The sequence below is a fragment of the Pan troglodytes genome, chromosome 9, assembly GCF_028858775.2.
Source record: "Pan troglodytes isolate AG18354 chromosome 9, NHGRI_mPanTro3-v2.0_pri, whole genome shotgun sequence".
Classification (NCBI taxonomy): domain Eukaryota; kingdom Metazoa; phylum Chordata; class Mammalia; order Primates; family Hominidae; genus Pan; species Pan troglodytes.
The window spans coordinates 65,670,466-65,742,554 of record NC_072407.2 but is presented as its reverse complement, the minus strand read 5'-3'; the positions used below and the strand labels follow the sequence as shown (position 1 = coordinate 65,742,554).

Sequence of the window (72,089 nt, the reverse complement as noted above, 5' to 3'; positions counted from 1 at the left end):
TTCTGCTAGGTTTTGAATGTGTTTGCTCTTGCTTCTCTAGTTCTTTTAATTGTGATGTTAGGGTGTCAATTTTAGATCTTTCCTGCTTTCTCTTGTGGGCATTTAGTGCTATAAATTTCCCTCTACACACTGCTTTAAATGTGTCCCAGAGATTCTGGTATGTTGTGTCTTTGTTCTCATTGGTTTCAAAGAACATCTTTATTTCTGCCTTCATTTCGTTATGTACCCAGTAGTCATTCAGGAGCAGATTGTTCAGTTTCCATGTAGTTGAGTGGTTTTGCATGAATTTATTAATCCTGAGTTCTAGTTTGATTGCACTGTGGTCTGAGAAAGAGTTTGTTATAATTTCTGTTCTTTTACATTTGCTGAGGGGTGTTTTAGTTCCAACTATGTGGTCAGTTTTGGAATAAGTGTGATGTGGTGCTGAGAAGAATGTATTTTCTGTTGATTTGGGGTGGAGAGTTCTGTAGATGTCTATTAGGTCCACTTGGTGCAGAGCTGAGTTCAATTCCTGAATATCCTTGTTAACTATCTGTCTCATTGATCTGTCTAATGTTGATAGTGGGGTGTTAAATTCTCCCATTATTATTGTGTGGGACTCTAAGTCTCTTTGTAAGTCTCTAAGGACTTGCTTTATGAATCTGGGTGGTTCTGTATTGGGTGCATATATATTTAGGATAGTTAGCTCTTCTTGTTGAATTGATCCCTTTACCATTATGTAATGGCCGTCTTTGTCTCTTTGATCTTTGTTGGTTTAAAGTCTGTTTTATCAGAGACTAGGATTGCAACCCCTGCCTTTTTTTGTTTTCCATTTGCTTGGTAGATCTTCCTCCATTCCTTTATTTTGAGCCTACGTGTGTCTCTGCATGTGAGATGGGTCTCCTGAGTACAGAACACTGATGGGTCTTGAATTTTTATCCAATTTGCCAGTCTGTGTCTTTTAATTGGAGCATTTAGCCCACTTACATTTAAAGTTAATATTGTTATGTGTGAATTTGATCCTGTCATTATGATGTTAGCTGGTTATTTTGCTTGTTAGTTGATGCAGCTTCTTCCTGGCATTGATGGCCTTTACATTTTGGCATGTTTTTGCAGTGGCTGGTACCGATTGTTCCTTTCCATGTTTAGTGCTTCCATCAGGAGCTCTTTTAGGGCAGGCCTGGTGGTGACAAAATCTCTCAGCATTTGCTTGTCTGTAAAGGATTTTATTTCTCCTTCACTTATGAAGCTTAGTTTGGCTGGATATGCAATTCTGGGTTGAAAATTCTTTTCTTTAAGAATGTTGAATATTTGCCCCCACTCTCTTCTGGCTTGTAGAGTTTCTGTTGAGAGATCCACTGTTATTCTGATGGGCTTCCCTTTGTGGGTAACCCGACCTTTCTCTCTGGCTGCCCTTAACATTTTTTCCTTCATTTTAACTTTGGTGAATCTGACAATTATGTGTCTTGGAGTTGCTGTTCTCAAGGAGTATCTTTGTGGTGTTCTCTGTATTTCCTGAACTTGAATGTTGGCCTGCCTTGCTAGGTTGGGCAAGTTCCCCTGGATAATATCCTGCAGAGCGTTTTCCAACTTGGTTCCATTCTCCTTGTCACTTTCAGGTACACCAATCAGATGTAGGTTTGGTCTTTTCACATAGTCCCATATTTCTTGGAGGCTTTGTTCATTTCTTTTTACTCTTTTTTCTCTAAACTCCTTTTCTCACTTCATTTCATTCGTTTGATCTTCAATCACTGATACCCTTTCTTCCAGTTGATCGAATCAGTTACTGAAGCTTGCACATTCATCACATAGTTCTTGAGCCATGGTTTTCAGCTCCATCAGGTCGTTTAGGGACTTCTCTATGCTGGTTATTCAGTCAGCCATTCACCTAATCTTTTTTCAAGGTTTTTAGCTTGTTTGCAATGGGATCGAACTTCCTCCTTTAGCTCGGAGAAGTTTGATCATCTGAAGCTTTCTTCTCTCAACTTGTCAAAGTCACTCTCCATCCAGGTTTGTTCTGTTGCTGGCAATGAGCTGCATTCCTTTGGAGGCTGAGAGGTGCTCTGATTTTTAGAGTTTCCAGTTTTTCTGCTCTGTCTTTTCCCCATCTTTGTGGCTTTATCTACCTTTGGTCTTTGATGATGGTGACATACAGATGGGGTTTTGGTGTGGATGTCCTTTCTGTTTGTTAGTTTTCCTTCTAACAGTCAGAACCCTCAGCTGCAGTTCTGTTGGAGTTTCCTGGAGGTCCACTCCAGACCCTGTTTGCCAGGGAGTACCTCCCAATTAGGCTACTTGGGGGTCAGGGACCCACTTGAGGAGGCAGTCTGTCCATTCTCAGATCTCAAACTCCATGCTGGGAAAACCAGTACTGTCTTCAAAGCTGTCAGACAGGGACATTTAAATCTGCAGAGGTTTCTGCTTCCTTTTGTTCAGCTATGCCCTGCCCCCAGAGTTGGAGTCTACAGAGGCAGTCAGGTCTTCTTGAGCTGTGGTGGGCTCCACCCAGTTTGAGATTCCTGGCCGCTTTGTTTACCTACTAAAGCCTCAGCAATGGCAGTCACCCCTCCCCCCAGCCTCACTGCCACCTTGTAGTTAGATCTCAGACTGCTGTGCTAGTAATGAGTGAGGCTCTGTGGGCGTGGGGCCCTCTGAGCCAGGCATGAGATATATTTTCCTGGTGTGCTGTTTGCTAAGACCATTGGAAAAGTGCACTATTAGGGTGGTAGTGACCCAATTTTCCAGGTGCTGTCACGGCTTCCCTTGGCTAGGAAAGTGAGTTCCCTTACTCCTTGCACTTCCCGGGGGAGGTGATGCCTCGCCCTGCTTTGGCTCTTGCTTGGTGGGCTGCACCCACTGTCCTGCACCCACTGTCTGACATGCCCCAGTGAGATGAACCTGGTACCTCAGTTGGAAATGCAGAAATCACCCGTCTTCTGCGTCACTCATGCTGGGAGCTGTAGACTGGAGCTGTTCCTATTCGGCCATCTTGGAACCATTATGTGGTCGATTTTAGAATAAGTGCTATGTGGTGCTGAGAAGAATGTATATTCTGTTTATTTGAGGTGGAGAGTTCTGTAGATGTTTATTAGGCCCACCTGGTTCAGAGCTGAGTTCAAGTGCTGAATATCCTTGTTAATTTTCTGTCTCATTGGTCTGTCTAATATTGACAGTGGGGTATTAAAGTCTCCCACTATTATTGTGTGGGAGTCTAAGTCTCTTTGTAGGTCTCTAAGAACTTGCTTTATGAATCTGCGTGCTCCTGTATTATAAAGTCTGTTTTATCAGAGACTAGGATTGTAAACCCTGTTTTTTTTTTCTTTCCATTTGCTTGGTAAATATTTCTCCATCCCTTTATTTTGAGCATAAGTGTGTCTTTGCACTTGAGATGGGTCTCCTGAATACAGCACACTGATGAGTCTTGACTCTTCATCCAATTTGCCCATCTGTGCCTATTAATTGGGGCATTTAGCCCACTTATCTTTAATGCTAATATTGTTATGTGTGAATTTGATCCTGTCATTATGGTGCTAGCAGGTTATTTTCCCCATTAGTTGATGCGGTTTCTTCATAGTGTCGATGGTCTTTACATTTTGGTTTGTTTTTGCAGTGGCTGGTACCAGTTTTTCCTTTCCATATTTAGTGCTTCCTTCAGGAGCTCTTTAAGGCACACCTGATGGTGACAAAATCCCTCAGCACTTGCTTGTCTGTAAAGGATTTTATTTCTCCTTCACTTATGAAGCTTAGTTTGGCTGGATATGAAATTCTGGGTTAAAAATTTTTTCTTTAATAATGTTGAATATTGGCCCCCCCTCTCTTCTGGCTTGTAGGGTTTCTGCTGAGAGATCTGCTGTTAGTCTGATGGGCTTCCCTTTGTGGGTAACCTGACTTTTCTCTCTGGCTGCCCTTAACATTTTTTCCTTCATTTCAACCTTGGTGAATATGATGATTATGTTTCTTGGGGTTGCTCTTCTCCAGGAGTATCTTTGTGGTGTTCTCTGTATTTCCTGAAGTTGAATGTTGGCCTGCCTTGCTACGTTGGGGAAGTTCTCCTGGATAATGTCCTGAAGAGTGTTTTCTAACTTGGTTCCATTCTCCCATCACTTTCAGGTACACCAATCAAACATAGATTTGGTCTTCATATAGTCTCATGTTTATTGGAGGCTTTATTTGTTTCTTTTCACCCTTGTTTCTCTAGTCTTGTCTTCTCACTTTATTTCATTAATTTGACCTTCAATCACTGATATCCTTACTTCCACTTGATCTAATCAGCTATTGAAGCTTGTGTATGCTTCATGAAGGTCTCATACTGTGGTTCTCAGCTCCCTCAGGCCATTTAAGCTCTTCTCCATACTGGTATTCTAGTTAGCCATACGTCTAACCTTTTTTCAAAGTTTAGTTTCCTTGCAATGGGTTAGAACATGCTCCTTTAGCTCAGAGAAGTTTGTTATTACCGACCTTCTGATGACTACTTTTGTCAATTTGTCAAACTCATTCTCCATCCAGTTTTATTCCCTTGCTGTTGAGGAGTTGTGTTCCCTTGGAGGAGAAGAGGTATTTTGGTTTTGGAATTTTCAGCCTTTCTGCTCTGGTTTCTCCCCATTTTTGTGGTTTTTGTCTACCTTTGGTCTTTGATGTTGGTGACCTATGGATAGGGTTTTGGTGTGGATGTCCTTTTTGTTGATGTTGATGCTATTCCTTTCTGTTTGTTAGTTTTCCTTCTAACAGTCAGGCCCCTCATCTGCAGGTCTGTTGGAGTTTGCTGGAGGTCCACTCCAGACCCTGGAGTATTACCAGGTTTGCCTGGGTATTTCCAGTGGAGGTTGCAGAATAGAAAATATTGCTGCCTGATCCTTTCTCTGGAAGCTTTGTCCCAGAGGGGCACCTGCCTGTATGAGGTGTCTGTCGGCCCCTACTGTGAGGTGTCTCCCTATCAGGAATCATGGGGTCAGGGACCCATTTGAGGAGGCAGTCTGTCCATTATCAGAGCTTGAACTCTGTGCTGTGAGAACCACTGCTCTTTTCAGAGCTGTTAGGTAGGGAGGTTTAAGTCTGCAGAAGCTGTCTCCTGCCTTTTGTTCAGATATGCCCTGCCCCCAGAGGTGGAATCTAGAGAGGCAGTAGGCCTTGCTGAGCTGTGGTGGGCTCCGCCCAGTTTGAAGTTCCCTGTTGCTTTGTTTACACTGTGAGCATAGAACTGCCTACTCAAGCCTCAGCAGTGGTGGATGCCCCTCCCCCTGCCAAGCTCCAACATCCCAGGTTGATCTCAGACTGCTGCACTAGCAGCAAGCAAGGCTCCATGGGTGTGGGACCTGTCTAGTCAGGCTTGGGAGGGAATCTCCTGGTCTGCTGGTTGTGATGACCCTGGGAAAAGTGCAGTATTTGGGCAGGAGTGTACCATTCCTCCAGGTACAGTCACTCCCAGCTTTCCTTGGCTAGGAAAGGGAAATCCCCCAACCCCTTGCACTTCCTGGGTGAGGTGATGCCCTGCCCTGCTTTGGCTCACCCTCCATGAGCTGCACCCACTGTCCAACCAGTCCCAATGAGATGAACCAAGTACCTCAGTTGGAAATGCAGAAATCACCCATCTTCTGCACCGATCTCACTGGGAGCTGTAGACTGGAGCTGTTCCTATTAGGCCATCTTGGAAGTGACCTATCTCAAAGTTTTAACCGTTTCTTTCCAGAAGAAAAATTTGAAACATTAAGGGAAAACAGTTGGGTAAAATATCCATTTGCTTTTCAAAACCCTGAATCAATAATTGAGCTAAACTTGGTGCCTGAAGAAGAGAATGAATTATTGCAGCTTAGTTCTTCATATACATTAAAGAATGATTATGAGACCTTAAGCTTATCAGCATTTTGGAATAAGGTAAAGGAAGACTTTCCATTGTTAAATAGAAAGAGTGTCCTGCTATTACTACCATTCACAACAACTAGTTTGCGTGAACTAGGGTTTTCTATCTTAACCCAGTTAAAAACAAAGGAAAGAAATGGCTGAATGGTGCAGCAGCTATGCAGGTAGCATTATCTTCCTATGTTCCAGACTGGAATGAACTTAGGAACAGGCAAGCACACCCATCATAATAAATAAAATCTTACCTAAAAAAAGATGTACAAATGGCTAATAGGTATATGAAAATCTGCTCAACATCACCTATTACAAGGGAAGTGCAAATCACTTGAATGGGAGAAAATATTTGCAAAGTGCTCATCCAAAGGGGACTAATATGTATTCTATACAAGAATAACAATTCAACTATAGAAAACCAAACAATCCCACTAAAAATGAACAATATTTTTCTAAAGAAGACATACAAAAGACCAATAGTATATGAAAAATGCTCAACACTAATTATCAGGGATTGTAAATAAAAACCACAATGAGATATTATCTCACAACAGAATGTTTATTATTGACAGATGCACACACTCACACAGACACACGCACACCCAGATGCTGGTGAGGGTGCAGAGAAAAGGGTACTCTTAGACATGGTGGGAATGTAAATTAGTGCAACCATTATGGAAAGCAGTATAGATATTTCTCAGAAAAACTAAATCTAGAACTGCTACATGATGCAGCAATCTCACTACAGGGTATCTATCCAAAAGAAAAGAAATTATTTTTTCAAAGGGATACATTTGACTCACAGGTTTATCACAATGCTATTCCCAATAGAACAGATATGGAATCAACCTAAGTGTTCATCAATGGCTGATTGGACAAGAAAAGTGGTGTGTGTGTGTGTGAGTGTGTGTGCACATGCACACATGTACATGTATGTGTTTATATGCACTATTTGTTTTCTGGATACACACCTACACCCACACCCATAGGTACCCATACCTGCACAAATACCCATACACATATATACACATACACTATTCAGCCATTAAAAAGAGTGGAATCCTTTTCCAGCAACATGGATGGAACTGGGTTTTATTATGATAAGTGACGTAAGGGAAGCACAAAAAGATAAATACCACATGTTCTCACTCATATGTGGGATGTAAAAACTTGATCTCATGGACATCAAGAATAGGATAGATATCAGGAACTGGGAAAGGGAGGTGAAGAGAGGTTGTTTATGGATACAAACATGCAGTTAGATTGAAGAAATCATCCTAATGTTTGATAGCAGACTAGGGTGACCATATGTAGCAATACTATTATGTATATTGCAAAGTAACTAGAAGACTAGAAATGATAAAACACCTAAAAATGATAAACATGCATACATGCATGGTGATGGATACCCCAAATTACCCTGGCTTGATTATCACTCATTCCATGCATGTAACAAATGCTCACATATACCCAATAAACATGTAAAATATAATGTGTCAATGAAAAAACTCTAAAATGTTGATTTGACATATAATAAAGCTTACTTGTCAGTGAAAAGATTAAACTCCCACGAAAAAAGTTATCTTATGCAAACAAGAGAATTTGACTTCTTCCTTTCCAATTTGGATTCCCTTTATTTGTTTCTCTTGCCTAATTGCTCTGGCTGGGACTTTTGATAGTATGTTGAATAAAAGTGGTAAAAGCGGGCATCCTTGTTTTGTTTAAGATCTTAGAAGAAAGGCTTTCCATTTTTCCCTGTTCAGTATAATGTTAGCTGTGGGTTTGTGACATATGGCCTTTATTATTTTGAGGTATGTTCCTTCTATACTTAGTTTGTTGAGGATATTTTTCATAAGAGGATGTTGAGTTTTGTCAAATATTTTTTCATCATTTATTTAAATCTATTTAATTCTTGGTTCTGTTAATGTGATGTATCATGTTTATTGATTTGCACGTGTTGAACTATCCTTGTATTCCTGGGAGGAATCCCCCTTGATCATGGTGAATGATCTTTTAAGGTGTTGATGAATTTGGTTTGCTAGTATTTTGTTGAGGATTTTGCATATATGTTAATAATACTGGCTTTTAGTTTTCTTTTTTCATGTGTCCTTGCCTGGTTTTGGTGTCAGGGTAATGCTGGCATGTTAGAATGAGTTTGGAAGTATTCCTTGCTGTTTAATTTTTTTGAAGGATTTTAGTAGACTCAATTCATATTTGTTGTTCTTTTGATGTTTGGTAGAATTCATCAGTGAGTCTATCTGGTCCTGGGATTTTCTTTGAAGTGAGAATTTTATTATGACCTTACTCTTGTTACTCATTATTAATTTGTTGAGGTTTTATGTTTTTTTCTTGGTTCAATCTTGGTAGGTTTATATGTCTGGTAATTTATCCATTACTTTTAGGTTTCCAAATTGTCATATAGTTGTTCATAATAGTCACTAATGATTCTTTGTATGTCTGTGGTCTCAGTTGTTGTCTCCTTTTTCAATTCTGATTTTGTTTGTTTGGGTCTTCTCTACGATTTTTTTGGTTGGTTGATTAGTGGCCTTAGAACAGTTCTCTTGATTTTCTTGTCAGGTGGATTTTATGTCTGCATCCGTTTAGTGCCAATTACTGGTATGTTGTTTTGCTTGTTTGGTGACATCATTTTTCTTTTTTTTAATATTTTTTTATTTTGTTATTATTATACTTTAAGTTTTAGGGTACCTGTGCACAATGTGCAGGTTTGTTACATATGTATACATGTGCCATGTTGGTGTACTGCACCCATTAACTCGTCATTTAGCATTAGGTATATCTCCTAATGCTATCCCTCCCCTCTCCCCCAACCCCACAACAGTCCCTGGAGTGTGATGTTCCCCTTCCTGTGTCCATGTGTTCTCATTGTTCAATTCCCACCTATGAGTGAGAACATGTGGTGTTTGGTTTTTTGTCTTTGCGATAGTTTGCTGAGAATGATGGTTTCAAGCTTCATCCACGTCCCTACAAAGGACATGAACTCATTCATTTTTTATGGCTGCATAGTATTCCATGGTGTATATGTGCCACATTTTCTTAATCCAGTCTATCATTGTTGGACATTTGGGTTGGTTCCAAGTCTTTGCTATTGTGAATAGTGCCGCAATAAACATACGTGTGCATGTGTCTTTATAGCAGCATGATTTATAATCCTTTGGGTATATACCCAGTAATGGGATGGCTGGGTCAAATGGTATTTCTAGTTCTAGATCCCTGAGGAATCGCCACACTGACTTCCACAATGGTTGAACTAGTTTACAGTCCCACCAACAGTGTAAAAGTGTTCCTATTTCTCCACATCCTCTCCAGCACCTGTTGTTTCCTGACTTTTTAATGATCTCCATTCTAACTGGTATGAGATGGTATCTCATTGTGGTTTTGATTTGCATTTCTCTGATGGCCAGTGATGATGAGCACTTTTTCATGTGTGTTTTGGCTGCATAAATGTCTTCTTTTGAGAAGGGTCTGTTCATATACTTCACTCACTTTTTAATGGTTGTTTGTTTTTTTCTTGTAAATTTGTTTGAGTTCATTGTAGATTCTGGATATTAGCCCTTTGTCAGATGAGTAGATTATGAAAATGTTCTCCCATTTTGTAGGTTGCCTGTTCACTCTGATGGTAGTTTCTTTTGCTGTGCAGAAGCTCTTTAGTTTAATTAAATCCCATTTGTCAATTTTGTCTTTTGTTGCCATTGCTTTTGGTGTTTTAGACATGAAGTCCTTGCCCATGCCTATGTCCTGAATGGTATTGCCTAGGTTTTCTTCTAGGGCTTTTAGGTTTTAGGTCTAACGTTTAAGTCTTTAATCCATCTTGAATTGATTTTTGTATAAGGTGTAAGGAAGGGATCCAGTTTCAGCTTTCTACATATGGCTAGCCAGTTTTCCCAGCACCATTTATTAAATAGGGAATCCTTTCCCCATTGCTTGTTTTTGTCAGGTTTGTCAGAGATCAGATAGTTGTAGATATGTGTAATTAATTCTGAGGGCTCTGTTCTGTTCCATTGGTCTATATCTCTGTTCTGGTACCAGTATCATGCTGTTTTGGTTACTGTAGCCTTGTAGCAGAGTTTGAAGTCAGGTAGCGTGATGCCTCCAGCTTTGTTCTTTTGGCTTAGGATTCACTTGGTGATGCGGGCTCTTTTTTGGTTCCATATGAAGTTTAAAGTAGTTTTTTCCAATTCTGTGAAGAAAGCCATTGGTAGCTTGATGGGGATGGCATTGAATCTGTAAATGACCTTGGGCAGTATGGCCATTTTCACGATATTGATTCTTCCTACCCATGTGCATGGAATGTTCTTCCATTTGTTTGTATCCTCTTTTATTTCATTGAGCAGTGGTTTGTAGTTCTCCTTGAAGAGGTCCTTCACATCCCTTGTAAGTTGGATTCCTAGGTATTTTATTCTCTTTGAAGCAATTGTGAATGGGAGTTCACTCATGATTTGGCTTTCTGTTTGTCTGTTATTGGTGTATAAGAATGCTTGTGATTTTCGTACATTGATTTTATATCCTGAGACTTTGCTGAAGTTGTTTATCAGCTTAAGGAGATTTTGGGCTGAGACGATGGGGTTTTCTAGATATACAATCATGTCATCTGCAAACAGGGACAATTTGACTTCCTCTTTTCCTAATTGAATACCCTTTATTTCCTTCTCCTGCCTGATTGCCCTGCCAGAACTTCCAACACTATGTTGAATAGGAGTGGTGAGAGAAGGCATCCCTGTCTTGTGCCAGTTTTCAAAGGGAATGCTTCCAGTTTTTGCCCATTCAGTATGATATTGGCTGTGGGTTTCTCATAGATAGCTCTTATTTTGAGATACGTCCCATCAATACCTAATTTATTGAGAGTTTTTAGCATGAAGCGTTGTTGAATTTTGTCAAAGGCCTTTTCTGCATCTATTGCGATAATCATGTGGTTTTTGTCTTTGGTTCTGTTTATATGCTGGATTACATTTATTGATTTGTGTATGTTGAACCAGCCTTGCATCCCAGGGATGAAGCCCACTTGATCATGGTGGATAAGCTTTTTGATGTGCTGCTGGATTCGGTTTGCCAGTATTTTATTGACGATTTTTGCATCAATGTTCATTAAGGATATTCGTCTAAAATTCTCTTTTTTGGTTGTGTCTCTGCCCGGCTTTGGTATCAGGATGATGCTGGCCTCATAAAATGAGTTAGGGAGGATTCCCTCTTTTTCTATTGATTGGAATAGTTTCAGAAGGAATGGTACCAGCTCCTCCTTATACCTCTGGTAGAATTCGGCTGTGAATCCATCTGGTCCCAGTAATGGGATGGCTGGATCAAATGGCTGGCTGGCTTACCAACTCTTTTTGGTTGGTAAGCACAATTTCAGAGCCTGTTATTGGTCTATTCAGAGATTCAACTTCTTCCTGGTTTAGTCTTGGGAGGGTGTACGTATCAAGGAATTTATCCATTTCTTCTAGATTTTCTAGCTTATTTGTGTAGAGGTGTTTGTAGTATTCTCTGATGGTAGTTTGTATTTCTGTGGGATCAGCGGTGATATCTCCTTTATCATTTTTTATTGCATCTATTTGATTCTTATCTCTTTTCTTCCTTATTAGTCTTACTAGCAGTCTATCAATTTTGTTGATCTTTTCAAAAAACCATCTCCTGGATTCATTAATTTTTTGAAGGGTTTTTTGTGTCTCTATTTCCTTCAGTTCTGCTCTGATTTTAGTTATTTCCTGCCTTCTGCTAGCTTTTGAATGTGTTTGCTCTTGCTTTTCTAGTTCTTTTAATTGTGATGTTAGGGTGTCAATTTTGGATCTTTCCTGCTTTCTCTTGTGGGCTTTTAGTGCTATAAATTTCCCTCTGCACACTGCTTTGAATGTGTCCCGCAGATTCTGGTATGTTGTGTCTTTGTTGGTTTCAAAGAACATCTTTATTTCTGCCTTCATTTTGTTATGTACCCAGTAGTCATTCAGGAGCAGGTTGTTCAGTTTCCATGTAGTTGAGTGGTTTTGAGTGAGTTTCTTAATCCTGAGTTCTAGTTTGATTGCACTGTGGTCTGAGAGACAGTTTGTTATAATTTCTGTTCTTTTACATTTGCTGAATAGTGCTTTACTTCCAAGTATGTGGTCAATTTTGGAATAGGTGTGGTGTGGTGCTGAAAAAAATGTATATTCTGTTGATTTGGGGTGGAGGGTTCTGTAGATGTCTATTAGGTCCGCTTGGTGCAGAGCTGAGTTCAATTCCTGGGTATCCTTTTTAACTTTCTGTCTCGTTGATCTGCCTAATGTTGACAGTGGGGTGTTAAAGTCTCCCATTATTATTGTGTGGGAGTCTAAGTCTCTTTGTAGGTCACTCAGGACTTGCTTTATGAATCTGGGTGCTCCTGTATTGCGTGCATTTATATTTAGGATAGTTAGCTCTTCTTGTTGAATTGATCCCTTTACCATTATGTAATGGCCTTCTTTGTCTCTTTTAATCTTTGTTGGTTTAAAGTCTGTTTTATCAGAGACTAGGATTGCAACCCCTGCCTCTTTTTGTTTTCCATTTGCTTGGTAGATCTTCCTCCATCCCTTTATTTTGAGCCTATGTGTGTCTCTGCATGTGAGATGGGTTTCCTGAATACAGCACACTCATGGGTCTTGACTCTATCCAATTTGCCACTCTGTGTCTTTTAATTGGAGCATTTAGCCCATTTACATTTAAAGTTAATATTGTTATGTGTGAATTTGATCCTGTCATTATGATGTTAGCTGGTTTCTTTGCTCGTTAGTTGATGCAGTTTCTTCCTAGCCTTGATGGTCTTTACAATTTGGCATGTTTTTGCAGTGGCTGATACCGGTTGTTCCTTTCCATGTTTAGTGCTTCCATCAGGAGCTCTTTTAGGGCAGGCCTGGTGGTGACAAAATCTCTCAGCATTTGCTTGTCTGTAAAGTATTTTATTTCTCCTTCACTTATGAAGCTTATTTTGGCTGGATATGCAATTTTGGGTTGAAAATTCTTTTTTTTAAGAATGTTGAATATTTGCCCCCACTCTCTTCTGGCTTATAGAGTTTCTGTTGAGAGATCCGCTGTTACTCTGATGGGCTTCCCTTTGTGGGTAACCCGACCTTTCTCTCTGGCTGCCCTCAAAATTTTTTCCTTCATTTCAACTTTGGTGAATCTGACAATTATGTGTCTTGGAGTTGCTCTTCTCGAGGAGTATCTTTGTGGCATTCTCTGTATTTCCTGAATCTGAATGTTGGCCTGCCTTGCTAGATTGGGGAAGTTGTCCTGGATAATATCCTGCAGTGTGTTTTCCAACTTGGTTCCATTCTCCCCGTCAATTTCAGGTACACCAATCAGATGTAGAGTTGGTCTTTTCTCATAGTCCCATATTTCTTGGAGGCTTTGTTCATTTCTTTTTATTCTTTTTTCTCTAAACTTCTCTTCTCACTTCATTTCATTCATTTCATCTTCCATCACTGATACCCTTTCTTCCAGTTGATCGCATCAGCTCCTGAGGCTTCTGCATTCTTCATGTAGTTCTCGTGCCTTGGCTTTCAGCTCCATCAGCCCCTTTAAGCACTTCTCTACATTGGTTATTCTAGTTATACATTTGTCTAATTTTTTTTCTAAGTTTTTAACTTCTTTACCATTGGTTTGAATTTCCTCCTGTAGCTCGGAGTAGTTTGATTGTCTGAAGCCTTCTTCTCTCAACTCGTCAAAGTCATTCTCCATCCAGCTTTGTTCTGTTGCTGGTGAGGAACTGCGAACCTTTGGAGGAGGAGAGGTGCTCTGCTTTTTAGAGTTTCCAGTTTTTCTGCTGTTTTTTCCCCATCTTTGTGGTTTTATCTACTTTTGGTCTTTGATGATGGTGACATACAGATGGGTTTTTGGTGTGGATGTCCTTTCTGTTTGTTAGTTTTCCTTCTAACAGACAGGACCCTCAGCTGCAGGTCTGTTGGAGTTTGCTAGAGGTCCACTCCAGACCCTGTTTGCCTGGGTATCAGCAGTGGTGGCTGCAGAACTGTGGATTTTCATGAACTGCAAATGCTGCTGCCTGATCGGTCCTCTGGAAGTTTTGTGTCAGAGGAGTATCCGGCCGTGCGAGGTGTCAGTCTGCCCCTACTGGGGGGTGTCTTCCAGTTAGGCTGCTCGGGGGTCAGGGACCCACTTGAGGAGGCAGTCTGCCCATTCTCAGATCCCCAGCTGCGTGCTGGGAGAACCACTACTCTCTTCGAAGCTGTCAGACAGGGACATTTAAGTCTGCAGAGGTTACTGCTGTCTTTTTGTTTGTCTCTGTCCTGCCCCCAGAAGTGGAGCCTACAGAGGCAGGCAGGCCTCCTTGAGCTGTTGTGGGCTCCACCCAGTTCGAGCTTCCTGGCTGCTTTGTTTACCTAAGCAAGCCTGGGCAATGGCAGGTGCCCTTCCCCCAGCCTCACTGCTGCCTTGCAGTTTGATCTCAGACTACTGTGCTAGCAATCAGCGATACTCTGTGGGCTCAGGACCCTCCGAGCCAGGTGCGGGATACAATCTCCTGGTGTGCTGTTCCTTAAGCCCGCTGGAAATGTGCAGTATTAGGGTGGGAGTGACCTGATTCTCCAGGTGCCGTCTGTCACCCTTTTCTTTGACTAGGAAAGGGAACTCCCTGACCCCTTGTGCTTCCCGAGTGAGGCAATGCCTCGCCCTGCTTTGGCTCCCACACGGTGTGCTGCACCCATTGTCCTGCACCCACTCTCTGGCACTCCCTAGTGAGATGAACCCGGTACCTGAGATGGAAATGCAGAAATCACCCGTCTTCTGCGTCCCTCACGCTGGGAGCTGTAGATCGGAGCTGTTCCTATTCTGCCATCTTCTGACATCATTTATCTTTGATTGTTTTTGATCCTTGTGGTTGTGCATCAATGTCTATTCATTGAAGAAATAGGTATTTATTTTAGTGTTCACAGTCTGGATTTCTCTGTGACAGTTCTTGTACAAGAGGTCTATCCAGCAACTCTGAGCATGCTGTTTGTCATGGTCACTAGATTCATAAGTGCTTGATCTAGTGTAGCACTAAGGCCTCTTCATGTCCTACTGTGGGACAGAGGATGGCAAGCCTGTGCTGGTGTCTTGGACGACAGCATCTCCCAGAAGTTCACTGCACAGGTAGGATAGTTTCCAGGCTGTTGCAGAAAAGGGCTGGAGCTGAGACTGGGCCTTTTAAGAATCTTCTGTGAGAAAGAGGATGCATCACAAGCCTCTTCTGGTGGCTCAGACGGGCACATATCTAAGCAGTTCCCAGCACAGGTAGGATAGTTACCTGACTGCAGTGACAGGTGCTGGAGCTGACATTTGACCCTTTTAGGATCTGCTATGGGATGGAAGCTAGAAACCCTGTCCTGTTACTTCAGATAGGTGCATTTCCCAGCAGTTCCCTGCATAGGTGGGATAGTTTTCTGGCTATGGCAGTAAGAGGCTGAAGCTGAGACTGTGCCCCTTCAAGAATTTCTGTGAGACACAGTCTGATAAGTCTGTCAGAGAGGCTCAGATGGGGTGAGTTTCCCAGCAGATCCCTGTGCCTTTGGGATTATTCCCTCATTGCAGCAAGAGGGGCTGGGTCTAAGACCTGGCCCCTTGAGGACCTGCTATGGAACAGATGCTGGCAAGCCTGTCCCAGTTGTTCAGATGGGCATGTCTCCCAGCTGTTCCTTGTACAGGTCAGATAATTCCCTGGCTGTGGCACCAATGGATTTGAGCTGAGATTGGCTCCTTCAGGCTCTGCAATGAGATGGAACCTAGTAAGCCCGTTATGGAGGCTCAGATGGGTGACTCCCAGCCATTCTCTGCTTGGGCAAGATAATGCCTGGGCTGAAAGATAGAGCCCATTTAGACTGTGCTGTGGAACAGAGGCTTTCAAGCCTGTCCTGGTGTCACACATGAGAGCTCTTTCTGAGGCCTTGTGCAAGCAGTGTCAATCTGTGACCACAGTTGAGGGGAACTGTAGCTTTTATAGGGTAAATTTCCAGTCCACTGCTGAGACCAATGTTGGTGGGCAGTCAAACCTTTTTGCCCAGATATTGTTGTGATTCCTCCTGGAGGCTTTGGCAGATAGTTTTGGTTCCAGGGTCAAGGCCATACAAGGCTGTAGCTAAGCCCTTTGGGAAATGAGGCTCTTTCAAACTTTCAATGCAGGAGCATGATTGGTAGGCCTGCCATCTGGGTGTGGGCCTGCACTCTTAAAATGACTTTTCAAAGTCTTGGGCTCCACTGGGGTTTCACAGACTTCAACCTCAGTCCCCAGCTCCTGTAAAGAGGCTTTTTCTCTGTTGACAGGTACAGAATTCTTGTTGTTTTTGGGGGATACAAGTGGATGACTTCTTATTCTGCCACCTTACTGGCAGCACACTTCTGAGTTTGAAGTTTTTAGATTCCACAAATAAGTTAGATCTTGTGGTATTTGTGTTTCTTTAGCTGCACTTGTTTTATGTACTGTTCTTTACAAAATTAAGACTGGATTCCATGGTATTATATCCAGCTAATTATTAGAATCATGATTTATAGCACATGACTTTCAAAAAATATCTATAGCTACATGGCTCAGGAGGGTTTGGATAACAGGCTATGAATATCCATGTCCAGGAAGAAGCTCCTTTACCACAATTAGGAAAGATAATTAGCCCTAATTTCCAGCATTTCCTCAATGATTTCAAATGTATTCATTAGTTCTCTGATTTTTTTTCTTTTTACAAAATTCCGTTCAGGAAACACTGGACAACAAAGAGTGAGTTACAGATGTTCACTGATAATCCTATTTCAAAATGATAATCACTGCAAAATATTAAATAGGTCTTTGAAGAATGCTTCTGTTACTCCAAGTCAAATGGAAAGGAAACCCGTTCACTCACCCCACCATAGTAGATTTTTTTTACAGTTGTGCTCACTAGACTTCTCCAGTAAAAATATTATCTGTTGGGCCACAAGCACTGGTCTGTAGCTTTAAAGACTCATGAAGACCTGTGGGAAATTCTCTTCCATGAAACATCGTGTTTATGAACTGACCACTATCTTCTGGGGTGATGCACAGAAACGGATGCCATGTAGTCTTCATCATAATGGGCTATCATACATTTCAGTCTTCATCATAATGGGCTATCAAACATTTCATTAGGCACAAGAATGAGACTGGATAAACTCATGATATCCATTATGGATGATTTCCTGGAATATCCTCTTTCCCACATTCCTGCGGGTTGTCATGTCTTTACTTTTTGATCCCTTGGAAGGTGTTTTGAAGCTGATAAGCAAAAGAAGTCTTAAAGACTATTTTTTTCAAAAGCTAAATTGACAGTGTAACTAGAGGGTCTGTGCAAGAGCTAAAGAGTTTATCAAAATAAGTTGAGTATTTGGGAAGGGTGAGGGTGGAGGAGTGTCTCTGGGTCCTGGGGGAACCAGAATCCGGTACTTACCTTTAGGATACTCCATGGAATCAGAGAACTCCTAACAGTGTGGTTGCAAATGGAGGTGAGTGGCCACACCAGAATCCCCATTTCAATGCCTCATTGTGATGGGAATGGTAGAGTTTCAGCACTGAGTGTGTGCAGGCTCAGTAGTTACATGATAACCTCTAAGTGGATAACTGATAATGAGTGCAATCTTCCATTATTACTACTTTATTTCTTGACACACTCTGCATGTGTCTGTGGAGTCTAGATAACTTTGATGTGAAAGATTTGTGGAAATAATTCCTCAAAATAACTTATTTGCATTTTTTTTTTTTTTTTTGCCAACCCAGAGGCAAGATGGAATTTAAATTGAAATTTTGTTACTGGTAGCAACTAAAATGCAATGTTACATCTATATTTGCAGACAAATACTCATATCTATGAAATCTGTGTGATGTCTTTTTTTCATTTCTTCTGTGCATTCAGAGCTTCTAGCATACTGCTTAGTTGCTATTACATGATGACCTAATAATTTTTTTCATGTTATGAGTTTTCTCTTCTTTTTAAAAATAAATTTAATTATGTATATTTAAGGTATACAACATAATGCTATGAGAGTTATATGTGTGTGTGTGTGTGTGTGTGTGTGTGTGTGTGTATAAAATAGTCACCATGGTGAAGCAAATTAACATATCTATCACCTCATATAGTTAACTTAGTTTTCACTCTGTGGCAAGAACATCTATAATTTAGTCATTTAGCAAAAATTCTGAATTCTATACTCTATTATCAACTATAGTCTTCATGTTGTACATGAGCTCTTTAGCCTTGTTTATCCTACATATCTTGTACTTTGACCTACATCTCCCCATTTCCTCCTTCCCATCTTGTCTCTGGTAACTGCTATTTTGTTCTCTATCTCCATTTATTTGACCTTTTTCCCACATATAAGTGAGGTCATGCAATGTTTTCCTTTTTGTGTCTGGCTTATTTTATTTAGCCTAATGTTTTCCAGGTACATCCATGTAGTGGCAAATGGCAGAATCTCCTCTTATTTTTTTTTTATAATTCCAACTTTTATTTTAGATTTAGGGGGCACATGTGCAGATTTGTTACCTGGATATATTGTGTGATGCTGAGATTTAGGGTACAATTGAATATCTCCTTTTTAAAGGCTGAATAATATTACTCGTGTGTGTGTGTGTGTGTGTGTGTGTGTGTAAACATTACAGTTTCCTTTTTCATTCATCTGTTGATGGACACCTAGATTGTTTCTGTATCTTGGTAATTGTGCATAATGCTTCAATGAAAATGGGAGTGCAGATGTTTTTACAAGGTGGTACTTTCATTTCTTTTGGGTATATACCCAGAAGAGGGGTTGCTGGATCACATGGTAGTTCTATCTTTAATTTTGGGGTGGAATCTTTTCTTTTTAACTTTTATTTTAGGTTCAGGTGATACTTGTGAAGTTTTGTTACATGGTACCTTTATAATGTTTTCCCTAATGGCTGCAGCAATTTACATTCCACCAACAATGCCAAAGTACATGCTCTTGACGATACTTGTTAACTCACCTTTTAAATAATAGCTATTTTAAGGAATATAAGGTGACATCTCATAGTAGTTTTGATTTGCATTATTCTGTCCTCATGAATAGTGATGTTGAGCACCTTGTCCTATACCTGTTGGCCATTTTTATGTCAACTTTGGAGAAATATCTATTCAGGCATTTTGTCCATTTATTATTGAATTATATATTTTCTTACTAATGAGTTGTGTAAGTTTTTACATAAATTTTGGATATTAACCTCTTATCAGATATATAGTTTGCAAATATTTCCAATCCATAGGTTGCCTTTTCATTTTGTTGTTTCCTTTGCTGTGCAGAAACATTTTGGCTTAATGTAGTCCTATCTATTTATATTTGCTTTTGTAGCGTGACCTTTTAGTGTATTATCCGAGGAATGGAATTGTTGCCAAGGCCAATGTCAAGGAGCTATGTTCTCTTCTTTCTCCTACGTTTTATTCCAAGAGTTTTATGGTCTTACATGTAGGTCTTTTATTCATTTTAAGTTGATTTTTGTATATGGTGTAAGATAAGGATTCGATTTTATTCCTTTACATGTGGAAATACAATTTTTTTCTAGCACTGTTTATTGAAGAGGGTACCCTTTTTCAATTGTGTCTTTCTGGTGTCCCTGTCCAAAATTAGTTGGCCATATATGCTTGGATTTATTTCTGGACCTTTTATGCTATTCTATTTCCAATAGGCTTGCACACTTTTTCATAAATGTTTAGTCATGTGACTTTAGTCCTTTGAAAATTATATGTTCTTGGTGTTCCCCAATAGTATATTGAATCATGTATTCTTTTTTCATAGACATAAGAAATCTAAATATGTATGTCTTCTAAAATTTATCTTGTATTTTATAATTTAAAATATAACAATAATTTATAATTTTTTTCTGAGTGGATGTCATCTGAATTTTAAATATATGTATATTTTTTATTTCAATAGCTTTTGGGGTACAAGTGGTTTTTGGTTATATGGATGAATTGTATACTGGTAAAGTTGGAGGTTTTAGTGCATCCATCACCTAAGTAGTGTATATTGTACCCAATATGTAGGGTTTTTTCCCCTCCCCTTCTGAGTATCTAATGTCCATTATACCACTCCATGTGTTTTGTATACCTGTAGCTTAGCTCCCACTTATAAGTGAGAACGTACAATATTTGGTTTTCCATTCCTGAGTTACTTCACTTAGAATAATGGCCTCCAGCCAATCTAAGTTGCTGCAAAAGACATTATTTTGTTTCTTTTTATGGCTGAGTAGTATTCCATGATGTATATGTACCACATTTTATTTATCCACTGATTGGTGGCTGGGCACTTAGGTTGGTTCCATATTTTTGCAATTGTGAATTGTGCTGCAATAAACATGCATGCAGGTTTTTTTTTTTTTTTAATAATGGCTTCTTTTCCTTTGGGTAGTGTTATGGTTTGGCTGTGTCCCCACCCAAATCTCATCTTGAATTGTAGTTCCCATAATCGCCATGTATCATGGGAGGGACCCGGTGGGAGGTAACTGAATCATGGGGGCAGTTACTCCCGTGCTGCGGTTTCTGTGATAGTGACTAAGTTCTCACAAGATCTGATGATTTCATAAGGGGCATCCTCCTTTGCTCAGCACTCATTCTTCTCCTTCCTGCCATCATTTGAAGAAGGAAGTATTTGGTTCCCCTTCTGCCATGATTGTAAGTTTCCTGAGGCCTCCCCAGTCATGCAGAACTGTGAGTCAATTAAACCTCTTTCCTTTATAAATTATTCAGTCTCGGGCAGTTCTTTATAGCAGTGTGAGAACAGACTAATACAGGTAGATACCGAGCAGTGGGATTGCGGGATTGAATGGTACATCCGCTATTTTCTCTACTACTCTTAATTCTTTGAAAAATCTTCATACTGTGTTCCAGAGAGGATACAACAGTGTATAAGTATTCCCGTTTCAACACATACATGCCAACATCTATTTTTTTTGACATTTTAATCGCCCTTCTTGCACTTAAGCATTTTTTCATATGTTTGTTGGCTGTTTGTACATCTTCTTTTGAGAATTATCTATTCATGTCCTACCCACTTTTGGAGGAGATTGTTTTTTTCTTGCTGATTTGAGTTCCTTGTAGATTCTGGATATTAGTCCTTTGTAAGATGATGATTTGTGAATATTGTCTCCTACACTGTGGGTTGTCTGTTTACTCTTCTGATTATTTCTTTTGTTGTGAAGAATTTTTTAAATTTAATTAGATCCTATTTATTTATTTTTGTTTTTGTTGCATTTGCTTTTGGGGTCTCAGACATAAATTCTTTGCCCAGACCAATGTCCAGAAATGTTTTTGCTAGATTTTCTTCTAGAATTTTTAGGACTTAAATTTAAGTCTTTGATCCATCTTGAGTTGATTTTTGTAGATGGCAAGAGATAGGGATTCAGTTTTATTCTTCTATATGTGGCTATCCAGTTTTCCCTGCACCATTTATTGAACAGGATGTTCTTTCCCCTATTTATGTTTTTGTATGCTTTGTTGAAGATAGGTTGGTTGTAAGTATGGGGCTCTATTTCTGGGTTCTCTATTCTGTTCCTTTGGTCTATGTGTCTACTTTTATACAAGTACCATGCTGTTTTGGTTACTATAGACTTGTGGTATAATTTGAAGTTGGATAATGTGATGCCTCCAATTTATTCCTTTTGCTTAGTATTGCTTTGGCTATGCAGGCTGTTTTTTTGGTTCCATGTGATTTTTAAAATTGTTTTTCCTAATTCTGTGAAAAAATTATAGAATTTATAAAATTTTAAGCTGTTGCATATTCCTTGCTTCAACTTAGAATACACTTACAAAGAAGAAAGTTAAATAACTTTGAGGTCTACCATGAAAATTTAATGTTTTTAATCATTTTGTTGTATATTTTTATAGCTTTCTCCCATAATTTCTTGGGTTTTCTTCACAGAAGGCTTAAATGCGTAGTCAAGTATATATACATTTATTTGGAATTTACTTTCCTATTAATAACATGTTTTTCTTTTTTGAATTTTGGTAGCCAAGGCTCCTTTGAAAGCATGGTTTATTTGTTCCATTTAACTTGTTCTCAGCTATACTGAAGTATGATTGACAAATAAAACTTGCATATATTTGAGATGTACAGTGTGATGATACACGTATGTATACAATGTGAAATGATTGTCATAATCATAATCAATAATTGGTATATTGGTTTAGGAAATGTGATGGTTAATATTGAGTGTCAACTTGATTGGATTGAAGGATGCAAAGTATAGTTCCTGGGTGTGTCTGTGAGGGTGTTGCCAAAGGAGATTAACATTTGAGTCAGTGGACTGGGAGAGGCAGACCCACCCTCAATCTGGGTGGGCACCATCTAGTCAGCTGCCAGTGCAGCTAGAATAAAGCAGGCAGAAGAAGATGGAAAGGGCAGACTTGCTGAGTCTTTCAGCCTTCATCTTTCTCCCATGCTGGATACTTCCTGCCCTCAAACATCCGACTTCAGGTTCCTTAGCTTTTGAACTCTTGGACTCACACCAGTGATTTGTCAGGGGCTCTCAGGCTTTTGGCCACAGACTGAAGGCTATATGGTCGGCTTCCCTACTTTTGGGGTTTTGGGACTTGGACTGGCTTCCTGGCTCCTCAGCTTGCAAATTGCCTAGTGTGGGACTTCATCCTGTGACTGTGTGAGTCAATTCTCCTAATAAACTCACTTTTATATACACATATATTCTATTATTTCTCTTGCTTTAGAGAACCCTGACTAATACAGGATATAAAGTTGAATTGTTAGTCATTTATTTCTGATTAGTTGGCTAATGCTATTTATTCCATAATTAGGTGTTTCCTCTAAGAATGTACAATGCTGAAATTGTTACACATTAAATGTTATACATACTAAAGTCTACTTTTGAATTTCTTTGTTTTGTAAATGCATCTGCTAATAATGTTATGAATATTACAACTTATGATAAAATTCTGTGCATGCTACCCCACTTACCTGACAGCTACATTTTCACTCCCTGATCTTCTTTTTTCTGAACCAAATGTCTACTATTAATTCCTAGATAAATTTGAATTTATTTTAAAGTTTTTGTAAAAGTAGCAGATTTTTCATTGTAATTATCCCACCAGTTAGTCTATCAAATAATTGAAGAAGACACATTGTGTTTAATAGTATTCAATCTTCCTATCCAGAAACTTGCTAGGGACCTATAACTACATAAATAGTCTATTATGATTGATTTTAAAGTGTTATATAATTTTCTTCAAACTTTTTCTTACTATTATATGTAGATAGCTTATATTTAGTTATTTAGTACCACAATTGTGAAGTGAATCTACTTACTCACTATATCTTGTTATTTCTTTTCTTTTCTTTCTTTCTTTCTTTCTTTCTTTTTTTTTTTTTTTGAGACAGTCTCGCTCTGTCACCAGGCTGGAGTGCAGTGGCCCAATCTTGGCTCATTGCAATTTCCACCTCCTGGGTTCAAGTAATTCTCCTGCCTCAGCCTCCCAAGTAGCTGGAATTAAAGGCCTATGCCACTGTGCCCAGCGAAGTTTTGTATTTGTTTTAGTAGAGACAGGGTTTCACCATGTTGGCCAGGGTGGTCTTGATCTCCTGACCTCATGATCTGCCCGCCTCAGCCTCCCAAGGTGCTGGGATTACAGGCGTGAGCCACCGCACCCAGCCTTGTTTTTTATTTTCTAGATTTTGCTAGTATCTAGGAATAGTCCTGATTGTTCCCTTCATCTGGCTCATTGATCGGCAGTCAGCTCCCGGAATTCCTTAAAACTGCGTCACTTCCACTCTGGGATCCTCTTGCTTTGGTTCTCTGGGGTCTTTTCTCCTAGAACAAATACAAAGAAACCAACAAAAAATCACAAAAATGAAAAGACATGGACTAAACATGTAAGTCCCGCATTCTTTAAGGAATGTTGATTCTTTGTCCATTAGTTTGGTAAAAACCATATCTCTGCCCCCAAGGGATTGAGTAAACCTTGTGAAGTAAAAGATCAAGCTCCCAGACTAGGATCTGGGAAGGCAGCTTGGATACCTTCTACTTGTCATCCTTGGATGCCTTGGTGCAAGCTTGTCCAGCCTATGGCCCACAGGCTGCTTGTGGCCCAGGATGGCTTTGAATGTGGCCCAACACAAATCTGTAAACTTTCTTAAAATGTTATGAGATATTTTTGTGATTTTTTTTAGCTCATCAGATATTATTAGTGTTAGTGTATTTTATGTGTGGCCCAAGACAATTCTTATTCCACTGTAGACCAGGGAAGCCAAAAGATTGGATACCCCTGCATCTGCAGACTCTTCCACAAATTCTTCAGTGGCCTAGTAGTCAGGCCTGTAAGCACTGGCAATCTCAGACAGCTTACAGGTACCCACTTGTTTGAGGGTTCCCCAGGGATGAAAATCTGGTGTTTGGATCTCTGCATATTTGTAAAATACCTTCAACAGTGTGCATATCACACTAGGGCAGGGAGGGAAGAGGAGACCTAATTTTGGCTTCTTCACTATGAAGCCTCCTTTGACAAGCTGGGCAGAGCTGGTCTGTGTGATCTGGAGAGCCTCAGGGGGTGTCTGAGGTCACTGTGGGAAGGCATGTGGCTGTACCTAGACCTAAGGCACTGATTACATGGGAAAATCCTAAGTCTAAGCCTTTTGAGAGGACAGTGGCCCTAAATGGTATTTTGCCTTCCTCAGCACAGACCTATAGCACACAGATCCTCTGAGGGGCAACAGGGCTATTTACTCACTCATTTTTCTCATCCTGGATGGTGTCAAACAGAGGCTTGTTCCTGGTTTCAGGAAGGAGGAGGAAAGCAAAGCCAGAGATGAAGGGGAAGACTCCATAGATGATCCAGGGCAGGGGTGGAGAATACACACTTAGGATCATCATGAGGGGAGCCAGGGCTCCTGCTATATTAGCAAAGGTTGCATTGATCCCCATAGCTCTTGCCCTTTGAGTGGAAACAGCAATACAAGAATATCTGTTAAAAATCCACACAGGCAATTTGTGATTTATCATTTTGCTCTAATTATGGGGGAACATTTAGACATGCAGAGGTGATGAAATACTCCTGTGTTTGAAATTTTCACTTTTATTTGCTAGCAATTAATTTTTCAGTTCACAAGTGCATTAGATGCGTTTTCATCATTTAGGAAATACTGCTATCCTTAGCACCAACCTCTCAGGTGGCTCAGAAGGTTATGTGGGATACTATAATACATCAAAGGACTTAATACAGCGGCAAAAAGTCAGCTTGAGATAAAGTTGGTCTGTAATTATTTGTGTTTATGACTGTTACAATTTATTTTATTAATGAACCAGTCTTAGATTTCTTCCCGCAAAAAGTGTCAATTATCTGAGAAAGGTCCATTTTGAACCTGACAGGGCATACTTAAGGTTCTGTACCTGATTATGGTGGGAATTACTTCATTTCCATGGGCAAAAGCAAGGGTATTGGCAAGAGCAGACGCTCCTAAGCCCAGCGTTGCCAAAACCTCACGCAGCGTCTGCATTTCTGGAGAAAGGAAGAACACAAGGCCTCAGGAAATCTGAGCTGAAGGAATCAGCATCCCCAAGGTAGAAGTGAAAAGGACTGTATTGGAGGTGTTTGCAAGGGTTAAATGTACTGTAGGGAAACTGCATAGAGGCAAAGAATATGCAGTGGCTGATTGCTGAGAAATGTGATTTGTCTTCGCCTTGTGGCTTAAATAATGCATAAAAAGGATCTGAGCTATTACTTCACTTTTCACTATATATCAGAGATATGCCATAGCAAGAGAGAGGCGTGTAAGTTGAGCTGAATGTTTTTTCATTTATTCCGTCCAGGGACTCCTCTGCCTACCTGGTAGAACATAGGACTGTCATGTGGGCAATACTTGGGAGTATAAGACCCATCCATGTTCTCCTGGCTGTTAAAACCTAGGTACATACACAGTATTGACATGGGGCTAGGGTTGCAGAAGAGAGTCATAAAAGATCAGGAGGTCTATGTTAGGAGAGAAGCTACAGAGTATTAATGTTTTAAGGATTAGGAATAAGGACCTCGAAAAGAGGAAAAAACATCAGACTTTGGAAAGCACTGAAGGGAAGTTTCAGAGGCTTGTTTCTATCCAACTGAAGAAATCCTGTCATAGCCTCATGACATTGGAGGGTGCTGTTGCTTTGTAGCACACTTGGATCATTGCTGGCATTCAAGAGGGGGAGTGGAGCACACCAATCTGGGATCCTGTTAGATACATTACTACACTAAGAGTTAGGTGAAGACTGGTGGCCACCTGGGTTCCCTTACTTATTACATATGATCAGTTAATTTCTTAAAATAGAATCTACAAGAGGCTATTAACTGACAATTTCTTCATTTCTACTGTACAGTTCTTTACATAAAGATGGGGCACTTTTGTTCCCTTGAAGTCAAGATGACTCCCCTAAACCAGATTGCAGTTATGGTGACCAAATACAAGGCACACAAGTAGATACATGGGAATTAGGGAGTACATTGTCACTGAAGCTGTAGTAATAAGAAAGAGCCCAGACAGAGGAAGTAGCAGTATTATGTCCTCATGTTGGGAAACAATGACAAGGCCTATACCTCAATACTCACTTAAAGTTTGATTGGCCAAAGAGTAAGTAATTGATTGCTGTTGTAGAGAAACTGTCAGAAATAAATGGCTTCAGTTTCTTAGTATTTGTTGAATATGATGAGGACAACCATATAATAGAGCCAACCTTTACTCATCTTTGACTCGTTTTCCAGCAACTTATGGCAGAATCTGTCCCAAATCCCCAGATTGGTGTCAGGAAATCCTAAGAACCCAATTCTCCCTTTCCTTCTGGCTTCAGATAGGTGTGACAAGTACAATCCCTGAGAAAAGAGGCAAAGGCATTTCTCTCTTCCACCTGTGATCTTTTCTCACCTTGTGGCACAAATATGATGGCCAGAAGGCAGATTGCCAGTAGGAACATGAGAAGCATCTGGCTTGCTCGACGGTTCATGTATTTCAGTGCCCAAGGTGCAACACAGTTGGCCAGGAGGATGACTGCACCAAAGAGAGTCTGCAACAGGAAAACATTGTTCCCCAGATGCTGGACATGGAGATTAAGGCCAAAATAGGCCATAAAGTTTGCAAATCTGTGATGATTAAAAAGGAAAGAAACATATTATAATCTGTGGAGCCTACATCCTACAAATGAGAATAATATTGGCCCAGGCAGCTAGGGATTGTTAAAGTATAAAGGCTGGGTCTATTTCGTGGAATATTTTCTTGCAATGTGATTTAAAGAAATCTATTAAGTGATAATGATAACATTATGGAACTATTTGTGAAGAAGTTATTAATACTAGAGAAGAGGCTGGGAGTTAGATGCTTAAATATGTTCAGAAAGAGATACAGACTGTGTCTTATGAAGCAGGATAATTTCTGAAGACTTTTCAAAGGTATCTTTGGTAGCTTCTATTTGATAAAAATGAGACAAAAGTATAATACTACCTACAAAGATGATGACTAAAAGTGTGGGAAAAGAAGAGAGTTCCATTTGAAAATGCTGCCACCTTCCTCCACAAAAGCAAACCAAGTCTCAAACTCATATTTCAACCACCAAGTCCTGTCTCTCAAAGCTAAAATAAGTGTCAAAGAGAACTGAAGATACCACAATATGTTGATTTTTAAATTATCGTAAAATGATGGTAAGATGATGATGGTCACAATCGTCATTAATTTTTTGGAAGACAGCAAGTGTTTTATGGAGGATTAAACTATGGGGCCTGAGGTTTATTTATTTATTATAAGTAATTGCTTTTATTAGTATTCTAAAGCCAATTTGCTCACATGACAACAAAAACCACTGCAAGACAATTCACTATCCTGAGGGCCACAAAATTAAAAGTAAAAATTTACAGATATTAGTCAAACTCCCAGTGAGTACCTCAGGAGCTGAAATGTCCATTTACCTCCATTACAATCAGAAATGTCACTAAAATGTACAACTTATTGAGTGACAGATTGTATATCCATAGCATTCACTGTGTAGTTGGTCCTGTGTAGTAAATCCAGAATGCAACAAGGAAACCTATTTTTATATTACTTATGTTTAATGGCATATAACCTCGTGATGGTTTTGTTTATTAGCATAGAAAGGAGTCAATAGTTTTTATTACGTTTTCAGAATACATATGTATCTTGTTAGAGGGAATTCCTACAATTTTATGTTGTCTCATCGTTCATTTTGATTACAAGTTTAACTTTCTCACAGCACAGCAGGGCTTAGTCACCCTTGACACAGTTTCTAGTTCTCACACCACTTCCAAATTGCTCAAACCAGAAGCCAGCGATAACTTAGAGTCATCTCTCCTGTTTAGCTGACTGGGTTCCCTGCTTTCCTGTTGCTTCCTTTAAATGAACTATTCAGGCATTTGCCTGCAAACTTTAAGTGACCTACACCTGATTTCTTTATATAAACTGCTAGTTGCCATGTATTCCTTTTATTATTATTATTATTATTATTATTATTATTGTTATTATTTCAATAGCTTTTGGGGAGCAGGTGGTGTTTGGTTACATAGATAAGTCCTTTAGTGGTGATTTCTGAGATTTTGGTTTCTCGGCCAGTTTCTTCATTTCTGCCTCATCTGACCTGAGGACAGAACACTGCCCTCCCAATTCATTATTCTCTCCTTTCCCAGGATCTGTAAGTAGACATCTTTGAATTTGCTTCTTCTTGTGGTGGTGTACTGAATTTACACTTTCTGTCTGAAAAACTAGGGGCTGTTTCAGGCTGGGTTTTCCCTAGGACTGCAGTGAGAGCACAATGTTAGGCAACCAGTGCCAGAGCAATGGTCAGGCAGACATAAACTGTACATGGGTCGGATAAGAGCCCCAAGGGCATCTGCCAGTATAAACAAGCTTCCTGTGTGAAGGTTCCCCTGGTCAAGGGTCAAACAACTAGGCATCAGGCCATCCACTGAAGGAAAAGTATTGCGTGAACACTGTAAACCCCTACATCCAGCTCCCATTCATTTTCTTTTTAGGGCAGGGTTTTTAACCACTCTGGTACTGAAATCCAAATTTAGTTGGGGGCTCTCAAAACACTTATTTATTTTTAAAATATTGTGATAAAAATACATAAGATGAGATTTACCTAGAAAACCCCATCGTCTCAGCCCCAAATCTCCTTAAGCTGAGAGATTTACCTACTTAACAAATTTTTAGATACAGTACAGTATTAACTGTAAGCATAATGTTGTACAGCAGATTTCCAAGACATTTGCATCTTGCATAACTGATACTTTATGCCCTTAAATGACAACTCCCTATTCCCCTGTCCCCTGTCCCTGAAAACCACTATCCTACTTTCTGCTTCTATGAGTTGACTTTTTTTAGATATCTCATATAAGTGAAATCAGACAGTGTTTGTTCTTCTGTGCTAGCCCAAGGTTCATACATGTTGGGTATGACCTTTTTCTTTCTTTTTTGAGGCTAATATTCCATTATAGGTATATAACATATTTTGCTTATTCATTCATATGTAAATGAATAGTTAAGTTGCTTCCATATCTTGGCAATTGTGAATAATGCTGCAATGAACATATGGGAGTGCAAATATCTCTTCCAAATACTGATTTCAATTCTTTTCTGAAGAATTGAGATCCCATAAGTGAAAATACAGAACCATATGGTAGTTCTAACCTCCATAGTGTCTTCATGGTGGGTGTAGCATTTTATATGGCCACCAACAATATACAAGGGTTCCAATTTCTCCATATCCTTTGAACACTTATTATTTCTTGTTTATTTATTTATTTATTTATTTTTGATAATGATAATCCTAATAGGTATAGGATACTATTTCATTTTTTATGTGTTTAATCCTCCATAAAACACTTCATATTTTATCTCCTTTTGTTACCTTTTTATCTCTTTTTCTTCCCTAATTGCTCTTGTTAGAATTTCAAGGACTATATTGAATAGAAGCGGTGAGAGTAGAATCCTTATCTTGTTCTTGATCTTAAAGGAAGAGTTTTCAGTTTTTTATTGTTGAGTATAATATTAATACTGGACTTTTCACATTAGTCATTTATCAGTGAGCTTTATATGTTCATATGCTCTCATGCTGCTCTTTAGTGCCATTTTTTAAAGTTCAAGGTTTCCCTTTGGAAATAATAAATAATGGAGGTAGGGGTGCTGACAGACTCACTCAACTTTTGTTTGTGTGGGAAAGTATTTCTTTTCATCATTGAGGGATGGTATGCAAGATACAGTAATTTTTGTTAGCCTTTTATTTTTTCGTCTCTCTGAACATATCATCCCACTCTCTGTTGGCCTACAAGGTTTCTGCAGAAACCTGCCATCCCCCAATCATCTTATGGAGGACATTGTCTTAGTATGTAACAAGTCACTTTATCTTGCTGCTTTCAAAATTCTCTCTTTTCTTTGATAATTTAATCAGAAAATGGATTAATATGGAATTCTTTTTTACTTTTATATATTTGGTTTTTAGTCTTCTGACTATATTAATTTCACTTAATAGTCTGAAATTCTTAGAATCTGTCCATTTATCCAATTGTCAATTATATGTCATTGACTTTTTATAACAATCTTTTGTATTGATATATTTTGGAAAGTGTTTTTCTTCTCCTTAGATCTTCCTTCAGGGAAGCTGAAGCAAAAGTTGATGAGCATGTATATGTGTGAACTTCAAAAAATGGTGAAATGTGAGCAAACATACAAATATTCTAAAAATGTTAGTGTTTATGGGAATTTTAGTGTCCTTAATTTCCAAAATAATTACATATTGAGTGAAGACAGTATAGTGTAAAAGGAAAGTAATATGGTATAATGGCTAGAAGTGCAAGATTTAATGTCAGATTAGTGTTCAAGTTCTGATTGTACCATTTACTAATTATGTGATCTTTTAAAACATAATTTTACATTTAGTTAAAAACCTTTATTTTTTTTTTCAACTTTCATTTTAGGTTAGGGGTACACATGTAGGTTTGTTACATGGGTAAATGTCACAGTGGAGCTCAAATAGCCAAATCAATCCTAAACAAAAGGAACAGAGTGAGAGGCATCACACTACCTGATTTCAAACTACACAACAAGGCTACAGTAATGAAAACAGCATGATACTGGCATAAGAGCAGATACATAGACCAATGCAACACAGTCATTAGATAACCCAGAAATAAAGCCACATATCTACAACTGCCTGATCTTTGACAAAGCTGACAAAAGCAAGCAATGGGGAAAGACTCCCTATTCAATAGATAGTGCTTGGATAACTGGCTAGCAATATGCAAAATTTTGAAACTAGACCCCTTCCTTTGACCATATACAAAATTCAACCCAAGATGGATGAAAGGCTTGAATGTAAGATGTAAAAGTGTTAAAAACACAGAAGAAAAGAGGAAATACCACGCTGAACATCAGCCCTGGCAAAGATTTTATGATAAAGACTCCAAAAGCAATTGCAACAAAACCAAAAATTGAAAAGCGGGAACTAATTAAACCAAGGAGCTTCTGAACAGCAAAGGAAGCTAACACCAGAGTAAACAGACAACCTATAGAATGGGAAAAAATATTTGCAGGTTATGCATTTGACAAAGGTCTAATGTTTGGACTCTATATGGGACGCAAATAAAGCAACAATAAAACAAAAAAACAAACAAACCCATTAAAAATGGGCAAAGGACATGAACTGACAGTTCTCCAGAGAAGACATACACATGGCCAACAAGCATATAAAAAAACTTATAACATCACTAATCATTTGAGAAATACAAATCAAAGCAATAATGAGATAGCATCTTACACCAGTCAGAATGGCTGTTATTAAAAAGTCAAAAATCAACATGCTGGTGAGGTTGTGGAGAAAAGGGAACACTAGTAGACTGCGGGTGGGAATGCAAATTAGCTCAGCCACTCCAGCTTTGTTCTTTTTGCTTAGGATTTCTTTGGCTTTATGGGTCTTTTTTGATTTTGTGTAACTTTTAGGACTAAAAAAAATTCTGTGAAGAATGTCATTGGTATTTTGATAGAGATTGCATTGAATCTGTAGATTGCCTTGGGTAATAGGGACATTTTAACAATATTGGTTCTTCTAATCCATGCACATGGGATGTCTTTCTATTTTTTGTATCAGCTTATTGTTTTCATTGTAGAAATCTTTCAGTTCTTTGGTGTAGTTTATTACTAGGTATTTTACTTTTTGTAACGAATTGCAAATGAGATTGCTTTCTTAATTTCCTTTACAGATTGCTCTTTATTGAAATATAGTTATGGTAATTATGTTTTATGTTGATTTTGTATCCTGCAACTTTACTGAATTTTTTGTTTATTCAGATAGATTTTTGAGAGGGTCTTTGGGTTTTTGTAAATATAAAATTATATCATATGCAAATGAGGACATTTTGATTTCTTCCTTTCCAATATGGATTCCTTTTATTTTTTTCTCTTGCCTAGTTGCTCTGGGTAGGATGTCCACTACTATATTGAGTAAAAGTGGTGAAAGTGGGCATACTTGTCTTCTACATGATCTTAGAAGAAGAGCTTTCATTTTTTTCCCCATTCTCTATCATGTTAGCTGTGGGTTTGTTACATATGATCTTATTGTTTTGAGGTATTTTCCTTTTATGCTCAGTTTGTTGAGAGCTTTTATCATAAAGAGAGAATTTGAATTTTATCAAATGCTTTTGGCGTCTGTTGAAATGATTATATATTTTTGTCCTTGATCCTACTAATGTTATGTTTTATGTTTATTGACTTGCCTATGCAGAACCATTCTTGCATCCTTGGGATGAATCACACTTGGTCGTGATGAATGATCTCTTTAATGTGTTTTAAAATTTTGTTTGCTACTATTTTGTTGAGAATTTTTACATCTATGTTCATCAGTGATGTTTTCTTTTTTGTGTGTGTTCGTTTCTGGTTTTGGCATCAGGGTAATGCTGGCCTTGTGAAATGAGTTTGGAAGTATTCCCACCTCCTTTATTTTCTCAAATAGTTTGAGTACAATAGGTATGAGTTCTTTAAATGTTTGGTAGAATTCAGTTGTTCTGAAGCTATCAGGTTCTAGGTTGTTCTTTGATGGGGGACTTTTTATTACTGCTGGTGTCTTGCTGCTGGTTATTGCTCTGTTCATGGTTTGTATTTCTTAATGTGTCAACTTGGTTCAATCAATATTCTATGTGTCAAAAAAATTTATCCACCTCTTCTAGGGTTTTCAATTTATTGGCATAAAGTTGCTCATAATAGTCTCTAATGATCCATTGGATTTCTGTGATGTCAGTTGTAATATCTCTTTTTTATCTTCAATTTGATTTATTTTTGTTTTCTCTATTTTTTCTTAGTTTGCATAAAGCCTTGTTGATGTTGTTTATTTTTCACAAAACAACTTTTGACTTGTATTTTTTGTATCAATTTCGTTTATTTCTTGCTCTGATCTTTATTATTTCTTTCCTGCTACTAATTTTGGGTTTCATTTGTTGTTGCATTTCTACTTCTTTAAGGTACATCCTAGGCTATTTGAAGTCTTTCTACTGTTTTGAGGTAGGTGTTTATTGCTATAAACATACCTGTTAGTGCTTCTTTTGCCATATCTCAAAGGTTTGGTATATTGTGTTTCCATTTTCATTTTGTTCAAGAAATTTTTAATTTTCTTCTTAATTCCTTGATTGACCCATTTGTCATTTAGGAGCATATTGTTTAATTTTCAGGTATTTGTATATTTTTCAAAGTTCCTTTTGTTATTGTTTTATTCCAATGTGATCAGAAAAGATAACTTGGTATGACTGAAATTTTAAAATTTCCTGAGAAGTTTTTTTGTTCTAACATGGTCTATCTAAAGAATGCTGCATGTGCTGATGGGAAGAATGTACATCCTGCATTTGCTGAGTAAAATGTTCTGTAAAAATTTATTAAGTCTATTTCATCTATCATGAAAATAAAGTCCAATGTTTCTTTTTTGATTTTCCATCTAGAGGAACTTATCAATGCAGAATGTTGGTTGTTGAAATTCTCAACTATTTTTGTATTGGGGTCTATCTCTTTAGTTCTAGTAGTATTTACTTTATATATCTAGGTGCTCCCATGTTGATAACACATATATTTGCAGTTTTTATATCTTCTTACTGATTTGACCCCTTTATCATTATATAATGATCTCCTTTGTCTGTTTTTACAGTATTGATGTGAAATCTATTTTATTGGATATCACCACAGCAGCTCCTGCTCTTTTTTGCCCTCTGTTTGCATGGAATACCTTTTTCTCTCCATTCATTTCTAGTGCAGGTGTAATTTTACAGGTGAAGTACATTACTTGTAGGAACTTAGAGTTGGGCCTTGTTTTTTAACCCATTCAGCTATTTCATGTCTTTAATTGGAGAATTTAGTCCATGTACATTCAATGCAATTAATAGGTAAGAATTTATAACTGCCATTTTGTTATTTGTTTTGTGGTTACTTTGTAAGTCCTCTATATACCTTCTTCCTTTCTTTTTTGTGTATAAGGACTTTGTGTGGTAGTATGTTTTAACTTCTTGCTTTTCATTTTTATGTATCTATTAGAGACTATTTGCTTTGTGGTTAATATGAGGCCTGCAAAAATACCTGATGATAAATTATTTTTAAGTCTGAGTTATTTGCCTTAATAAGGATGCATACACTGAAGTAGAAAGTTTCTTTGAAGGAATAATAATACAGAACAACGAAGAGGAGCAAGATGGCTGAGTAGAAGCCTCTAAGGTCATCTTTCCCACAGAAACAGAAAATTTAACAATTATCGACACACAAAAGGCAGCTTCATAAGAGCCAAAAATAAAGTGGGAGATCACAGTACTTGGTTTTAATTTCATATCACTGAAAGAGACACTGAAGAGGGTAGGAAAGACTGTCTTGAATTGCCAGTGCCAACCCTGCCCATCTCCCAGCAGTGGCTGCCTGGTGCAGGGCATCTTTGTGTGCTTGGGGGATAGAGAGCACAGTGGTTGTGGGACTTTGCATTGGGAATCAGTGCTGCCCTGTCACAGAGGAAAGCAGCACCGGACAGAACTCAGCCAGCAACCATGGAGGGAGCATTTAGACCAGCCCTAGCCAGAGGGGAATCGCCCATCCCAGTGGTCAGAATCTGGGTTCTGGCAAGCCTCACCATCATGGACTAAAGGGCTATGGGGTCTTAAATAAACTTAAAAGACAGTCTTGGCTACAAGGACTGCTATTCCTAGGCAAACCCTGGTGCTGTGCTGGGCCTGGGGTCAGTGAACTCGGGGGACCTGTGATCTAGTGAGACCCCAGCAGCTTGCAGCTCCAGGAGAGAATTCTCCCTTTGACTTGAGGAGAGGAGAGGGAAGAATGAAGAGGACTTTGTCTTGCAACATGGATACTATTTCAGCCACAGTAGAATAGGGTCCTGGGGCCTGCATTCTAGGATGTAGCTCCCAGATGACATCTCCAGACATCTCCAGGGGCAGAAGGAAACGTACTGCCTTGAAGGGAAGGACCCAGGCCTGACAGGATTCATCACCTGCTGACTAAAAAATCTTGGGTCCTGAATAATCAATCATCAGTGGTGGCCAGGTAGTTCACTCGATTGGCCTTGGGTGAGACTCTGCCTTGTGCTGGCTTCAGGTGTGACCTGGCATATTTCCAGCTGTGGTAATTAAGGGGAGACACTCCTTCTACTTGAGAAAAGAAGAGGCAAGATTAAAGGAGGCTTCGTCTTGCAGCTTAGGTACCAACTCAGCCACCATAGGATAGAACACCAAGTGGGGTCTTGGGGTCCATAAATCCAAGCCCGGGCTCTTGGATGGCAGTTTTGGACCTGCTCTGGGCCAGAGGGAAGCCCATTTCCCTGAAAGGTAATTCTCAGGCCTGGAAGCAGCATTCACACAAGCTGACTGAAGAACACTTAGACCTTGAGTGCACATTGGCAATAAACAGGTAGTACTTACCATAAACGTGGGGTGGTGGTGGCCATGAGATGACTCCTCTGCTTGTGGAAAAGGGTGGGAAGAATGGAAAAGACTTTCTTTTGTGCCTTGGGTGCCAGCTCAGCCACAGTAGAATAAAACACCAGATAGATTTCAAAGGTTTCTGACTCTAAGCCCTGGTTGCTGGATGGCATCTATAGACCCATCTGTGGTTGTAGGGAACTTGTGACCATGAAGGGAATAACATGAACCTAGCCAGCTTTGACAACTGCTGACTGTAGAGCCCTAGGGCCTTGGGAAAACCTAGGCAGTAGCCAGGCAGTGATTACTATGGGCCTTGGGTGATACCCAGTGCTATACTGGCTTCAGGTCTGATACAGTGCAGTTCCAGTGGTGGTGGCCACAGAGGTGCTTGTGTTACCCCTCCCCCAGCTCGAGGCAGCTCAGTATAGAGACAAAACCCCCATTTGTTTCAGAGAAAGTAAGGGAAGAGAACAAAAGTATCTGCCTGGTAATCCAGATAATTCTTCTGGATGTTATCCATGACCATGATGTCAGTATATCTGTGGGTCTGCAAGAACTGCAGCATTACTGGCCTTGGGGTCCCTCCTAATGAACATATGTCTGCAGTGATGAAAAACAGATCAAATCACCAAAGTCCCTTTGCATACATGGAAAACTTTCCCAAGAAAGATGTGTACAAACAAACTCAGACTGTGAAGACTACAATAAATACCTAAGTTTTCAGTGCCCAGACACTGATGAACATCCACAAGCATCAACACCATCCAGGAAACATTATCTCACCAAGTAAACTAAATAAGGCACTAGGGACCAATCCTGGAGAGACAGAGATATGTGACCTTTCACACAGAGAATTCAGAATAGCTCTTTTGAGGAAAATCTATGAAATTAAAGATAACACAGAGAAAAAAATCAGAATTTTATCAGATAAATTTGACAAAGAAATTGAAATAATTAAAAATAATGAAGCAGAAATTTTGGAGTTGAAAATGCAATTGAAGTGCAGTGTTTGGAGGCTTGCATCGTGAATTTTAGCTCCAGAATGACTGCAGAAACAAAACGGGATTCCTGAAAGGACCCACAGACCCTTTGGAGGAAGCCGACTGCTCCTGCAGGAGCCAGGAGATATCCCAAATACGATGAGTGCCCAAACTGCAGAAGTAGAAAAGGGAGATCCTCCACCCCTGAACACACACCCCCACTGGGGAAACTGAAGGTCTACTTTGCAGGAAGTTTCTGGCCTTACCTGGAGCTGAGTTAATTTAGAGAGCCAAGAGAAATACAGGGGCAAAGGAAGCAGCAGGAAAGGCCCTGGGAGCTTGCTAGGCCCCCATGCCAGCCATTCCTGCCTGGCACTTTGTGGGGGGCTGTGGAGAGAGGCAGAAAAATGTCACAGGAAGAAGGACATCTGCAGCTGAACTTTGTAATAATTTGAACTGGATGTGAAGCCTCCTGGCCAGAACTTGGGAGAGAGTGCGAATTTGGCCTGCAGACTCCACAGGCAGAGAAAGAACTAAAGCCCTTTTCTCTTGCAGCTGGGAGGTGGGTAGCCTGGGGAAGGTTCTAAAGCCCTGCTTACTCACTGCCTGGAAAACAGACTCGGTGCTGTTAGTGGGACACAATGGGAGTGAGACCAGCTCTTTGGATTGCATGGGAGCTGGGTGAGGCCTGTGACTGTGGGCTTTCCCCCACTTCCCTGACAACCTGCATTACTCAGCAGAGGCAGCCATAATACTCCTAAATACACAACTCCTTTGACCTGGGAACCTCACCCCTATCCTCAACAGCAGCTGCAGTAAGACCCACCCAAGGAGAGTCTGAGCTCAGACATGCCTAGTCCTGCCCCCACCTGATAGCCTTTTCCTACCCAACTTCTGAAGACAAAAGGCATATATTCTTGGGAGTTCTAGGGCCCCATTCACTGCTGGTTTCTCTCCACAGCTGATGTTCTCTGGAAAGTGCCACCCCCAGCCAGGAGGCCAACCAGCACAAAAATAGAACATTAAACCACCAAAGCTAAGAACCTGCGTAGAGTCAATTTCACCCACTAGCCACCTCCACCAGAACAGGTGCTGGTATCCATGGCCGAGAGACCAATAGACAGTTCAAATTACAGGACTCTGCAGACAATCCCCAGTACCAGCCCAGAGCCTGGTAGACTTGTTGGATGGCTAGACCCAGAAGCGAGATAACAATCACTGCAGCTCAGCTCTCAGGAAGCCACATCCCTAGAAAAAGGGAGAGTACTCCATCAAGGGAACACCATGGGACAAAATAACCTGAACAACAGCCTTTAGCCCTAGACCTACCCAAATGAGAAGGAACCAGAAAACCAACTCTGGTAAAATGACAAAACAAGGCTCTTAAACAACCCCTCAACATTACACTAGCTCACCAGCAATGGATCCAAACCAAGAAGAAATTCTTGATTTACCTGAAAAAGAATTCAAGAGGTTAGTTATTAAGCTAATCAGGGAGGCACCAGAGAAAGGCAAAGCTCAGGGCAGGGAAGTAAAAAATGATACAAGAAGTGAAGGGAGAAATATTCAAGGAAATAGATAGCATAAAGAAAAAGCAAAAGAAACTTCAGGAAATATTGGACACACTTATAGAAATGCAAAATGCTCTGGAAAGCCTCAGCAATAGAATTGAACAAGCAGAAGAAAGAAATTCAGAGCTCGAAGACAGGACCTTCAAATTAACCCAATCTAACAAAGACAAAAAAAATAAATAAATGAAAAAAGAACAAGAAAATATGAACAAAGCCTCCAAAAAGTCTGGGATTATGCTAAACGACCAAACCTAAGAATATTTGGTGTTCCTGAGTAAGAAGAGAAATCTAAAAGTTCGGAAAACATATTTGGGGGAAAAATTGAGGAAAACTTCCCCAGCCCTGCTAGAGAACTAGACATGCGAATATAAGAAGCACAAAGAACTCCTGTGAAATTCATCTCAAATAGATAATCGCCTAGGCACATTGTCGTCAGGTTATCTAAAGTTAAGACGAAGGAAAGAAGCTTAAGAGCTGTGAGACAAAAGCACCAGGTAACCTATAAGGGAAAACCTATCAGATTAACAGAAGATTTCTCAGAAGAAACCCTACAAGCTAGAAGGGATTGGGGTCCTATCTTCAGCCTCCTCAAACAAAACAATTATCAGCCAAGAATTTTGTATCCAGTGAAACTAAACATCCCATATGAAGGAAAGATTGTCTTTTTCAGATAAACAAATGCTGAGAGAATTCACCATTACTAAGCCACCCCTACAAGAATTGCTAAAAGGACCTCTAAATCTTGAAACAAATCCTGGAAACACATTAAAATAGAACCTCTTTAAAGCCTAAATCTCACAGGACCTATAAAACAAAAATAGAATTAAAAAAAAGAAAAACCAAAAAACCAAGGTATAAATGTGACAAATAGCATGATGACTGGAATGATACCTCACATCTCAAGCTAAGAATGTTGAAAAAAGGTTAGAGGAATTGCTAACTAGAATAACCAGTTTAGAGAATAACATAAATGACCTGATGGAGCTGAAAAACACAACACGAGAACTTCGTGAAGCATACACAAGTATCAATAGCTGAATTGATCAAACGGAAGAAAGGATATCAGAGATTGAAGATCAACTTAATGAAATAAAGCATGAAGACAAGATTAGAGAAAAAAGAATGAAAAGGAATGAACAAAATCCCCAAGAAATATGGGACTAAAAGACCAAACCCACGTTTGCTTGGTGTACCTGAAAGTGATGGGGAGGATGGAAACAAGTTGGAAAACACTCTTCAGAATATTATCCAGGAGAACTTCCCCAATCTAACAAGACAGGCCAACATTCAAATTCAGGAACTACAGAGAACACCACAAAGACACTCCTCAAGAAGAGTAACCCCAAGACACATAATCATCATATTCACCAAGGTTGAAATGAAGGAAAAAATGTTAAGGGCAGCCAGAGAGAAAGTTTGGGTTACCCACAAAGGGAACCCCATCAGACTAACAGCAGGAAAAGCATTTAACAAAATCCAGCATCTCATTATAATTAAAACTCTCAGCAAAACTGGCATACAAAGGACATACATCAATGTAATAAAAGCCATCTATGACAAACCCACGGCCAACATAATACTGAATGGGGAAAAGTTGAAAGCATTCCCTCTGAGAACTGGAACAAGACAAGGATGCCCACTCTCACCACTCCTCTTCAGCATATTACTGAAAGTCAAACTGTCACTGTTTGCTGATGATATGATTGTTTACCTTGAAAACACTAGAGACTCCTCCAGAAAGTTCCTAGAACTGATAAAAGAATTCAGCAAAGTTTCCAGATACAAAATTAATGTACACTAATCAGTTGCTCTTCTATACACCAACAGAGACCAAGTGAAGAATCAAATCAAGAACCCAACCCCTTTTATAATAGCTGCAAAAAAATTAAAATACTTAGGAATAAACCTAACCAAGGAGACAAAAGACCCCTACAAAGAAAGCTACAAAACACTGCTGAAAGAAACCATGGATGACACAAACAAATGGAAACACATCCCATGTTAATGGATGGGTAGAATCAATATTGTGAAAATGACCATACTGCCAAAAGCAATCTACAAATTCAATGCGATTCCCATGAAAATAAAACCATCATTTTTCACAGAATTAGAAAAAACAATTCTATAATTCATATGAAACCAAAAGAGAGCATGCATGGCCAAAGCAAGACTATGCAAAAAGAACAAATCTGGATCTTTACCTGTGACATGCACAGATCAAGAAATTGGAAAATGTGAAGCAACCCTTATTGAGGTATCATCTTAGTGTTTTAGAGAAACCAAGAATTTTAAAAAATGAGAATATCAACATTTGGTTTTGTGTAAAAGTGGTGTTTGCATTAAAATACTTTTTCAATGAACTGTATAAGCTATGTTTTTATTAAACTACAATATATCAGTAAGTGTTGCAAAAAAAGAGACTTCCTCAAGGCGTTTAATAGTCAGACTCCCAAAAGCCAATGATAAAGAAAAAATTCTAAAAGCAGAAGAGAAAAGGAACAAATAACATGCAGTGGAGCTCCTATACATCTGGTAACAGACTTTGCAGTGGAAATTTTAAAGACCAGGAGAGACAAGCATGATATATTTTAAGAGCTGAAGGGGGAAAAAAAACCCTTTTATCCCAGAGTAGTATATCCAGCCAAAAAATAGCCTCAAACATGAAGGAGAAATAAAGACTTTCCTAGAAAAACAAATACTGAGGGATTTCATCAACTCCAGACCTGTCCTACAAGAAATGTCAAAGAGATTTCTTCCATCTGAAAGACAATGACATTGATGAGCAGGAATATATCATCTGAATGTACAAAACTCAATGGCAAAAGTAAGTACACAGAAAAACACAGAATAGTATAACACTGTAATTGTGGTGGCTAAACTACTTGTATTTTGAGTAGGAAGATTAAAAGATGAAACAATAAAAAATAATGAATAAATTTCAGACATGGAAAATACAGTAAGATTTAAAAACAAGAAAAGGTTAAAAAGCCAGGAGACAAAGTTACAGTGTAGACATTTTATTAGTTTTCTCTTTCCTTATTTGTTTGTTTATGCAATTACTGTTACATTGTGATTGGTTTAAAATTATGGGTTAAAGATATTATTTGCAAGCCTCATGGTAACCTCAAATTGAAAAACATGCAACAGGTACACAAAGAATGAAAAGTAGGAGATTAAAACATATCACCAATGACAGTCATCTTCACCTAAAGGAATACAGGAAAGAAGGAGAGAAGGAAGATACTACCACAAAACAGCCAGAAAACAAATAACAAAATGACAGAAGTCTTTTTTTTTAAATCAATAATAACATATAAGGTAAATGAACTAAACTGTCCAATCAAAAGACAGAGAGTTTCTGAATGGATTAAGAACAGGACTCAATGACCTGTTGCTTACAAGACATCTACTGTATTTAAAAAGATATACAGACTGAAAATAAAGGGATGGAAATGATATTCTATGCCAAAGGAAACCAAGAAAGAGCAGGAGTAGATACACTCATCAGAGAAAACAGATTTTAAGGCAAAAGTCTAAAAAGAGACAAAGAAGGTAATTATATAATGATTAAGAGCTAATTCAGCAAGAGAATATAACAATTGTAAATATATACACACCCAGGTATATAAAGCAAATATTAATAGAGTTAAAGAGAGAGATATACCCCAATACAATTATATTAATAACTGGAGACTTCAACTTCCCACTTTCTGCAATGGACAGATCATCCAGACAGAAAATCAACAAAGAAACATTGGACTTAATCTGCATTGTAGAACAAATCGACCTAATAGATACTTATGAAACATTTCATCCAATGGCTGAAGAATATGCACTTTTCTCCTCAGCTCATGGGTATTTCTTAAGGATAGACCATATGTTAAGCCACAAAACAAGTCTGAAAAAAGTCAAAATAATTGAAATTATATTAAGTGTCTTATCTGGCCACATGAAATACAACTAGAAATCAATAACAAGAGGAATTTTGAAAATCATATCAACACATGGAAATTAAACAATATGCTCCTGAGTGCAAGTGGATCAATAAATAAATTAAGAAGGAAGTTTAAAAGTTTCTTGAAACAAATGATAATGGAAACACAACATATCAAAACCTACGGGATACAGCAAAAGAAGTACCAAGAGGTATATTTTTAGCTATAAGTGTCTACATCAAAAAAGTAGAATAAACTGAAAGAAACAACCTCATGACACATCTTAAAGAACTAGAAAAGCAAGAGCAAACCAAACCCCAAATCAGCAGAAGAAAATAAATAATAAAGATTAGAGCAGATGTGGATAGGAAGAATCAATATTGTGAAAATAGCCATACTGCCCAAAGTAATTCATAGATTCAATGCTATTCCCATCAAGCTACCAGTGGCTGTCTTCATAGAATTAGAAAAAACTACTTTAAATTTCATATGGAACCAAAAAAGAGCCCGTATAGCTAAGACAATCTTAAGCAAAAAGAACAAAGCTGGAGACATCATGATACCTGGCTTCAGACGATAACCAAAAGTTACAGTAACTTAAGGTTACAGACCCCAAAACAGCATGGCACTGGTACCAAAGCAGATATATAGACCAATGGAAAAGAACAGAGACCTCAGAAATAATACCGCACATCTACAACCATCTGATCTTTGACAAACCTGGCAAAAACAAGCAATGGGGAAAGGATTCCCAATTTAATAAATGGTGCTGGAAAAACTGGCTAGCCACATGCAGAAAACAGAAACTGAACCCCTTCCTTACACCTTATACAAAAATTAACTCAAGATGGATAAAAGACATAAATGTAAAACCAAAAACCATAAAAACCCTAGAAGAAAACCTAGGCAATACCATTGAGGACATAGGCATGGGCAAGGACTTCATGACTAAAACACCAAAAGCAATTGCAACTAAAGCCAAAATTGACAAATGGGATCTAATCAAACTCAAGAGCTTCTGCACATCAAAAGAAACTATCATCAGAGTGAACAGTCAATCTACAGAATGGGAGAAAATTTTTGCAAGCTACCCATCTGACAAAGGCCTAATATCCAGAATGTACAAGGAACTTAAACAAATTTACCAGAAAAAACAACCCCATCAAAAAGTGGGCAAAGGATATCAACAGATGCTTCTCAAAAGACAACATTTATGTGGCCAGCAAACATGAAAAAAAGCTCATCATCACTGGTCATTAGACAAATGTAAATCAAAACCACAATGAGATACCATCTCATGCCAGTTAGAATGGTGATCATTAAAAAGTCTGGAAACAACAGATGCTGATGAGGATGGGGAGAAATAGGAAAACTTTTATACTGTTAGTGGGAGTGTAAATTAGTTCAACCATTGTGGAAGACAGTGTGGCAATTCCTCAAGGATCTGGGACCAGAAATACCATTTGACCCAGCAATCCCATTACTGGGTATGTACCCAAAGGATTATAAATCATTCTACTATGAAGACACATGCACACGTATGTTTATCGCAGCACTATTTACAGTAGTAGAGACTTGGAACCAACCCAAATGCCCATCAGTGATAGACTGGATAAAGAAAATGTGGCACACATACACCATGGAATACCATGCAGCCATAAAAATGGATGAGTTCATGTTCTTTGCAGGGACATGGATGAAGCTGGAAGCCATCATTCTTAGCAAACTAACACAGGAACAGAAAACCAAACACTGCATGTTCTCGCTCATAAGCGGGAGTTGAACAATGAGAACACATGGACACAGGGAGGGGAACATCACACATTGCGGCCTGTCGGGGGTTGGGGGAAAGGGGAGGGATAGCATTATGACAAATACCTAATGCATGTGGGGCTTAAAACCTAGATGACAGGTTGATAGGTGCAGCAAACCACTGTGGCACATGTATACCTATGAAACAAACCTGCATGTTCTGCACATGTATCCCAGAACTTAAAGTAAAAAAAAAATTAGAGCAGAAATAAATTAAATTAAAATAAAATAAATAACACAATACAGATGATCAATAAAATTAAAAGTTAGTTTTTGAAAAGATAAACAAAACTGACAAACATTTAGCCTAACTAAACAGAGAAGATCCAAACAAATCAGAGATTAAAAAGGAGACATTGTAACTGATACCACAGAAATTCAAAATGTCATTAGAGGCTACCATTAACAACTATATGCCAATAAGTTTGAAAACTTAGAAGAAATAGATTAATTACTAGACACGAATAGCATACCAAGGTTGAACCATGAAGAAATTTAAAACCTGAACAGAGTAATAAAAAATAATGGGATCAAAGCTATAGTAAAAGGTCATTCAGCAAAGACAAGCTCTGGACCTGATAGCTTCACTGCTGAATTTTATCAAAATTTAAGGAAGAACTAATGCCATTTTTATCATATTATTAAAAAAAATACAGGAGGAGGGAATACTTCCAAACTCATTCTGTGAGGCTAAAATTACCCTGATGCCAAAATCAGACAAAGGCACATTAAAAAAAGAAACCTACAGGCTAATACCCCTGTTGAACATTGATGCAAAAATCTTCAACAAAATACTAGAAAACTGAATTCAACAACACATTAAAACAATGATTAATTATTACTAAGGGGAATTTATCCCACAGATGCAAGGATAGTCCAACATATGCATATTGGTTAGCATGATATATCATATTGACCAAATAAAGGACAATACCATGTGATCATTTCCACTGATGCTGAAAAAGCATATGATAAACTTCAACATCCATTTCTGATAAAAAAAAAAAACCTCTTGAAAAACTGGGCATAGAAGAACATACCCCAACATGATAAAAGCCATAAACAACAGACTCATAGCTAGTATCATACAGAATGGAGAAAAAATGGAAAGTTTTCATCTAAGATCTGAAACACAAAAGATGCCCACTGTCATCTCTGTTATTCAACATAGCCCTTGAAGTCCTAGCTGGAGTAATCAGAGAAGAGAAAGAAATCAAGGACATTCAAATTGGAAAACTTGAAGTCAAATTATTCTTGTTTGCAGATGATATAATCTTATATTTGGAAAAATCTAAAGACCCCACCACAAAGCTATTAGAAACAAGAAATAAATTCAGTAAAGTTGCAGGATACAAATTCAGTGAAGCTGCAGGATAAAAATCAACAAATAAAATCAATAGCATTTCTATATGCCAATAAGGAACCATCTAAAAAAGATCAAGAAAGTCAACATGCTTACAATAGTTACAAATAAAATAAAATACCTAGAAATTAAGTTAATAAAAAGTGAAAAAACCCTCTGATGAAAACTATAAAACATTAATGTAAGAAATTGAAGAGGATTAAAAATGGAAAGATATTCCATGTTCATGGATTGGACAAATCAATATTGTTGAAATGTCCATACTACCCAAAGCAATCTACTGATTCAATACAATCCCTATCAAAATACCAATGACATTTTCAGCAGAAATAGAAAAAACAATCCTAACATTTAAGTGGAACCAAAAAAGACCAAGAATAGTCGAAACTATCTGGAGTAAAAAGAACAAAACTGGAGGAACCACATTACATGACTTCAAATTATACTACAGAGCTATAGTAGCCAAAACAGCATGGTACAGACATAAAAACATAGATCAGTGTATGCTTAGGTCAGTGTAACAGAATAGAGAACCCAGAGGTAAATCCAAACATCTATAGTCTACTTCTTTTTGAGAAAGGTGTCAAGAATGTACATTGGGGAAAGGACAGTCTTTTCAATACATAGTGCTTGGGAAATGGAATATCCATATGCAGAAGAATGAAACTAGATCCTTATCTCTTACCATATACAAAAATAAAATCAAAATGGATTAAATTCTTAAATCTAAGACCTCAAACTATGAAACTGCTACAAGAAAAAGTTGGGAAAATTCTCCAGGATATTGGACTGGGCAAGGATTTCTTTAGTAATACCCCAGAAGCACAGGCAACCAAAGCAAAAGTGAACAAATGGGATTATATTAAGTTAAAAAAATCCTTCTGCAAATTCTTTGAAACCAAGGAGAACAAAGAGACAACATACCAGAATCTCTGGGTTGCAGCTAAAGCAGTGTTAAGAGGGAAATTTATAGCACTAAGTGCCCACATCAAAAAGCTAGAAAGATCTCAAATCAACACCCTAACATCACAACTAAAAGAACTGGAGAACCAAGAGCAAACAAACCCCAAAGCTAGCAGAAGACAAGATATAACCAAGATCAGAGTGCAACTGAAGGAGACAGCGATACAAAAAACAAAAAACAAAACAAAACAAAAAAACAAAATCATCAACAACAACAACACAAAACCCTTCAAAAAACTGATGAATCTAGAGGCTAGATTTTTGAAAAAATTAATAAAATATATAGACTGCTAGCTAGACTAATAAAGAAGAAAAGAGACAAGACTCAAATAGACACAATAAAAAATGGCAAAGTGGATATCACCACTGGCCCCATAGAAATACAAACTACCATCAGAGGATACAATAAACACCTCTATGTAAATAAACTAGAAAATTTAGAAGAAATAGATAAATTCCTGGACACATACACCCTCCTAAGACTGAACCAGCAAGAAGTTGAATCCCTGAATAGACCAATACGTTCTAAATTGAGGCAGTAATTAATAGCCTACTTACCAAAAAAAAAAAAAAAAAAAAGTCCAGGTCCACGTGGATTTATAGCTGAATTCTACCAGAGGCACAAAGGGGAGCTGGTACCATTTCTTCTGAAACTATTCCAAACAATTGAAAAGGAAGGACTCCTCCCTAATTTATTGTATGAGGCCAGCATCATGCTAATCTGGTAGGGATAAAAACCTGGCAGGAATACAACAATAAAAGAATACTTCAGGCCTATATCCCTGATGAACATTGGTGCAAAAATACTCAACAAAATACTGGCAAACTGAATCCAGCAGCACACAAAAAAGCTTATTAACCCCGATGAAGTCGGCTTCATCCCCAGATGCAAAGCTGGTTCAACATAAGCAAATCAGTAAATGTAATTTATCACATAAACAGAACTAAAGACAAAAACCACATGATTATCTCAATAGACACAGAAAAGGCCTTCAATAAAATTCAACATCCTTCATGTTAAAACTCTCAATAAACTAGGTATTGAAGGAACATACCTTAAAATTATGAGCCATTTATGACAGACCCACAGACAATATCATTCTGAATGGGCAAAAGCTGGAAGCATTCCCCTTGAAAACTGGCACAAGACAAAGATGCCCTCTTTCACCATTCCTATTCAACATAGCATTGGAAGTTCTGGCCAGGGCGATCAGGAAAGAGAAAGAAATAAAGGGTATTTGAATAGGAAGAGAGGAAGTCAAGTTGTCTTCATTTGCAGATGACATGATCTTATATCTAGAAAGCCCTATTGACTCATCCCAAAAGCTTCTTAAGCTGATAAGCAACTTCAGCAAAGTCTCAGGATACAAAATCAATATGCAGAAATCACAAGCATTTCTATACACCAACAACAGACAAGCAGATAGCCAAATCATGAATAAACTCCCATTCACAATTGCTGCAAAGAGAATAAAATACCTAGGAATACAGCTAACAAGGAAAATGAAGGACCTCTTCAAGGTGAACTACAAACCACTGCTCAAGGAAATCAGAAAGGACACAAGCAGATGGAAAAACATTCCATCTTCATGGATAGGAAGAATCAATATCGTGAAAATGGCCATACTGCCCAAAGCAATTTATAGATTCAATACTATTTCCATTAAACTACCATTGACATTCTTCAAAGAATTAGAAAAATCTGTTTTAAAATTTATATGGAATGAAAAAAGAGCTCATATAGCTGGGACAATCCTAAATCTAGGCAACAGTATTCAGGACATAGGGATGGGCAAAGATTTCATGATGAAATCACCAAAAGCAATTGCAACAAAAAAAAATTGGCAATGGGATCTAATTAAACCGAAGAGCTTCTGCACAGCAAAAAAACAAAAAAAAAACAACAAAAAAAAACAACTGTATCATCAGAGTGAACAGGCAAGCTACAGAGTGGGAAAAAATTTTTGCAACCTATCCATCTGACAAAGATGTAATATCCAGTCTATAAGGAACTTAAATTTACAAGGAAAAAACAAAAAACTCCATTGAAAAGTGGGCAAAGGACATGAAGAGACACTTCTCAAAAGAATACGTTCATGTGGCTAACAAACATATGAAAAAAAGCTCAACATCACTGATCACTAGAGAAATGCAAATCAAAACCACAATAACATACCGTCTCACACCAATCAGAATGGCAAATATTAAAAAGTCAAGAAATAACATGCTGGCAAGGTTGAGGAGAAACAGTAATGCTTTTACACTGTTGGTGGGAAGGTAAATCAGTCTGACTACTGTGGAAGATGGTGTGGTGATTTCTCAAAGATCTAGAACGGAAATACCATTTGACCCAGCAATTCCATTACTGAGTATATACGCAAAGGAATATACATCATTCTATTACAAAGATACTTGCACACGTACATTCATTGTAGCACTATTCATAACAGCAAAGACATGGAATCAACCCAAATGCCCATCAATGATAGACTGGATAAAGAAAATGTGGTACATGTACACCATGAACTACTATGCAGCCATAAAAAAAATGCGATCATGTCCTCTGCAGGGACATGGATGAAGCTGGAAGCCATTATCCTCAGCAAACTAATGCAGGAACAGAAAACCAAACACTGCATGTTCTCACTTATAAGTGGGAGCTGAACAATGAGAACACATAGACACAGGGAGAGAAACAACACACACTGGGACCTGTTGGGGGTTGGGTGCAGGAAGAGAGAACATTAAGAAAAATAGCTAATGCATACTGGGCTTAATACCTAGGTGATGAGTTGATAGGTGCAGCAAATCACCATGGAACATGTTTACCTATGTAACAAACCTGCACATCCTGTACATGCACCCCAGCACAGTCATTGTCTTCATCTACTCCCTGATTTATTTTGGTCATTTGAAATATTTACAATATTTCTTTGTTGAATTTCTCACTTTGTTCCTCTTTTTTTTTTTTTTTTTTCTTAGATGGAGTCTTGCTCTGTCACCAGGCTGGAGTGCAGTGGCACGATCTCAGCTCACTGCAATCTCCACCTCCCGGGTTGAAGCGATTCTCCTACCTCAGCCTCCCAAGTAGCTGGGACTACAGGCGTGCACCACCACGCCCAACTAATTTTTGTATTTTTAGTAGAGACAGGGTTTCACTATGTTGGCCAGAATGATCTCTATCTCTTGACCTCGTGATCTACCTGCCTCAGCCTCTCAAAGTGCTGGGATTACAGGTGAGAGCCACTGCGCCCGACCTGTTCATCCATTTTTATCTTGACTTATGTGTGCATTGTTATGGTAGCTGTTTCTAATTTGTTATCACGTTATTCATATACCTCTCTTTATGGTCAGTTTCTGGGGATTTTTTTGTTCCCTTTTGAGTCATGTTTCTCTGTTTCTTCATGTTCTTTGAAGCTTTGCATTGGTGTATGCACATTTGAAGAAACAGCTCCCTCTCCCTATCTTCCCAGACTAGCTTTTATAGGGAAAGACCTTCACCAATCAACCCAAATAGAGATTCTAGGGGCCTGTCAAACATTCTCTGTAAAGTGTCTTATCTGTATTTGTGTGTGCATATTTCTGATCAGAGAGATCTACTGGTTTCTGTTTTAAAATATCTTGTAATCTGGCTGCCCGTGGTGTCTGTCTGCTGTACTATGAGTTCTCTGATGCAGCAGGATGACAGTCAGATTTTTTTAAATCATGTTTTGTTCTTAAGATATCCAGAGTATCTGGAGTCTCATTGGCATCCTGGGTGGGAAAGACAAAAACACATTTCTTGGGCATCTCCCTGAAAAATTAGAATGTTGGACACATACTGCACTCCCTTCCCTCCCTCCTGAGGGAGAAACCTAAAATTGCCCATCTTATTTTTATTGCACTGAGCTGTACCAGTCACAGATTTTCTTTGTGCTCACCTTCTATTCAGTGACCCAAACATCCAAATATGCAAGTTCCATAAGTGCTCTGAGTGAGGTGAGGCAAATACCAGTTCCTCACACAGTGTGTCAAAAGGCCCAGATGTGTATTGCTCCACTCCTTCCTTTTCTATGAGGGAGCGGTCATAGGCCAGGGTGTTCTCTCTTGGCACTGAGCTGAAACAACTTTGGGAAGGGGTTGTCATGGGTCAGGTGAAATTACTCTTCTTACCCATTTCAGTGCAACTGTTCTTGGGTTTGTGCTCATCTATGGTTTTACAACATCTTACCTCTATTTTGGATATCTCATAGAGGTATTTGGATCCAATCATTGTTAAATCAATGTTTCTGTGGGGGGATTAATAGGTAGGACTTCCTATTTATGTTTTTTCTGTGCTTGCGATCATGTCCTAGTATTTTAGAGGTTTTTATGTACCTTGATCTAAATTACATATCAAAATATGGAAATAATCATTGAGCTGTATATATTTGTGTACAAAATTCTCTTTGTAATTTACCTCATTAAAACTGGAAACAAACACGTTAAGAAACTTCAAGCCAAAGCATATACTGTAATTGAAGTTCTCTGCGTTGGTGTCCAGTGAAGAGCCTGATAGGGTGTTGCGATAAACAAAAACTATTGCATAAATTAATTCCGTGTCAGTCTTTTCACAACTCTTTTACTACATTCAAACACAGCAATTCTCTTTACGGCTTTCTCATCTTTTATGTGCAAATCTGTTTCCTAAACATGCTGTACTACTTGAAATGAGGACAAGATTCATGTCTCCAGTACTGTAACTTACCCTCAAACACTGCACGAAGCTTACCTCGTAAAGGACAGGAGGGAGATCCTTTTACATATGTTGGGCATGTGGAGCATTTCACACAGAGAAGGTTTTTTTTTTTGTGCTGCCTCCAGTTCTTTTTTCATGGTGGATTTCAAAATCTTCAACAATAGCAGAAACAATAAACTGTACAGTTGTCAGAAAAGAGTAGGCACTGTAGGCGCACTGGTCAACCCACAGATGAGAAGTGCGATGACTGCACTTTCTGTCTGGTGGAAAATATAAGCCTTAAAATGCAATGATATGTGTAAAAATGATGTGAAAAGTGAATTAGGACGTTAAAGCAGCCTCCAGGAAATTATGTTTCAAGGATATTTTAGACAAGAGATCCAAGTGGCTGCAGAGCATTGAAAAGGGTATGTATGTTAGAGAATCAGACCATGATGGGGACCGAATAAAGATTACAGTCCAAATGAAGGCCATATTGGATAATAGTCCAAAGCTCCATTTGGACCACATGGGCCCCAAAGGACATGGACATTGGTTCTCAGCTCACTGCCCTGGTGAAAAACAGCTTGCCTCAGAAAGGAGCAAAATTTCCTGAGAGAACTCATTTTTGTTCTTGGCTCAGAAATACTGAAGGTTGGGGAAGGAGGGGCTGCTTTCTCCCTAAGCTCATGCTTCCATGAGGAATAACTCTCAAAAGAGACAATCCTGGCCCTTCTGTACATACCCTCAGCTACCCATAAAGAACTGAATTATTTGATTGGTGAGTGTGGGAGAATGCCATAGGCATTCTCAAGTGCCCAGAACACTTTTAGAAAGAGATCATATTCAGGCCTGCTTTCTGGGCTGCACCCTATATTTACCAGGTTAGGTTTTGTACCTGTTAAAAAAACTGGGACAGGTAAGTTCAGTTATGGAATGAAGCATTAGAAATAATGTTGATGGTAGGTATTGAAAGTCACATCCTCTATTCCAGTCCTCACAGTAGTAAAAAACCTAAAATTTTTGATCTTCATGGTCCTAACCACTTTAAATATCTCTGGGTTATATGTGATCTGGGCAGAGGAGATGTATGTTATTTACTGGACTCCCAGACCCATAAGACTGGAGTAATTAATGGATTGATATTGATATAATGTGGAGCAGCTTTAGGTTAGAGGGTTGTCTAGAACAGGTGCATTAGGAAACCTGTGAGATGGAGGTTAAAACAGGACTAAGACCAGACCTTTATGAATAATCATTATAAAATAATAAATTCAAATTTAGGCAACATTAGGTATCCAGTCATGTATAAAATCCATTTTCCATACCAAGCTTCAATTGCATTTCATAAGCAATGCTCTCTTTTTTTCCCTGGGAAACTGATGGGATCATCAGTTGCCATTTAGTTTAATAATGCATCATTCTTTTTTGATTCCAATGCTCTTTTATTTGTTTTATGTTTTTTACTTTCCAACTTTTATTTTAGGCTCGGGGCACATGTGCAGGTTTGTTACATGGATAAATTGTGTTTCATGGGGGTTTGGTGTGTAGATGATTTCATCACTAAGTTAATAAGCACAGTAGCCAATAAGTAGTTTTTTTGATCCTCACCTCCTTACCTCCTTACATCTTCCACCCCCAAGTAGGCTCTGGTGTCTATTGTTCTCTTCTTTGTGTGTATGTATACAAATCTCCATTTGGACCAATGTTTAGCTCCTATATATAAGTGAGAACATGTGGTATTTAGTTTTCTTTTCCTGCATTAATTGGCTTAGGATAATGAACTCCATCTCTATCCATGTTGCTGCAAAGGACATGACCTCTTTTTTTGGCTGCTTAGTATTCCATGGTGTATATGCATTACATTTCCTTTATCCAGTCCACTGTTGATGGGCATTTAGGTTGATTCCATGTCTTTGTTATTATGAAAAATGCTGTGATGAACCTACATATGCATGTGCCTTTATGACAGAAAAATTTGCATTTTGAGGGGTATACACCCAGTAGTAGATTGCTGGGTCGAATGGTAATTTTATTTTCAGTTATTTGAGAAATCTCCACACTGCTTTCCACAGTGTCTGAACTAATTTACATTTCCATCAAAAGTTTTTAAGTGTTCCCTTTTTTCTGCAGTCTCACCAGCATCTGTTATTTTTTGACTTTTAAATAATAGCTATTCTGACAGGTGTGAGATGGTATCTTATTGTGGTTTTGATTTGATTTATCTAATGATTAGTGATGTTGAGCATTTTTTTCATATGCTTGTTGGCTGTGTGTATGTCTTTTTTTGAGAAGTGTTTGGCCGGGCACGATGGCTTACGCTTGTAATCCCAGCACTTTGGGAGGCCAAGGCAGGTGGATCACTTGAGGTCAGGAGTTTGAGACCAGCCTGGCCAACATGGTGAAACCCCATCTCTACTAAAAATACAAAAATTAGTTGGGTATGATGTCTCAAGCCTGTAATCCCAGCTTGTCAACTTTTGTTTTTGTGGCAATTGCTTTTGGAGTCTTTGTCATGAGACCTTTGTCAGGGCCTTTGTCCAGAATGGTATCTTCTATGTTTTCTTCTAGGATTTTTATAGTTTTAGGTCTTAAACTTAAGTCTTTATCTTGACTTGAGTTTTGTATATGGTGAAAGGAAGGGGTTCAGTTTCAATCTTCTGCATATGGATAGTCAGTTATCACACCATTGACTGAATAGGGAATCCTTTCCCCATTGCTTGTTTTTGTCGACTTCATTGATGAACAGATGGTTGTAGAGGTATGGCATTATTTCTCAGTGCTCTAGCCTATTCTATTGGTCTACCTTTCTGTCTTTGTACCAGTACCATGCTGTTTTGGTTACTGTGTTCTCGTAGTATGTTTCAAAGTCAGATAGTGTGATGCCTACAGCTTTGTTCATTTTGCTTTGGATTGCTTTGGTTATTCAAACTCTTTTTTTTTGTTCCATATGAATTTTAGAATAGTTTTCTCTAATTCTATAAAAAATGTCTTTGGTAGTTTGATAGGAACAGGATTCAGTCTGTAAATTGCTTTGGGTGTATGGCCATTTAAACAATATTGATTCTTCATATCCATGAGCATGGAATGTTTTTGCATTTGTTTGTGGTCATCTCTGCTTTCTTTCATCATTGCTTTGTAGTTCTCATTGTAGAACTCTTGCCTCCCTAGCTAGCTATATTCTTAGGTATTTTATTATTTTGTGTTTATTGCGAATGAGATTACATTCTTGATTTGGCTCTCAGCTTTAATGATGTCAGCGTATAGAAATGCTACTGATTTTTGTACATTGATTTTGTATCCTGAAACTTTGCTAAAATTGTTTACCAGATCAAGGAGCTTTTGGGCTACAACTACAGGGATTTGTATGTATAAGATCATATTGTATGTGAAGAGAGATATTTTGACTTCCTCTCTTCCTATTTTGTGGCCTTTTCTTTCTTTTGTCTAATTACTCTGGCTAGGACTTTGAGTACTATGCTTAATAGAATTGGTGAGTGTGGACATCCTTGTCTTGCCTGGTTCTCAAGGGGACTGCTTCCAGGTTTTGTGTATTCAGTACGATCTTGGCTTGGGTTTGTCAATAGATAGCTCTCATTATTTTGAGGTATGCTCCTTCGATGCCTAGTTTGTTGAGGGTTTGTAATATGAATGATATTGAATTTTATTAAAAGCCTTTTCTCTGTCTATTGGGATGATAATGTGTTTTTTGTTTTTAGTCTGGTTTTTCTTTTTTTAAAATTTTTTTCTCTGCCAGGTTTTGGTATTAGAATGAATCTAGTCTCGTAGAATGAGTTAGGAGTCTCTCTGCCTCAATTTTCTGGAATAATTTCAGTAGGATTGGTACAAGCTCTTCTTTACATGTCTGGTAGAATTTAGCTGTGAATCTATGTGGCCCAGGGATTTTTCTGGTTGATTGGCTTTTTATTACTGATTCAGTTTGGAAACTTGTTATTGGTTTATACAGGGTTTCAATTTATTTCTGATTCAATCTTGGGAGTTTGAATGTTTACAAGAATTATCTATTTCTTCCAGGTTTTCTAGTTTCTGCGCATAGAGGTGTTTGTAATAGTCTCTGAGTGTTTTTTGTATTTCTGTGTTGTTGGTGGTAATGTCACCTTTGTCATTTCTAATTGCATTTATTTGAATCCTCTCTCTTTTTTTCTTTATTAGTTTAAGAAAGTCTATCCATCTAATGTGTTCTTTCAAATTACCAATCTTTGGTTTTGTTGATATGTATCTTTTTTACATCTCAATTTCACTCAGTTCAGCTTTGATTTGGTTACTTCTTCTTTTCTGCTAGCTTTGGGTTTTGTTTGCTCTTCTTTTTCTAGTTCCAATAGGTTTGAGGTTAGGTTGTTAATTTGAGATCTCTCAAACTTTGTGATGTGGGGATTTAGTGCTGTAAGTTTCCTTCTTAACATGTGTTTAGCTGTGTCCCAGAGATTCTGGTATGTTATATCTTTGTTTTCACTAGTTTGAAAGGTTTTCTTGATTTCTGCCTTAATTTCTTTATTTATCCAGAAGTCATTCAAGAGAAGGTTGTTTAATTTCCATGTAATTTTATGATTTTGGGAGATCTTGTTCATATTGATCTCTCTTTTATTGTGTTGTGGTCCAGGAGTGTGGTTGGTTTACTTTCTTTCTTTCTTTTTGAATTTGCTGAGGATTGTTTTATGGCTGATGTGTGGTCAATTTGAGAGTATGTGTCATGTGCAGAGGAGAATAATGTATATTCTGCTGTTGTTGGGTGGAGTGTTCCTTAGATATCTGTTAGGTCCATCTGGTCAAGTGTTGAGTTTAGTTCCTGAACATCTTTGTTAGTTTTCTGTGTCTATAATCTGTCTAACACTGCCAGTGGGGTGTTGAATTCTCCAACTATCATTGTGTGATTTATCTAAGTCTCTTTGTAGATTTCTAAGAACTCGTTGTATGAGTCTTGGTGCTCCAGTGTTGGGTGCATATATATTTAAGAGAGTTAAATCTTCTTATTGAATTGAACCCTGGATCATTATGTAATTCTCCTTTTGCCTTTTTTGATCACTGTTGGTTTAACATCTGTTTTATCTGAAATTAGAATTGCATCCCTTGCTCTTTTTTTGTTTTCCATTTGCTTGTTAGATTTTTCTTTATCCTTTTACTTTGAGCCTATAGGTGTCACTGCATGTGAGTGTCTCTGGAAGTCAGTATACAATTGGGTGTATTTTGTTTTTAATCCAACTTGTCACTCTGTGTCTTTTAAGTGTGATGTTTTACATTTAAGGTTAATATTAATATGTAAGGATATTAAGAGGCTTGCTCTTAATCCTCTCCTTTTTCAATAAAATGGGAGAAAATGTATTTTTATTGTTTCAAGTAGCATTCTTTCCTTTCCCATATCATTTCCAATATTTGGATTTAAATCTGTCCATTGATATTCTCTGTCATAGCAAAAGCTTCATTCAGGTTGTTACCTTGACTTATTCTGTTATTCATGATCTAGTATCATTTGTGCATACCACATTTTAAGATTAATACTTTATATATGTGTACAACATGGATAATATTTAACTTAAAGATCCATGACAACATTTATCTTTAAGATCTGGGGTGGATTAAAATGAGAAAGACTTCTCACAGGCATTTCCACTTAGTCATGCTTTAGGAACTTATAGTAAGTAAGTATAATGAAACTCCAGACAAATAGGGATTTGGATTGATATGGGCACTGCAGTATTTCCAGGGAAGAATGGAATCTGGCATAGGTAGTGCCTCACTAAATGTATCATGAATGGAAGAATGTATGATTGAATGAACAAATAAGTGAACTCTTTATGTTATATTCTATTTGCTCACTAACCCTTCCTCTGGCTTTACTACCCTGAAAGAGACCCACAGAATAATAAATGGGAAGGAATGAACTAGTTTTGGTTACTCCTATTACACAGTTAGAATGAGTTCAATGCAAAATCTTTACAATAGTTAATACTTTGTGCCTCTGCTTCCATTGAGTAAAATATCTGTGTCTCATCCTTTTGGCAACAGCATATTCCCCTTCAATGTTAACCCAAACAATATTGAAGCCCGTTAAAAATGATAGTGAGGTGATACAGCCCATAACCATACCTGTGTTTCTTTCCTTTTTTTTTACCTTATGGACACTGCTACTGCTAAGTATTGATGACAAGTTATGTCTTCCCTGCATCCCATATCTAGCTCCCATCCAGCTCACCTCCAGGGTTAGGGTGTCTCTGGCATTCTTCATTCCACTCCTGTGTGCAGCTTTTCTAAGTTCCTTTAAGCCTTCCTCTGGTTTATTGTTGATAATGAGCCACCGAGCAGACTCTAGCAGCCAACTGACCAAGGAAGAGAACAGAGGGGCAGTCGACTTTCACTTCCTCGTTTCTTACATTAGTTTTTTCTTAAGATGTCTTCTCCCTCCAAGCTAATATCCACCACTTGTTTGGTTTTACCAGGAAATGTAAACTCACATTCTCTTTGACCATAACTAGAAAAATGTGAGATGACTCCTCCATCCAGTACATATTCACTGTTGGGAATGCAGACTTGGAATCATACTGGCTCCTCTCTTACTCGGCAAATTTACCTTGGAGCTCCTGACACTGCAGCATGAAGGACCATCACTTGTACAGATAGATCCCTGCCAAGGTCCTAGTAAGGTCATAACTTATGTCTATTCTTAATGTGTTCTTTTCCCTAAAATAAAGTCCCTCAAATAATTTATGCATGCTTAAGGCCTCATACAACTAGAATCACTCCTGGTCATATCATCTGTGAATAATCTGGACATATTAACAAGTTACTTACCTAAATATTCCTCAGTGTTCTCATCTATGTAATGGAGAGAATATTACCTTGTAGGGCTGTTATGGAGATAAGATAAATGAATGGATGAGCCTGACAGGGAGTTTGCTTACTTTTCTATCTGAACTCTTCTCTCTGTATTAAATCTGTAATCATCTCTCTAAGGTAAAGTCCAAATAGATGTCTTTCACTGAACTGGCTTTTTTAAGGGGAGAGTATAGTTAACCATCTATAAGTATTTGCAAAGCTGATAGAAGGAAGATGGAATACTGACAAATGAGGTAAATTATCCATTTTGCCTTAATATTTTAATTGAAGAAACCATGCAGCTCTTTCTTTAGATAGTTATGAAAGTAAATTTGCTACACCTTCTTTTCATCCAATATCACCTACAATAATTAAGAAAAAAAATCCCAAACTTCTCCATCATGTATTTTTTTCCAAGGATATATATAAAAACATAGACTACCATGGAAGATAGCTCCTCAAATGTTTTCCTGTATTGGGGAAAACATTTTTGTAATAATTCTGTTTCCATAATATTTGTTAAGGCGAGGATATCCAAGGACATTAAGAAGTCTCAGGCAATGATACATTGCTATTCCCCATGTCATGGGTTGCTGGTTTTAGCAAATGAAAACACAATGGCATGGATGCATTTGAATTTCTATTAAGCAGGAAAATGTTTTAGTATAAGCATGTCTCATGCAATATTTTGGACATAATTATATTAAAAATTATTCATCCCTTATCTGAAATTTGAATTTAATGGGACTTCCTATGTTTTATTCATTTAAATAAAAGAACTCTCAGGTGAATGAAATTTCATGTAAACAATAAATGATCTTGAGTAAATTATGTCTCTTACAATATTTGAGATATAATTTTCGAGAAATATTTGTTGGTTACCTTATGTTGAAATTTCATTGATTGCCCTCAGTTTTATCAGGAAACTCTATGTGTTCTGCTTCTTGTATTGCACATCAAGCACAGATTATGAGAGGATGTGCTCTCAGGTTTACACAAAGAACAAAAAGAAATTCAGGTGTCCTAGTTCCACATACATTCTCATTCCAGTATCTCATTAAGACAAAAGAAGAAACAAACTCATACCTTGAGGTCAGAAAGATCACAAAGTATGGTACAGACACCACCAGCTGGAGGATATGCCAGTCTCGAATGGCAAAAGCCAGGCCTGCCAGGGTCATAAATGCAATACCAGAAGGACACATTCCCAGTGTAATTCCCATGGCCTGGAATCTGTGTGTTGCCCACTCGGCTACTGGAAGAAAAAACAGATAAGGCTTTGACTTCAAAGGTGGAGTTTCAATTTCAAAGTCACAGTTTGGAAAATGTGGATCCAAAGTGTTGACTTACTTAACATAATAGTATTTGTTATGAGGCTCATTGCAGCAATCCCAGACAAGAAGCGTAGTGAGCAGTAAATGAGGAAGGTGGGAGCCAAGGCTGCACAGGTGCCAACAATGGCGACCTGGAGGTAACACCATCTGAGCACGAACCTTCTCCCAAACCTGAGAGACAGAAACAGGTTAGATAATGGGAACAGTAACAACAAGTGGAAAAACTTAGCAAAGAGAAGGCACACTTTGAAACTTAAAAGATGTTTAACAAGTGAAACTTTGCATTTGAAGCCTTAAAGAATCAGTAATCAATGGCAGATCTCAGACACAATGTTCCCTGTTTCTAAATAAATACCAAGTAGATCAAAGCTTATTTTCCAATCTCTTAGCAGTATATTTTTGACACCAATTGAAACCACATAAGACAGGGTGGAATATTGGACATTTTAAAGTATCAGAAGTCCCTTGTACTAACACACAGCATACTAATAACACAATGTGTCTCCTATGTACTTTAGCATAGTAGAGAGCCTGAGCAGGGCATAGCCTATAAGACATCTAAATCTAGATGTAGAAGTCTAGGACAGTGCAGGCTATGGGTATACTGATGTGAAAGGAACATCCATAGAACAATACATCAAAGTTGCTGAAGTGTTGCAGGGGAGGGCAAAAAAAAAAAAAAAAAAAAAAAAAAAAAACAGAAAAAAAAGAAAAAGGGAATTTAGTGTTTTACTGTTTTCTGGGAAAGGAGTCCTCTCTGTAGACAACTGGAACAATATAGCCTGTGGTGAGGCAGGATTTCAGCTCTCACCAATGTCATTGGCATTATATCAAAGGTTTTAGCTACTGCTAGAAAGAGATTAAAAGGAAAAAATAGAAAATTAGTGATTTGAACTATTCCACCTTGCAGATGATATGATCAAGTTGGGAAATTTTAAGGAATCCATAAATAGCTACTAGAACTAATAAATTTATCCAGTTGGCAGGATGTAAGTTTACTATGAAAAAGTTAATTATCTTTACATATATGTACATAATTTACATGTAAATTATCTTTACATATGAATTAGAAATAAATTAATAAAAAGTGCATGACTTTTATCATAAACTACAAAATATTGCAAAGGGAAATTAAACAAAAGTCTACCTTAATGAAAAGCAATATTATATTTATAGATCAGAAAATTCAGTATTTAAAAAATGTCAATCTTACCCAAACTGCTGTTTAGATTTAATGCAATTCCAATAGAAATCTAAAGAAAATTAGATTTCTCCCTTTTCTCACATCATAATGTAGTTCCTTGTTTTTGACTTTTACATTGGTGGAACACTATAGTATGTAATCTTTTTGTTGGTCTTGTGGTACCTAACCAAATGGTTTTGATGTTAATTCATCTTATTGCAGACAGTACTTTATTCATTCCCTTTGCTGTAAAAATTCATTATGTGAATATCTGCTTATTTATTAACCTATTATTAATGAAATTATAGATTATTTCCAATTTTAAGATATCATAAACAGTTGAGTGAATTATTCCAAAACAATCAGTTTGATCGTAGCCTACTCTGCAGTTAATCACATAATATTTCCTCTTAGGTTTGTGAGAAATACCAAACTCCTTAGGTTATCTTGTCCCTTCGTCTTTAGCTGATTCTCCACTGTCATCTCCTGCCTGGCATCTCCTACCCCTTCTTTTACCACCCTGTGATCTATTAAAATTGGTCTATCTGCATTTTCCCAGGACAGTATCACAGAGGACTGGGTGACTAACTATCGGAAATTAACCCTCTGACTCTTAGCTCATTCTACATTCCATTTCCTGTCGTACATTCAAGGTTCAAATTTTCAGGTGAGACACCAGAAGACATGATGTTGGTGGATGGCAAGTGGCACTTCAAGTCCCTCATCGCCATCAGGGGAGACATGGTTGGGTGAAGGTAATTGTTCCCTGCCATGTCAGGAGACATACAGCAAGGTGAATACCCCAAACTCCTCACACCACAGACTGAGATAGTATTATCCTTGGATTACTTACCTCACATGGTTCTAAAAAGCTGTTTTTGCAAAGACAATAATCAAGTTTCTACACATAATTTTTCAACACACCACCAATGATACCTTCAAATATACCCTACAGGTTTTAGAGGAATGCGTGTTCATCACACTTGGAACTATGATGTAATGACAATTCTCTGGGCACAAGCTATCAGCTCACAGTGTCCAGGTAGGACTGGACCTGGTACTCCTGGCCAAGGCTGAATCCTATGTGATGAAACGTCTTCCTTTCTATTCCCTTAGTTAACTCTTTCTCATATTTCTAAACCACATGTTGTGGTACCTTCTCTCTAAAACCTGTCTTGAAACACTGCCAGTTCACATGGAGATATCATTTCTGTGTCCTGCATACAGAGCTCAAATTTTAAAAATAGCACTCAAAACACGGACTAAAAATTTCCTTTTCTGTTTGGGGATCAAGGCAGCCTCAGGAGAATGTAATTTGCAGTAAGTAATTCTAGATGAAATAATGTTTCATAAGTTGATAAAAATGTCCTTAAAGAGAGCTGTGTTCCATACACACTCACCTGTCTGATAAATGACCGCCTAGGATGCCTCCCACCATCATTCCAGCCATGAATACAAATTTAGCCACTGAAGTCAGTGATTGAGAGTCACATACCAGATCCCACTGGAAGAGAAGGAAGCCAGCACATCAATGCTTATTACCCCTCAGTGTAACTTGATCAAAACTTCTTAGCATGATCTGCAAGTTTCCTAATATTAAGTCTCTAACTTCCTCTGTGGCTTCCTTTTTCAGCATTACCTGACCTTTGTTATTCAGGTCTCAACTTAAACATAACTTTCTCTTGGAAGAGTTTCCTAAACCTATAGGTTTTTATTTCATACTAAATGGTTCTCAAACATGACCACATGGTGCAATCACTTGAAGACCTTTAAAAACTTTTAGAAACCTAAATTTCCCTCTTAGACCTTCTCATATGATTGTTTTAGGGTATACTCTGGGCATGGAGGCTTTTCTCAATTTCCCAGATATTTCTAATTTGCAATGACAGGCTGAGCATCACTGACCTAGCAGAACATTTTAACATATTATATATAAATGCTTGTTTAAACTTTGGTCTCCCTGTGACTTAAAGCATTATAATAGCAGGATGCCTTCTACTTTGGAATTCATTACTCAAAATGTGTAGGTGTCAGACATTTAATAAAGAAGCAATTAGTATTTGCTGAAAGAATGAAGACTAAGGACCTACATGTGACTGAAGGCTGGAAGCATGATTATTACTTGTGTTATTCTAAACACCCAGGTCACATACTCATGAGACGAGAACAGAGCCTCTTACCTCAGTCACGATGGTGGACGAGAAGGAGCTTCTGTCGTACACCCAGCCATCCACACAGGGCTCCATGTCTGCATCACTTGTGTTGGGGAAGGTCCCATTCAGATGAAGGAGCTGCCACTGGGGATGAACAAAGCGACGACACTTCTCTGGCCTCATGTTTGAGTCCAGTGGGATGGAGATTCTCAAGAGTGCATCCTGGCTGAGGGTCCCAGTGTCATTGTCAGAGACAGTGTCATTGTCCAGGATGTGGACCCAGCAGCGATGGCCAGGTGTGAATGCAGTGAAGTTCTCCAGCATAAAATGAAGGTATGTAGCAACAGCGAAGATTGAGAGAAAAACAGTCTGAAGGATCTGGAATCTCCACAGGTCACCAGCGTGACTCAGAAGGTCCTGAAAGGCCATTGAGGTTGAACAGTTGATCCTCAAGTAGAGGCAAAATGACTGTATCCAGAGAGGTTCAAAGAGGGAAAATGTTTTCTTTCCGTAAGTCACACTAAATGTGTTTTGATCCTGACCCCACTCTCTTCTTGACGACTGTGCTTCCCCTCTGCAGCAGGACCGTGGAAACAGTTTCCTCAAGTCGTTTTGGGGTCAGATAGGTAGCCGTTTCCTTTAAAGTCACATAAGAAATAATTTGCTCAGATACTCCCAGTCGTTTACAATGAAATGTGTTTAAAATTCTACTTTTTCATGTCTTTAGTAGCTCCCAAAGTCAGCACTGGACTTTGGTCTACACTTTTCTGTAAACAAACTAAAATAAATCTGCTACATGGTATGCGGTCATTCCAGGAAGCATAATTTTGGCGACTCAAAGGTGAGGTGCTTTTTTACTTCTCTGAAAACAACAGAAGGCAAGTTTTTCCTTGTTAAGTACCAATTTTTGATTAAGAGTTAATCTAAAAAAGTCGAAGTTAAACCTAAATAAGGGTACTGTGGTACAATCCTTTCATTTTGGTGACTGATGTTCTCCTTCATGTCAAATCACACCACAAATTCACGCTGGAAATACATTGCTTGAAATGTGGACAGAATAGATGGTGATGAAAAGCAGAGGAATAAGCTCATATGGAGGTTTACTTTTACTGGCTTATTGATTTTTCAGATAGTATTTGTGAAGACCTTTTCCATGCTAGTTCCTAAAGTAACGTGTGTGACAAGTTCAAGGATCTTATAGTTGAGTAAGTAAGAGAGAGTACATAAACAATTGCACTCCAACATTATAAATATTATGTGAGATGCACTATGTGCTGTGGAAGAATTGGAGGCAAAATATGGGAGAAAATGTCACCTTGATTAGGACTAAAATTTCTATTAAAATTTAAACCTCCTTGAAGTATAATTCATTTACCATACAATTTACCCTTTTAAAGTATACAATTGAATGTGTTTTGATCATTCAAAGAGTTGTGCAATCATCACTACTATATCATTACAGAGCATTTTAATCACCATATAGGAAACCATACCCATTAGCAGTAACTCTCCATTTTTATTCACACATCCCACTTAGCAACCGCTAATTTACTTTCTGATTCTAAAGATTTGCCTATTGTGGACATTTGATTTATACATTGAATTATAAAATACTTGACTCTATATATCTGGCTTAATTCATTTAACATAATGTTTCTTTTTCTTTTTTTTAAATTATACTTCAAGTTTTAGGGTACATGTGCACAACGTACAGGTTTGTTACATATGTATACATGTGCCATGTTGGTGTGCTGCACCCATTAACTCGTCATTTAGCATTAGGTATATCTCCTAATGCTATCCCTCCCCCCTCCCGCCACCCCACAACAGTCCCCGGTGTGTGATGTTCCCCTTCCTGTGCCCATGTGTTCTCATTGCTCAATTCCTACCTATGAGTGAGAACATGTGGTGTTTGGTTTTTTGTCCTTATGATAGGTTGCTGAGAATGATGGTTTCCAGCTTCATCCATGTCCCTACAAAGGACTTGAACTCATCATTTTTTATGGCTGCATAGTATTCCGTGGTATATATGTGCCACATTTTCTTTTTTTTTTAATTATACTTTAAGTTTTGGGGTACATGTGCACAACGTGCAGGTTAGTTACATATGTATACATGTGCCATGTTGGTGTGCTGCACCCATTAACTCGTCATTTAACATTAGGTATATCTCCTAATGCTATCCCTCCCCCGTCTCCCCACCCCACAACCGGCCCTGGTGTGTGATGTTCCCCTTCCTGTGTCCATGTGTTCTTTGTTCAGTTCCCACCTATGAGTGAGAACATGCAGTGCTTGGTTTTTTGTCCTTGCAATAGTTTGCTGAGAATGATGGTTTCCAGCTTCATCCATGTCCCTACAAAGGACATGAACTCATCCTTTTTTATGGCTGCATAGTATTCCATGGTGTATATGTGCCACATTTTCTTAATCCAGTCTATCATTGTTGGACATTTGGGTTGGTTCCAAGTCTTTGCTATTGTGAATAGTGCTGCAATAAGCATACATGTGCATGTGTTTTTATAGCAGCATGATTTATAATCCTTTGGGTATATATTCAGTAATGGAATGGCTGGGTCAAATGGTATTTCTAGTTCTAGGTCCCTGAGGAATCACCACACTGACTTCCACAATGGTTGAACTAGTTTACAGTCCCACCAACAGTGTAAAAGTGTTCCTATTTCTCCACATCCTCTCCAGCACCTGTTGTTTCCTGACTTTTTAATGATGGCCATTCTAACTGGTGTGAGATGGTATCTCATTGTGGTTTTGATTTGCATTTCTCTGATGGCCAGTGATGATGAGCATTTTTTTCATGTGTCTTTTGGCTGCATAAATGTCTTCTTTTGAGAAGTGTCTGTTCATATCCTTCACCCACTTGTTGATGGGGTTATTTGTTTTTTTCTTGTAAATTTGTTTGAGTTCATTGTAGATTCTGGATATTAGCCCTTTGTCAGATGAATAGGTTGTGAAAATTGTCTCCCATTCTGTAGGTTGCCTGTTCACTCTGATGGTAATTTCTTTTGCTGTGCAGAAGCTCTTTAGTTTAATTAGATCCCATTTGTCAATTTTGGCTTTTGTTGCCATTGCTTTTGCTCTTTTAGACATGAAGTCCTTGCCCATGTGTATGTCCTGAATGGTATTGCCTAGGTTTTCTTCTAGGGTTTTTATGGTTTTAGGTCTGACATGTAAGTCTTTAATCCATCTTGAATTAATTTTTGTATAAGGTGTAAGGAAGGGATCCAGTTTCAGCTTTCTGCATATGGCTAGCCAGTTTTCCCAGAACCATTTATTAAATAGGGAATCCTTTCCCCATTTCTTGTTTTTGTCAGGTTTGTCAAAGATCGGATAGTTGTAGATATGTGGCATTATTTCTGAGGGCTCTGTTCTGTTCTATTCATCTATATCTCTGTTTTGGTAGCAGTACCATGCTGTTTTGGTTACTGTAGCCTTGTAGTATAGTTTGAAGTCAGGTAGCGTGGTGCCTCCAGCTTTGTTCTTTTGGCTTAGGATTGACTTGGCAATGTGGGCTCTTTTTTGGTTCCATATGAACTTTAAAGTAGTTTTTTCCAATTCTGTGAAGAAAGTCATTGGTAGCTTGATGGGGATGGCATGGAATCTATAAATTGCCTTGGGCGTTATGGCCATTTTCACGATGTTGATTTTTCCCACCCATGAGCATGGAATGTTCTTCCATTTGTTTGTATCCTCTTTTATTTCATTGAGCAGTGGTTTGTAGTTTTCCTTGAAGAGGTCCTTCACATCCCTTCTAAGTTGGATTCCTAGGTATTTTATTCTCTTTGAAGCAATTGTGAATGGGAGTTCACTCATGATTTGGCTCTCTGTTTGTCTGTTATTGGTGTATAAGAATGCTTGTGATTTTTGCACATTGATTTTGTATCCTGAGACTTTGCTGAAGTTGCTTATCAGCTTCAGAAGATTTTGGGCTGAGACGATGGGGTTTTCTAGATATACAATCATGTCATCTGCAAACAGGGACAATTTGACTTCCTCTTTTCCTAATTGAATACACTTTATTTCCTTCTGCCTGATTGCCCTGGCCAGAACTTCCAACACTACGTTGAATAGGAGTGGTGAGAGAGGGCATCCCTGTCGTGTGCCAGTTTTCAAAGAGAATGCTTCCAGTTTTTGCCCATTCAGTATGATATTGGCTGTGGGTTTGTCATAGATAGCTCTTATTATTTTGAGATACGTCCCATCAACACCTAATTTATTGAGAGTTTTTAGCATGAAGGGCTGTTGAATTTTGTCAAAGGCCTTTTCTGCATCTATTGAGATAATCATGTGATTTTTGTCTTTGGTTCTGTTTATATGCTGGATTATTTTTATTGATTTGCATATATTGAACCAGCCTTGCATCCCAGGGATGAAGCCCACTGGATCATGGTGGATAAGCTTTTTGATGTGCTGCTGGATTTGGTCTGCCAGTATTTTATTGAGGATTTTTGCAAAAGAGTCAAGACCCATCAGCGTGCTGTATTCAGGAAACCCATCTCACATGCAGAGAAACACATAGGCTCAAAATAAAGGGATGGAGGAAGATCTACCAAGCAAATGGAAAATAAAAAAAGGCAGGGGTTGCAATCCTAGTCTCTGATAAAACAGACTTTAAACTAACAGAGATGAAAAGAGACAAAGAAGGCCATTACATAATGGTAAAGGGAACAATTCAACAAGAAGAGCTAACTATCCTAAATACATATGCACCCAATACAGGAGCACCCAGATTCATAAAGCAAGTCCTTAGAGACATACAAAGAGACTTAGACTCCCACACAATAATAATGGGAGACTTTAACACCCTACTGTCAACATTACACAGATCAATGAGACAGAAAGTTAACAAGGATATCCAGGAATTGAACTCAGCTCTGCACCAAGTGGACCTAACAGACATCGACAGAACTCTCCACCCCAAATCAACAGAATATACATTCTTCTCAGCACCACACCACACTTATTCCAAAATTGATGACATAGTTGGAAGTAAAGCACTCCTCAGCAAATGTAAAAGAACAGAAATTATAACAAACTGTCTCTCAGGCCACAGTTCAATCAAACTAGAACTCAGGATTAAGACACTCACTCAAAACCACTCAGATACATGGAAACTGAACAACCTGCTCCTGAATGACTACTGGGTACATAACAAAATGAAGGCAGAAATAAAGATGGTCTTTGAAACCAACAGGAACAAAGACACAACATACCAGAATCTGTGGGACACATTTAAAGCAGTGTGTAGAGGGAAATTTATAGCACTAAATGCCCACAAGAGAAAGCAGGAAAGATCTGAAATTTACACCCTAACATCACAATTAAAAGAACTAGAGAAGCAAGCGCAAACACATTCAAAAGCTAGCAGAAGGCAAGAAATAACTAAGATCAGAGCAGAACTGAAGGACATAGAGACACAAAAAACCCTTCAAAAAATTAACGAATCCAGGAGCTGGTTTTTTGAAAAGATCAACAAAATTGATAGACAGCTAGCAAGACTAATAAAGAAGAAAAGAGAGAAGAATCAAATAGATGCAATAAAAAATGATAAAGGGGATATCACCACCGATGCCACAGAAATACAAAGTACCATCAGAGAATACTATAAACACCTCTACACAAATAAACTAGAAAATCTAGAAGAAATGGATAAATTCCTCGACACATACACCCTCGCCAGACTAAATCAGGAAGAAGTTGAATCTCTGAATAGACCAAACACAGGCTCTGAAATTGAGGCTATAATTAACAGCTTACCAACCAAAAAAAGTCCAGGACCAGATGGATTCACAGCTGAATTCTACCAGAGGTACAAGGAGGAGCTGGTACCATTCCTTCTGAAACTATTCCAATGAATAGAAAAAGAGGGAATCCTCCCTAACTCATTTTATGAGGCCAGCATCATCCTGATACCAAAGCCTGGCAGAGACACAACAAAAAAAGAGAATTTTAGACCAATATCCCTAATGGTGGTTTTCAGAAGCTGGAGGAAGGGGGAAATGGGAAACTGCTCTTCAATGGGTATAGAGTTTCACTGATACAAGATAAAAATTCTAGAGACCTTCTGTACAACCTTGTACTTATAGTTAACAATATTGTATTGTGCACTTAAACATTTGTTAAGAGAGCAGTTGTCATTTTAACTGATTTAGATCAGAATAAAACATTTAAAGAAGCTATTACTTTTACTTTCTCTTATTAAGATAAACGCTCCTTAAAGCCTGGGACCCTGATTTATACTGTTATTCATGATCAGGCTTCATGCCTAGCCTACTATAATTTTTCAACACAGTTTAATATGTGCATAATATGATAAATGGTTTACTTTATGATCCACAGCAATATCTGTGTTTTCTCTTCTTTTTGTCCATTTACTTCACCAAATCCCTTAATCTTTTTTTATTTTATTTTATTATTATTATAATTTAAGTTTTAGGGTACATGTGCACAATGTGCAGGTTAGTTACATATGTATACATGTGCCATGCTGGTGTGCTGCACCCATTAACTCGTCATTTAGCATTAGGTATATCTCCTAATGCTATCCCTCCCCTCTCCCCCCACCCCACAACAGTCCCTGGAGTGTGATGTTCCCCTTCCTGTGTCCATGTGTTCTCATTGTTCAATTCCCACCTATGAGTGAGAATATGCGGTGTTTGGTTTTTTGTTCTTGTGATAGTTTACTGAGAATGATGATTTCCAATTTCATCCATGTCCCTACAAAGGACATGAACTCATCATTTTTTATGGCTGCATAGTATTCCATGGTGTATATGTGCCACATTTCCTTAATCCAGTCTATCGTTGTTGGACATGTGGGTTGGTTCCAAGTCTTTGCTATTGTGAATAATGCCGCAATAAACATACATGTGCGTGTGTCTTTATAGCAGCATGATTTATAGTCCTTTGGGTATATAACCAGTAATGGGTTGGCTGGGTCAAATGGTATTTCTAGTTCTAGATCCCTGAGGAATCTATGGTTGAACTAGTTTACAGTCCCACCAACAGTGTAAAAGTGTTCCTATTTCTCCACATCCTCTCCAGCACCTGTTGTTTCCTGACTTTTTAATGATTGACATTCCAACTGGTGTGAGATGGTGTTTCATTGTGGTTTTGATTTGCATTTCTCTTATAGCCAGTGATGATGAGCATTTTTCCATGTGTTTTTTGGCTGCATAAATGTCTTCTTTTGAGAAGTGTCTGTTCATGTCCTTCACCCACTTTTTGATGGGGTTGTTTGTTTTTTTTTCTTGTAAATGTGTTTGAGTTCATTGTAGATTCTGGATATTAGCCCTTTGTCAGATGAGTAGGTTGTGAAAATTTTCTCCCATTCTGTAGGTTGCCTGTTCACTCTGATGGTAGTTTCTTTTGCTGTGCAGAAGCTCTTTCATTTAATTAGATCCCATTTGTCAATTTTGGCTTTGGTTGCCATTGCTTTTGGTGTTTTAGACATGAAGTCCTTGCCCATGCGTATGTCCTGAATGGTATTGCCTAGGTTTTCTTCTAGGGTTTTTATGGTTTTAGGTCTAACGTTTAAGTCTTTAATCCATCTTGAATTAATTTTTGTATAAGGTGTAAGGAAGGGATCCAGTTTCAGCTTTCTACATATGGCTAGCCAGTTTTCACAGCACCATTTATTAAATAGGGAATCCTTTCCCCATTTCTTGTTTTTGTCAGGTTTGTCAAAGATCAGATAGTTGTAGGTATGCGGTGTTATTTCTGAGGGCTCTGTTCTGTTCCATTCATCTATATCTCTGTTTTGATACCAGTACCATGCTGTTTTGGTTACTGTAGCCTTGTAGTATAGTTTGAAGTCAGGTAGCGTGATGCCTCCGGCTTTGTTCTTTTGCCTTAGGATTGACTTGGTGATGCGGGCTCTTTTTTGGTGCCATATGAACTTTAAAGTAGTTTTTTGCAATTGTGTGAAGAAAGTCATTGGTAGCTTGATGGGGATGGCATTGAATCTATAAATTATCTTGGGCAATATGGCCATTTTCACGATATTGATTTTTCCTACCCATGAGCATGGAATGTTCTTCCATTTGTTTGTATCCTCTTTTATTTCATTGAGCAGTGGTTTGTAGTTCTCCTTGAAGAGGTCCTTCACATCCCTTGTAAGTTGCAATATCTGTGTTTTCTATCTGTATGTAAAAAAAAGAGAAATCTTTTTCTGAGGTATTTCCACTTAGTCATGCCCTTAAATCTTGTAATAATAGAATTTACACTCCATACAACAGGGATTTTGACCTTTATGATTGTTGTGGTATTTCCAGGGATAGACCAGAACCTGACACACATGGGCACTCAGAAAATATACATGAATGAATGAGTGTGTGAGTGAATAAACAAATAAGTGAACCTCTTGGTGTTCTATTCTGCATGGTCACTAACCCTTCCTTCTGCTGGCTTATGCCCTGAAAAGAAGCCCAAAGAATATTAAGCCAGAAGGAATACTAAGTGCCCTCTGTCTCTACTAAGTAAAGTATCTGTGTCCATTTCTTTCAGTAACAACATATTCTCTTTCAACACTAAGCCAAACAATTGCAACACCCCTTGAGAACCAGGACAGTAAGGTGAGATAAGAAGAGCCATATCAGACCTGTGTTCCCATGCTTTATGCACCTTGGACACTAGATAGATAGTATGAATGCAAGTTATGTCTTCCTCACATCCTATATCCAGCTCCCATCCTGCTCACCTCCATGGTTAGGGTGTCTCCAGCATTCTCCATTCTATTCCAGCATGCAGCTTTTCTGAGTTCTTTTAAGCCCTCCTCTGGTTTGTTGTTGATGAGCAGCCATTGAGCAGGTGCTTCCAGTCACCTGATTAAAGAAGAGGACGAAGGTCCAGTCAACTCTCACTTACTCATTTTTCACATAACCTTTATCCTGTGATGCCTTTCCTCTCTCTTCTAATGCCCAGCACTTGTTCAGTTATACCTGGAAATATAATATAAATTTACATCCTCTTGTGCCATTACTGGGTCAATATGAAGATGACTTTCCATGCAGTATACCTTCACTGCAGGGAATGCAGACTAGGAGTCATATTGGCTCAGGGGAGGTTACTGGTTTTAGCAAATAACAATAGAGTGTGTCTAGTTAAATTTGAATTCAAACAAATAGTAAATAATTCTTTAGTAAACTATATCCCATGGAATATTTTGAACATATGCATATAAAAATTATTTGTTGAGGGAGGGGATCAAAATGGCAGACTAAAAGTGGCTAGTGTGTGCTGCTCTCATGGAGAGGAGACCAAGAGCGTAGTGAATACTGACCCTGCAAGTCTATAAACTAGGAATCCACAACAGGATCCATCATGGTAGCAAGGGGACACAGAGAATAGAGAAGAGAGAAAATGGGCAGCAGCCCATCTTGGATTGGTGTGGAGCCAGGACAAGTTTCCTACCATGGGGAAAGGGTGAGTGAGAACCCCTGGAAGATTCACACCTTCCACAGGGACCTTTGAAAGCTTTGAAATGGGAAAATCCTCCTACCCCCTAAGGCCTCTAGACT

General features: G+C 38.3%; 1 protein-coding gene across 1 annotated transcript; it reads right to left on the bottom strand.

Annotated features, from left to right (window-relative positions):
* Positions 1-13,216: 13,216 nt before the first annotated feature.
* On the bottom strand, positions 13,217-71,360 carry SLC22A9 (solute carrier family 22 member 9). Its single transcript, XM_016921106.4, has 11 exons — positions 71,270-71,360; positions 62,584-63,193; positions 61,804-61,907; positions 59,237-59,391; positions 58,973-59,141; positions 57,267-57,390; positions 51,110-51,228; positions 26,704-26,918; positions 25,196-25,304; positions 24,537-24,740; positions 13,217-23,620 (listed from the first exon to the last, which is right to left on the bottom strand). The coding sequence occupies exons 2-11, from the start codon at positions 62,983-62,985 to the stop codon at positions 23,560-23,562; spliced, it is 1,662 nt and encodes a 553-aa protein (XP_016776595.1). The 5' UTR covers positions 62,986-63,193; positions 71,270-71,360; the 3' UTR covers positions 13,217-23,559.
* Between the last annotated feature and the right edge of the window lie 729 nt (positions 71,361-72,089).

Coding starts and splice junctions, on each gene's coding strand:
- SLC22A9 (XM_016921106.4), bottom strand. CDS start 62,985: ATGGCCTTTCAGGACCTTCTGAGTCACGCTGGTGACCTGTGGAGATTC. Junction 61,908..62,583: donor CGTCCACCATCGTGACTGAG/GTAAGAGGCTCT, acceptor CTTCTCTTCCAG/TGGGATCTGGTATGTGACTC. Junction 59,392..61,803: donor GGCGGTCATTTATCAGACAG/GTGAGTGTGTAT, acceptor TCTGTCTCTCAG/GTTTGGGAGAAGGTTCGTGC.